The following is a 53,429-nucleotide window of genomic DNA, read 5'->3' on the forward strand; positions in this document are numbered from 1 at the left end:
GCCATAAAGAAGAAAAAATACTTCAGCTGAATTCCAGACTAATGTGTTACAGTAAAATTCATGTTTACCTTTCCAAAATAAGCAAATGTTATTCTCCACATATATTAGATTGCAACATATTTTCACGATAGTGGAAGAATACCATGTCTGGTGTGTACATGGACATGGTCAATATTTGTACATTTATGTGAAACATACACGCTTGCCTGCAGGTTGTTTAAGCTTTGCAGAGACGACGTCAACACAGGCGCAACTACGTTCATGGTTTTACTGTGAAAAAGCTGTTAGTGACACCCCGGAAAATGAAGTGCATGTGTGTTACTCAGAAGTCCATCAAACAAAGGGCAGTAGACCTTCCTCCGCCTTGCTGTCGAGATCCACCGGGTGGTCTCCCCTCATTTCTGCGGAAGTGATGCTGTTTTCCAAGGAGCTACATTATGTAAATTGTTGTTGCACAATCGTGCACGACTGGGATGAGTGTCATGTGTCACCACGAGCAAACTCTTATCATGCGGGATGATGTGTGAGGCAATGAAATGATCATTTGCAGGATGTTAGTCGAGCATAACTACAGATCATCATGTTTATGACCAGGCCAAAACTGATGGGGAGCAATAATAGAAGTTGACAATAAACAAATGTCATTACAGAAAGATTGTTTAATGAGGGTTTGATCCCTATGTATATGTGCTATGGCAGAGAAAGACAAAGTATAGCCATCTTCGAGCTGCAGTGTGTGTGTGTGTGTGTGTGTGTGTGCGCGCGAGCGCGCATGTCAATCCTCTTCAGCTAAACCTGTTTTCCAGAAAGGGGGTGCCTTTATTTGGTCATCTCATGAAAAACAAGTGTCACGGTGCCAGTAGTTTCTGCGCACTGCTTATTTGCCTGATGTTATCCTCAGTTTCCTCCCTCATAGTCTTCATAGGGCTTGTCTTTCACAGTAGCCCACGCCCGTTGCATAGAATGAACTACATGTTTATTGTGTAATACGCTCCCAAGACTAACACTAATGACTAATATCCCCGCAACTAACTGCGGCGGGGCTCAGAGAAATCTGCACATCGTCGTATATGTTGAATTTTTGGGGGGGGGACACACACGGAGTGTGTGTATATAAGTACAGAATATTTTCCTCGCATTCCTGCTTCTCGAGAGCCCGCGCACGCGCAGTCCACTTTCGGCTTTTGCCTTATTTGGATATGTTAATAAGTGTCTTCGGCACTCCAATCAGAGGCGAGCCTGGCGCGCACGTGACAGCGGAGGACCGCTTGGGAGGCGGGGTCAGGCGCGAGGCTTAGGTTAAAAGCAGTGGGCAAGACACAGCGCATTCAGTGTAGGGAGAAGCAGGGACTCACTGTGAGGGGAACTTTGTTACTATGAAACTTAGGAATATTTACAAAATATCGTAAAAATTACCAAACTCCCTCGTGAATCCACAACCGGCCCCCAGGAGTTGAGGTTTTAGGTTTAGTTTGCCCGGAAAGGGCTTCTACACTCACTATTCTTACACTTTTTTTTGAAAGAATGTGTGAGACAGACAGTTAGCCAGCCGGCTAAGCTAGCTAGCTGAGAGGTGATACAGGCGGCAGGAGAGACAAAAGATTTTTTTTTTCGCGTTTTGGCCGGTTGTACTGACACCAAGTCCATGCAGAACGTGTCATTACCATCACAATGCCCGTTTTACTTTTTCTGATAGACACGTCCGCTTCAATGAACCAGCGCACCCATCTGGGCACTACCTATCTGGACATAGCAAAAGGCGCTGTTGAGACTTTTATGAAGGTACTGTAAACCACGGGACACGCTCGCATATTGTGGGGGGGATCCCGCAGTTCAGATCATCGTTCTTGTCACAACCGATAAATAATTCTCTTATTTTCCCCCCACAGCTCAGAGGGAGAGATCCGGCGAGCCGAGGGGACCGGTACATGTTGGTAAATTATGAAGACGTTCCGTACGGGATAAAGGTAGAGTTTGTTTTGTCCGGCTTTACATTGCGCAGATTGACTCGTCCTCTCCCGTCGCTCCGCCACGTTGCGATCACTACATCGATTGTGTAGAGTGGAAATCTTCAGGAGGAGCTTTCATACTCCTTTTAAAACATGGCCGACATTTTGTTTCAATGTGAGCAGCAAGGAACTCTGGGTGTTATTTATACAGCGAGGTGATATCAGGGGAGGGGGGGGTAGTCTACTTTATTACTTCTTTAGACTTAAATTGTCACTTTATTCTCTGCACATATTGTGACCTTTGTCATCTCTGAGCCTGGCTTTAGTGGCCTGGTTGAAAAGGGATGAAGCAGTCGGCTGCAGTGCTGTCAAACTACTTCATAGAGAGGAACTCCATCCATCTGTCTTCTGTGCTGCTTCGTCCCACCTTACACCATGGGGGGTCCCCCGTCCATCACAGACAACCACACACTCACTTTCACACCGAGGGGACAATTTAGGGTCACCAACTAACATGCTTTTTTTTTTTTTGGGACACACACACACACACACACACACAGTGAGGTGATGCAAACCACACAGAAAGGCTCCGACTAGTATTTGTCGCTGGACCTTCTTGCTGTGAGCCGAGAACAATGCCACTGTATGATTTCCGAGGGGAAATCGCATCATAATAAAAAATAGTTAAACATTAATTAGACCACAAGTGATGTGTATGTGGCTATCTTTGCTCCATGCGTGTGATGAGGAAAAGTGAACTCTCTCACTCCTCTATAGATTCCAATGCAGCTCGGTCACATCATTTACTTTCAGGTCTTTCAACTAGTTTATTACATGAAAGACAGTTTGCTTGTCTTGCAGGCATCTGTGTCTCAGTTGGTAGAGTGGTCATCACTCACTCGGAAGGTTGCAGGTTCGAAACCCCAATCCATTTACTATTTGCTTCTCTGTGACGTTGACGGGAATCATACAGTCATAAGGTCATCATCTCTTTTCCTCAAAACATGTAATCATGTCCAGACTGAGAAAGCATCTGCAAACAGTACATACACATCCTTATTTCATTTCTGCACATTTTATATCCTTTGGGTCTTTTCACGGATACGTGGAGACCTCGGTGTAGTACTACGCTCTCCAAATCCTCCAAGATACATATCTTAATTTCATCTGTAATCAACTCTCTGCATCGTCCTGGAGTCCAGTGGATTCCTTCCAGCTCCTCCAGCCTTTCCTCAGCAGTCAGCTCTTTTCTTTGTTGTGTTTCTGCAGGCTGGATGGAAGGAGAGCCACGCCACATTCATGACCGAGCTGAGGAACCTCCAAGCAACCGGACTCACAACTATTGGCCATTCCTTGAGGACCGCTTTTGATTTACTCAATCTCAATAGATTAGTCACTGGGATAGACAACTATGGACAGGTATGTAGCTCTGAAGAGAGGCAGTCAGGTTCATCAAGTGCCCCGCCACAGTCCCCCCCCCCCCCCCCGTTACCCTCTCTCCCCAGTCTTACAAGCATCAACCACATACTGTGACCCCTCACATCTTCAGTCATATGGCACAAACATATAACATGGTGTGGTTGTTACTACTGTCATTTAAGCTTAATAGCCACTTTCAAGAGGCTGCTTTGTTGTGCTGTATTATTCTAAACAGCTATTTAAATTATTTAGACCACCGGGGTGGGGGAAAAAGGTCTGGACAGTTTTTAGCAACTGTCAAATGAACTTTAACATCAAATGAATTCTTCCTCGTGGTAGTTTAAACGGAAATGTGCATAATGATATTCAAGTCAGGTTTTTAATTAAGTGTATTTTCATTATATATTTTTTCATTTTATTATTTATTTCATTCATTTAAAACAATGCAAAAACAGCATTTCATATGGATGAAAAGGAGCAGAAAGAAGTAAAACTTATGTCTGCCCCTTATCAACACAAAATAATTTACAAATACAAATGTATTTACATACCTGAGTCATTTTCAAAAGGACTCTTAACTCTAGGGTAAAAATGGCTCAAACTACAGGTAGGAGGGGGTAAAATGGCTTTTAAAAAACCTAAAAGAATTGATAATGGTGAGGGGAAATGCAGAACTGCTTAAAAAGAACCAAAACAGGTTAACAAAGCTACATTTTCAAAATAGTCTAGAAATGCTTAAAGGGTGGAGTGAAACTGCTAAAATCAGGTCAAATGTGATGAAATGTTATCTATTCTAAATTGTAGTTGAAATGTCATAAATGCAGCAGAAGACCCAGTGTTTTGGACGTGATTCCAAACTTCTGTGGACGTGAAACTTTAGAAGCTCCGAAGTCTCATTTTAAAGGTTAAACATGTTTTGTGGCTCCAGTCAAATTTTGATGTGGTGGAAAGTTACAAAAATGGCTCTTTTGGCCATAAAGGCTGCAGAGCCGCGTCGTCGATCAGCAGCAGAGCAAATAGACACGAGCATCTTAAAATAAGAAAATAATCTAACATTTGTTTTTCAGTTGTCACTCCAACATACCAAAACTACAGATTTTAATTGTGACGCTAATGTCTCCTGTTTAATAAAACTAAATAGATATTATATTAACTCAGGATGAACATATTTTCAAACTATTTGTGCTATATAAAAGTTATTTATATAGTTATGTCCCAACGTCCTCTGTTCCATAAATAGACGTTCCGTTATGCTGCCAGAATGGCGTCTTTCTCAAAGGTCAGCCAGAACCAGGAATCGGAAGAAAAGAGAATATCATTAAAAAATTCTGTTTTCAGTTTTTTTATACACTCATTAAAACTTTAAAGCTCCATACATTTCTTAAATTGTGATTATGATAATTATGGCCTCTGGTAATAAAAATGGCAGAGGGGCCATACTGAAATACTTTTTTTTAATTATTTAATTAAATTAGAAATATTGAGTTATAAAGAATACATAAAAAAAAGGCTTTTTTTCAGTTTGTTTAATAAATCTTAATGATCTTAATGTTTAAATTATGAGAGGAAAAAACATTGTCATTATTTCTTTAAGATGCTTCTGTAAGTAAAGTAGTTGCTATGGTTATTTGAGTTCCTGTGTTTCCACACAATGGGAACTCAAAATGCTGCTACAACAATAGTTTCACTTTCTATTCATCCAAAAAACAAGTGATCTGCCTGTGAAGGATGTCAAATCGTTAAAACACATTTACTAGCTGTACATGGTGATTGTCTTTTGTTTTCAACAGTCGTACAGAGATTAGCATTTGCTCTGTGTTATATTTTTCTTTTTTTCCTTGAGCAAACACAACCCACCCCTCCCACACAAACCAAGTTCTCTGTCAGCATCTCTCTGGTTTGAAGATAGTATAAATGTACCGCACGTCATTGCCTCGAGTACATAGTAATAAATAGCTTGCTGGGACCATAACGAGCACAAACAAGAAGTAATAGTCAAGAATACACTGATAAATTAATACAATTACAGAGATAATGTCATAATAATGAGTTTCCTCTTATAGAAGCTCTTTTATGTCTGTTTTATTCTCTCCATTGACATGCATTGTGCCATATTCTTTATCCAGTCACTAGTTGAAGGTGCATCATTTTCTTCCAGTGAAAAGCTTTGAAACGCTTTGCTTGCAACATTGAGGAATGGTGGTACATATATTTACTGAAAGCTCTTCAAGTAGTCTTTAAGCTGGACACTTCTTTTGACCTCAGTTGTCACACAGTGAAGTTTGAATTGAATGTCCTGAATCCCAGCTGTGAGCCTGTAAGTCAGTCCAGTGTGGCTGGATGTCCTCCAGCCCGTGACGCCTCATGACATCACTAATTTAAGTCGTGTTGTAGTCGTAGAAAGTTGTGACCTGGAGTGTAATAAATAGCTTCTGTTTCCTATTTTAGAGTGCGTTCTGTGGGACGGCCTTATGACTCGTCAGCCGTCAGTCTCCTCCCGTCATTAAGCTTCACATATAGTGTTACACGCAGTGGCTTTCCAACTACTACACAAACGTTTAGTGTCGTTAGAAATGGCAAACAACAGAAAGCCACTCGGAGGAGTGGCGGCGCCTCTCCCCGGGAGAATTCTCATGCTCATCCGGGCGCGCCGGCGTCTGGCAAGTGAATTGAATACATATCACTAAGCCTGGCTCATACCTGGTCTGACTGGCGAGGGGCTTGACGGAAGATCTGCTGGTGAGGAGGGAAGTGAAGAGGTAATGAATGTTTAACCAGCATTTCCTGGGTAATAAATGGAGGCTCCCCACCACCCGGCGTAATGCATACATGCAACATACATAATGCAGGTCAAACACTCTCGGGGAGTTTGAATATCAAATAGCAGCCACGCTGTCAGACCGGCGGTTCCAATGCAAACTGTCACGGTCAAGGTTACTGTGTCCTGCTCCTCTCCACCTCAAATGACAAGGCAACTTAACCATAGTTATACTGATAGCGCCTCCTTGTTTTTATTGGGGGTTTTTTTTAAGTCTGTACAACCAGAGGAGGTCTGTTACTGAACAGATGGCACACAGATGTAATTACTCAGAACAAGAGCAGTTTGCTTTTATGGCCGTCACAAAGAAAAAGTGTTGCATTGGCCACATTTAAAGAGCTGTGGATAGGATTGACTTTTTACTCTGAGGAAGCACATTTTTACTGCTAAATGGAGCAACACTCTCCTGTTATTGATCAGTGTGGACACACTCTCCCAGGACGTTCAACTTACAAATCCTTTTTCAAACTGAAGCATAATATTTGTACTTTTAGTCTCTTATAATTGGTCTCCACATCACATTTTTGGAATCTTTCAATTAGTGATTTTTTGCTTTTGTTCTCTTACTCTTGCAGTGCAGCTTGATCATTGTTTCCCCAGAACTGAGCCTGTGAGCTACAACATGTCGTTCCTCATCGCACCAGACGCTCTTCAACTTACAAAAGCAACTGATCAACCTGCTTGAGAAACAAGTCGACCTCAAATCTGGACAATTTAGTCACCGAATTCAACAATCTACTTTTATAAATCTTTACTGTTTTGTTTAGTTGTTTTTTTACTCTTTACTAGTATTTATTGTGCAGGTTAACCAGTTTTCCTCATACCTTAAAAAGGCCGTTGTACTCCCTTTTACATTTATGATACTAAATATTCAGCTTGCAATTTTACAATCTATGAATTTGTTTAAATGCCTTGAGGCCCCATCTACGTTTTTAAGTGAAAACGTAAAACCTTTGGCGTGTTTTGTGTGTCAGTTTCGGAGCCAGTGAAAAACGAACTGCGCCCCCGAGGGGCTCCAGAGGAAAGCTGCATCATCTTTCAGACGGTTTTTTAAAATGTTGACACGCAAACATGAAACTTTCTTGAAATGGAAACGTTGAAACGATAAACTTATTTATTTAGTTACTTTGTCCTTGTTTTACTCTTTGTGAAGCTTTAACAGTTTTTTTCCCCATAACCCATCAGGTACAGTCTTATAATACTTATTTTCTATTGTATATAAGTCATACTTCTTATCGTCTCTGACAGTAAAATATATTCAGCTTACAATTGTTATTTAAGAAAGACTTTAACACTAATTGAGTGTGTTTCTATCACCTATCGTCTTTTACTGTAGTCCTCATTCATTTCTGGTGGTTACTGTCACCTTTTACACGAAGCTCCACTCTTTTCAGCCTATTTTATGATAGTTGGCTCACAATCTTACAAAAGCAACACATCTTTATATTTGAGAAACTCAGAAAACTATTAATTAAATAAATCCATCAAGATTTTTGGTTAAAAAAAATTTTTTAGGTTAATAATTTGACACAATACTAGTGTTTTACTTTCTTGCGAGGTAGGTCTCTTTTATTTACTCTATATTTAATGATGAGTTGTTTCTGTGAAATGTAATCATTGTTTTCTCTGGGACTGTCTCATACTCCTCAACTGACAGCACAAGTTCTTCAGCTTACAATCTTAAAAAAAATGCCTCTGTTAGAAAATTAAAAAAATGTTTGAACAAGATAACTTATTAATTAGCACATTTTTGTGTCTGATACTTTTAACTGCATATTTATTACTGGGGTTAATACTTTGCCATTATAATGGTGAATTCTATCTCGTAAGATTTTAAGAAAATCTTAGTAAGTGTTCAGTTTTATTGTTTAATACTTTTGATATGCTGACAGTCATTATTGGCGTGAAGATGTGGCACTAAATTGAGCTTTTCCTGGTGATATCTTTTATTTAGTTTCTCTCTCGGTGAAGCTTGTGAGGGAAGGGAACCCGGGCGCTTCTGCATTAAAAACAACTTGTTTATAGTAAAGTGGCGACAGACTGGACAACATATGCAAATCCTGCATGTTTTCTGCATATGAGGACGTTTTATCACGTGCTCAAAACTGGGCGTGTGGTGGAGCTTTTAGGACATTCTGGTTTCATTTGGGTTTTGTCTTTTTGAAATTGTACAAGCAGAGGCGATGTCATGCTGGAGGTTTTTCAAAGTCGGTGAAGGATTTATCGGCTCGTTGCGTTTTTCAGTCTCTGTCTGCGTCAACTTTAAATCAAAGCCAAGTGAAGCATTGGCAGTATTCTAAATTAATATGCAAATTACCATTTGGAAAATTGGAATCTGATTCATGTTGCTTAGGCCCCATTTACACGACAACGATTACCAGTGTATCCGCAAAACTTTCTTCACTTCTGGGGGTCCGTTTCCACGACACCGGTGTTCTGATCCTCTGTATCTGTGAAGTTTTTATCTCGGCTCCCAAGGTGGAAAGATTCTTTCACGGTCTCTATTCCCTCCTGCAGAGGTTGATGGAGGCGGAGCTTGTTACTGCGCATCTCTCCCCCTCCCTCCTGCTCATCCACTTGTAAACAAACATGGCCGACCCGTCGTGGTTTGACTGGCGATCAGTATTCTAGTTTTATGGTCCATATCAGTAGTTTAATAGTTGAGACTCTCCCTGATAGCATCTGATTCCTCATCAGTCACTAGGATGTCAGGTTCTCTCCATTTTATAGTGTTTTGTTCTCTGCACACGCCTCTGTGGTTTCATTACAATATCAAGCAACAGCGCCCTCCAGTGGCCCGGCAGACTAACTACATCGTTGTCGGTGGGGTCTGCTGCTGCAGTGGAAACACACTCCTTTTTTCAACGGGTTAGGTGGTGTCACGTGAAACGTTGTCGTGGAAACGGGGGCCTCAGTCTCTGCGTCAACTATAAATCAAAGCCAAGTGAAGCGACGGCGTGCGTTTCATTGGCAGTATTCTAACTTGATATGCAACTAACCATTTGGAAAAGTGGAATCTGATTCATGTTGAGCGCAGAGCGTTTAAGATGTTCAGGGGTGTCAAATACAGCGAGACAAAGGGGGAGCAGGCGTGTGTGTGTGTGCGTGTGTGTGTGTGTGCTACAGTAACAAAGAGCCCTCCAGGTTGCCAGGCATCTGAGATGAGTCTCCCCAGGGAGATGAAGCCGGCTCTGGAGTTAGAGGGGGAGACGGCCCGCGGGTAATCCTGACACCGATCACAGTCTCATTAGGAGAGAAATAGAGGAGTGGAAGGATGAGGGCCAGAGAAGCGATGGGGCCGCTTGAATGAAGGTTAAAGTGTCAGCAGGGGTGAGAAAAAGAGATCTAATAGAGCTCCATCATAACGGCACCGTGTCTGATGGATGTGACGGTGACATTGTTGAGGGCTTCACGTGATTAACACTTTTACAAGCCACATGTATTTTAAACTGGGATTCTCTTCTTCTGTTTCCTTCTCTGGCTTGTTCTTGTTAAAGTTGTCTTCTTCCACTATTATCCATGTCCTGTGTATTTCCGACTCCTCATTGACTTTCTGTTTTGCTCTTACGTAGCTATGATCATTGACACCTCGTCTCCACTGTTTAATAGTCCAACATGAGTAGTTCTAATGTATTTCTTCCTAATCCTGCCCACTCAGTGAAAACTACGCTACACTATTTGTTTTCAAATGGAACTTGTTGTTGTAAGCCGATGGGACACAAATGAAACAGTCAGTCGTCTGGCTGGTGAGCACGACCACCAACTCATTAGCGTCCAGTGAAGAGATCTGATACCATGAGGAGATTGTCGGATAAGAAAGAGGCACCAATTTGCAATGTCAACGGTATCCTGCGGTGTTTACTGTAACTATAGATCCATCATTCAGCACGTTCAGCCTACGGGTAGTCGGAGTGTCCATTAGTGATCTCGGTGTGCATGCGTGAGTTTGCTGACGGGACTCGTCGGCCTGCATTGAGGTTTTCACGCCGTTAACACAACCAGTTACTGGCGGCCTCTGTGGAGATCCCACAAGGCTGATGTGAGGTGATAAATGTAGCGCTGCTCCAGTTTCATTTTATCAGTGTGCAGTGGTGATATATTGTGGGTTCCAGCAGCAGGGGAAAAGGGTTCCATGTAGCCCAGAAGGTAATATACTTCAGCATCGTTGAGTGTGAAGTGAACATCGACTGCAGGGATCCACACAGGCTCTACTAAAGACTGCACTCTTACTGCTTCCATTTATTATTCTCCTGAGTCAAATATCTCTGTTTCACTCACCGACTCTCCTAAATAGGTCCTTGGTAAGTTTTCCACACAATGATGTGCTTATTTATGCCTCACATAATTATGTGCCATAAATACACACATTCAACACTTCCTTGTTTCTGGTAATGAACATTTCTGAAGAGGAATCGTGACATGGCTTCAAAATGAACGAATACCTGTTGTTTTTTTCCTCTCTGCAGGGAAGAAATCCATTTTTCCTTGAACCGGCCATCATAATTGCAATCACAGACGGCAACAAGTTGACCAGCACCGGCGGCGTCCAAGAAGAGGTAAGACAAGTTGTATACAGAGAAACAAGGTCTGCAACATGTTGTGTTATGATCAATGCCTTTTTTTAAATATGCTTTCCCGGAGGTTTTCTGTGTGTGTTGAATGGAGAAGATTTCCCTCCTGCCCTGACACCATGCAGACATGAGTGGAACATAGCTACAGAACTCAACAACTACAAACATGGAGGAGATAGTATGGCACTAAACAACTACAAACATGGAGGAGACTGTTGACGCTCCTCCTCTTACCATAAATTGCAACCAACCGATTTCTCAGCTAAATGTTTTAAAACTTCACCATTTCTTTCAATGTTTTATCGAGCTGACAGCTGCTGAACAAATCGATGAATCGGTCGTCATTATAAGTAACACATTCGATTGTTGGGCTTTAGTGTAGTTTGTTTATTTTTGAGGGACCATGTACAGAAAACATTAATCTTAAAGAAATGTTCTTTGATTTAGCTGTGGCGAGTTTTCATCTGCTGTCGCCCCAGAACTCTGTCTTCTTCATAGAGATCTACCAGGAAACGCAGTGCATTTTAAAGCTTTAAATATGAATGTGATTTTGGTCAGTTTTCAACTTCAAAATGAATTTTATTACATATTAATGGTCAAAAGAGTCATTGATCATGAACTTTGATCATCCTTTCATGAATCCCCAGATTTATATTTTGAGAAGTATTTCAATAGGTGCTCTGTGAAGGTTTTACCCTCATATGGACAACACATACTACAGTTTTTGACATTGAGTGTGAGGAACTTGTGTTGACATCCCCGTAGTGTTGAGGAAAAAAACATTCATAACAAGCTAAGCAGTAAGACGCAAGTTGCAGTGATTTGCGTTTCCATTTTCTGTGAGAAGAAGACAAATTGAATGGCCTCAAAGAAAAACTGAAAATACCAAACCTGCTCTCTTTGGCCTAAAATAAGTCATCTTGTTTCTTTGTTTTGTGTTTAAAACATGTAAGTTTATATAAAAAAAAAACATAAATTCTAGCAAATAGTCATATCTGTGAAGCCACAGTCAATTCAATTTTTATTACAGCGTCTTTAATCATTTAATTCATCTCTTGAGCTTTTGAATAAATGGCACAAACTGTTTATTAAATTCCCAATAAATGTATCATCCTCGTGGCTGCAGATGATTTCCATTTATCAAACTCTGTACTTCTCTCCACACTGACTCATTTCATCTGACTTTAGTCTTTTAATGCTCCAACTTGTCGCCTGCCATGCCTCATTATCACTCGCGGTCAGCATTCATGCTGCTCCTCCCTGTGAAACTGAGACACATCTATTCAGCCGTGTTGCAAGTTTCAGTAAAACACACAAATAAATAACTGTAACTCTGCAGCTACACGATAATTTACAGCTCCTGAGGTAATTTCAGGTCTGTGCCTGTTGACACCAGGCGCAAGTTACCACATGAAGTGGTGGATGTTTGACTTTAATTTGGAGTTCTTGTAACAGTAATGTGTCTGTGCTGAAAGATTTGAGCTGCTGAGGAAATGTCAAAAAAGGAAAATGGTGAAAATTGATGATTCAGCGCTACAATCTTTCGGTCTTTATGGAGAAAGTGACACTTCCCTTCCTGCTCATTCAGAGTGAACTTTAATGAGTCAATTTCAAAACACGTGAATGAATAGTTTGGCTGCATGTGGCGTTTGTGTAGGGAGTGGAGAATTGTTTAAGAACTCATAAAAACCATAACAACCTTAAAATGTTAACTTTTTCTTTGCATTGATTTTTTTTTCTACAAAATGTTTACAAAACTAAGTGAAATGTCCAAAAAAAAACTCTTGTAACTCTGCTACTCTGCAGAAAACTGTTTAAAAAGTTGATGGTTTCTTTGCATTTTTTATATTTGCCTGGTGGTTTGGCCAGATTGGAGCCTTTCCCAGGCTGGCTTTGGCCCACGGCCCTGATGTCTGATATTCCTCTTTCACATTTCTTATTTTTTTACAGGACTTTTGATTTGCTTTGTCGACACATCCCTTATTGTGATTCCCAATTTCTATATGTACCCTGTATGGGGTTAAATATGTTTGATTTTTCTTTAATAATCAATCATTGGATTCATTCGTATTTCTTATTTAGTAGTACACGTGTGGCTTCCAACATTATTATTTTGTTTACCCTGGAGCTACCTCAGATTGCCTCTCGAAAAGGCCACAGGCCCCATCATCAATCACTGATGAGCTAAATTGTTGCTATGAAGTGAAGCGGAGCGTCTCTGAGGTCTATTCCAGATTCTAGAAAGCCTTTTGTTGTGGGGGTTTTTTCCCATGTTTTTTTTTATTATTATTATTATTATCTTGTAAATGTGATATTTATCAATATTCCTGTTAAAATTCTCCTGTTAAAAGTTGGTTTAGCATATTTATACACCATCAATCAGAACCAAGGGATGGCGTCTGGGTAAAAAGTCTCAAACCCGTGTCTCATCTCAGGCCTGTCTTGCCTCTGTCTCCTCGTCCAGCTCCACCTGCCTCTGACCACACCGCTGCCCGGCAGCGAGTTGACCAAGGAGCCCTTTCGCTGGGATCAACGCCTGTTCGCTCTGGTGCTGCGCATTTCAGGCAATGCCTCCGTGGAGCCCGAACCCCTCGGTGGCGTCCCGCCCGACGATTCCCCCATCACACCCATGTGTGAGGTCACAGGAGGTAGGTGGACGGACTACAATACATCTGCACTGTGAAGTATCTGGTGATTGTAGAGATCAGATCGGTTGTTTTAAGGGGGTTTTGGTTGCCTGACAATACTGAGCAGTTGGAAAAATGTCCTCTGGAGGAGCTTTGTCGAGTGTTTGTTGAGGGCTACGAGAAACAATCCCATTGTCTTGAAGCCAATTTGAGAGGACACGAAAAAAAGTGCTGCTTTCTAAGTTGGTGGGACGTCGTTTCAGAGGAGGGGATGATTGAAGGCTCTTTTGGTTTGGTAGCACACATTTCCCAGACATTTACCGGCATTATGGAACCTTAATTGTGTGTCTAAATACAGACTAGTGTATCATCTCAGGAGGTCCTTTGTCTTCTATACACACCTTTTCCAAGTGATGGTTTCAGGTGGTCAGAGCCCAGCTGAGAGACGGACTTTACCCTGGGGGGGGAGGGGGGGGGGGGGGTTTGCCAATCCCTCACAAGGCTGACAGAAATACTGTAACAAACACTTGTACCTTCAGATGCACTAATTCATGTTCACTTGAAAATGCATGGACTTGCACTGTGAGGTAGAACGAGAATGAGGAAAAAGGCCCCACACACATCAGAAAACTTCTCTTCTGTGGCCACTAGTGGGTGCTGTTGATTGCTTTTGTAATCAAACCACACGCAGAGAACAATATGTGCTAAGCATGAACAATAGGAGAACACTATCCTAGTGGACAGACCACCAAGTGGGATTGTTATTTTGGTGACTGTCAAAAATTAAAGCACCAAGTCCAGGAGAATATGGACTGGTCGTCATGACACCGCAGAGAAAACTGATTGGCTCTACTGAGCATGTGCAGGAGAACTTTTCTGCAGCCACGGTGTGCATGCACAGTCGCAGAGTTTCCGCCGTCTACACGGGAGATGTCGCCTGAGCATTTTCCAAAAGTTGCAACTCGTTTCCACAGAAACTGCATTTTTCAAAAAAATTCCACCTCGGGAGCCATTTTCTAAATGTTGCTTTTCATTGGCTCCGAACATACAAAATGCAACAAAAGTTTTGCGTTTCCACTTTCGGAGTACAGAAAGTTAACCTCTATAGTTTTCTTTAGGTTGTGCTCAGTGGAAGTAGTTGAGGACACCCCCCCCCCCCCCCCCCCAACAAGGGGTTAGTGATTTGAGATTGTTGTTGTTCATATCATAGATATAAAACACCAGATGCCTCACAGCGCCGCCATCTTGCAGAGGTCACCCGCTGGTGCTAAACATAAAGAAAGAAGAATGGAAGAGTGGAAGACTTTTCCCCTTCCAAATAATTTGACCATCCATGAGGTTTCCACGGGATAGAGCTTTTCCTCAGCTTTAAAATTGTTTGTGTTGCTATGCTACAAATGTTTTTGTGGATTTTCTAGCGTGGGATCTATATGTTCAGCAGCAGCGAGAGACCTCTCCAAGATGGCGGCGCTGTAGGCACGTCACGTCAACAGGCGCTGATAGGCCGTGCGGCATCTAGTGTTGATATGTATGATTCATATCATGTTACTAGTGAGTAAATGAATGTCATCTGAGCTTTTTTTTTTTTTTAAACCATTGTAATCATCCTCCCCCTGTGTGAGAAAGTGGCCTGTGTTCTCCAGTACAGCCCTGTGTGACGTGCTTGGACAAGCACAAAGTATTTATAACACCAGATCAAAATAGCTATTTGTTAAACGCGTTCCCCGGCACCGCCGGTGAATCATCTCTTGTCAATCCAAAGGAAAAGCAGAGTAAGGGATCTGCTGCGAGCTCTTTTTGGAGATAAAGGTTGTCTTGGCAGCTGGAGAGAAGCGGCCCTGCAGCTCCGTCTCAGCAGCGCCTCGCTCAACAATCAGAGTCGTGTTGGACAGTTCTGGCCACAGGGACCCCAAACAATGTGGCGCAGACACAGGGCGCTCTTGTTTCGGCCACCGGGTCACTGTGCTGGAGCCGTTGTGGAAGGGTTAAGGGCCTTGCAAGTAGAAATTGCTCATTGATGTTTGAAAGGCAGGGTATTCCCTACTGGGCAGCATTGGTGTGCCATCAATATACTCTCCTTGCTAGTAGTTTAGATCTGTAATTCCATCGACATTGGAGGAAGTCAAAGCCTCTCAGTTTTACAGAATAGTCATTTGTAGAGGCCTCACACTGCCTGGTTTTGTTAGTGACTTTATTCATGACACAAAAACAAATTTATATCATTGTCGGCTATGACAAGTTTCAACATATCAATATCAAGCCCTTTCACCTGTACGTGAACCGGATTGTCGAGGTCTCCACCGTCTACGTCTAGGGTCTGCAACATTTGCTATCATTTTTGTCAGTGTCTTACGTATTACATTGTGGGTTTTTTTGTTCAAACTCAGAGCCGTTGAAGCCTTAAGCCTGGTTTGACCTCTCACACCAAACATAAGGCCCGTGGGACAAAACCGGCCTGCAAGAGGCTCCAATCTGACCAAACTGCCAAGCAGATTGTAAAAACTTCAAAGAAAACCGTTTCCTTTCCTTCACTTTTTTTTCAGTTTTTTCTCAAGAGCGGTGGCCAAAACACAACACGAGCTGAGATATTAGCATGACAGCTAGCTATGTCATTGCTCACAGCCATGCTGTCAGGGGGAGTTTGTAAAAACGCCCAGAATGAAACTGCTGTAGGAGACACTTCACTGTATTTGTCACCAGAAGATTTCATTGAAATTGGCTTTATGTTGAGAATGTAGTAATTGTTTTCAGTAATCGTTTGGTGTTATGAAAATATAGACACTGTCATCAAGTATACTCTGCGAAGAAAAATGTAAAGCTTATGGCACTGCTCGGGAAATTGGCCTGTATGTGTCTGATTACAAACTACCGGTTGTTTCCAAACTGTCCGATTGGCAACAATCACCTGAACAGCTCAGCTAAATCCTCATGATTCGTTTGGCCATAGGTTCTTCGAAACCTTTGCCAATATGATGAGAGTGAGGTCTCACTGAGCCACATGATTTGAAAAAAAAAACTAGTTTTGCCGTTCAATGTGCGACTTCCAACAACCGCTGGAAGCAGCGGGCCGGAGGAAGCAACTGGAAAGGTGCGGGCGGCGGACTAAGATGAACTGCATAGAAAAGTGAGCACGGCCAAAGCCGCATGTGGCAGTCAGAGGCGCTGAATGCAGAACATGACGCAGCTCCATTGTCAGTGACGGTCGGCAGCGCGAGCTGCCTGTCCATTACTGCTGATGGCAGAGCTGACACAAAGCCGCCGGCTATTGAAGTGAGCGAGTGAATGGGTGCAGGACAGGGTCACTCCAGGTGAAGTTGGAGGCAGGAAAAGGTCAGAGGGGTAACTTAGACAAGTGAGACACTTTGACTGGATGGCTGTTCAAGAGATTGAAGCACTGTGAGGTTATATGACATTATGCAGAATTAACTTTTATTTTCATTAATGCACTTCTACTACAACTGTACATTTAAGTAGTGTGACAAACTAATGCTCACAAGAAAATCCCAATTAGTTTCAAGCTGCACATACATACTAACTGAACTCATTTCTTTGCATTCACAAAAATGTACAGCTTTTTTTTTTTTTTTTTTTTACACTGGTGGAACAAAATCTTCAGATTTAACATATTATCAGCTTGCCGAACCATTTTCTCAAAGAATATTTACTTACATATGTAACCTTTGACCTTCATTCTTTCTTGTATTTATATCTGACTCACAGTTTTATTATCAGATTTTTACTATTACTGGAATTTATTTGCCAAGAGATGTAGTTGCACTATTTATCTTTATTTGCACTGCCTGCTCTATGCGACTGCATTTTCCCCCTCCCGTACAAATAAAGTATTTCATTGATTGATTGATTGATTGATTGATTTAAAAAGAGGGGCCTTATTGCAATGTTAAGGTTTATTGATGAAAATGATTTATTCCAATTCTTTTCTGATACCTGAACGCATCATTAGAGCAGGTTGGCCTGTGATTGGCTGAGAGTGGAGAAGGGGGCGGGTCAGGTGACCGTGTGTGTGTGTGTGTGTGTGTGTGTGTGTGTGTGTGTGTGTGTGTGTGTGTGTGTGTGTGTGTGTGTGTGTGTGTGTGTGTGTGTGTGTGTGTGTGTGTGTGTGTGTGTGTGGAGAACGGAGGAGAGCAGTCGGTTCTGTTTGTTAATAAAGCAGCTTTGCAGACAAGAAACTACAACAGTGACTTGGAGAAGTAGCTAATCTGATTACTGGTTTGGAAATAGTAACGTGTTAGATTACTGCTTACTGAAATAAAGTGGTCATATGAGAGTAACGTGTTACTAATTAACGACGCGTTACCAGCATCACTGTTGATGACACTTTCTGTAGAAAAGAGGTGGAGAGATGAAAACCTGGGACTGCTGCAGAGCTGAGCTTCATGTTCAACCTCATTCTTCTACATGCAACTAACTGACTGTACATGTGTCTCGCTTTGCATTCTGCGTGAATGCACCTCTTATATTCATGAAAAGGTTAATGATTAAAGTAAAGGAATGCTCACGAGATATGAAACAAACTTGACGTTGGTTTACCACCTCAGCAGCTTCATGAAGCTTTTTCAAGTGAAAACGCAAAAACTTTCTTGAAAAACAAACTACTTGAAAGGATTCATATTTAACGACGGGATGACGGTTGTGTGTTTTCTGTGCGTTTCTTCTAAACAATGCGTTTGTCTTTTGCGTTGCAGGTCGTTCCTACAGCGTGTTCTCACAGCGAATGTTGAATCAGTGTCTGGAGTCTCTGGTGCAGAAAATCCAAAGTGGAGTTGTGATCAACTTTGAGAAGACGGGGCCTGATCCTCCTCCTCTGGAGGGTAAGAGGAAAACCTTTCACCTGCGTCTCACTACTTTGACTAGCAGTGGATTTCCTTTTCCCTCTCAACACATGTTATTCCTTTGAGCTTCTTTTTTTTAACAGCTGCTTGTTGTTCCTCTTTAATGATGCAGAAGTGGTGACAGTATGACACAAGATTTAGTCTATTTCAGTAGATTTCTCTCTATTTTGGATTAATTCTACGACTCTTATTTGCACTTTGTCCTCCTTGCTACAATGAAATGATCAGAGCCTATGGTCATGTATATAATTATGTCATATGGAGCTCTGTGAAAAGTGAATAGAGCTCTTATAGCCTCTTATAGTCCGGGAAGTACGATATTTATATAGCGCCAAATACAACACAGTCATTTCAAGACAACGTTATCGAGAAAAGCCCAACAATTCCACATGAGCAAGCATAAGTGATATTGACGAAGCCAATATTGTAATAATACAGATATAGGACTGCATTTTTTATTTGTACAGTTTGCATATGAAAAAAGTAGCTATAGTGAATGGGACAGGCATCATATTCATTCATTGTAGATAACATTTTAATATGTTACTAACTATATTACATTCAGAATGAGTCGTGAGCTCCCAGTGTGGATTTGGTCCATAAACTTGACTTTGAGGTAAATTGGTTCTAAATTAGTGATGGCTTATTCTGCTGCTCGTTGTGATGCTCTGGTGACCCGTTCAGGGTGTGACCTGCCTCCGCCCACACTCAGCTGGAATCAGCTCTGGGAGGAAGCCGGACAGAGGATGGATGGATGGATGGATGGATGGGTGGATGGATGGATGGATGGATGGATGGATGGGTGGGTGGGTGGGTGGATGGATGGGTGGGTGGGTGGATGTCGTCTCTCTCCTGAACTGGAGCTGCTCTCTTTGTCTTCCTGCACAGATGCTCCAGCTGAGACAGTGAAGGCCGGACCGCAGCCTTGGCACTGCTGTCACAAGCTGATTTATGTGCGACCCAACCCCAAAACCGGCGTCCCCATCGGCCACTGGCCCGTCCCCGAGGCCTTCTGGCCCGACCAGAACTCTCCCACACTGGTAAGGGACTTGTTGACAAGCAAGTCGCTCCCTGCAGAACGTTCAACCTGTTTCGATCGGCTGGCTGCTGTATAGGTTTTCCTTCCAAGATGTATTATTGATTAATATTCTTGTTGTAGTTGTTTTAAATTGCAAATACTTTAAAATAAAACATTGTGAAAATAAATGGGAAAAAACTATAGATATAACGCTAAAAGCTTTGTTTACACAACACACACTGTTACTGCAGAATTAATGGAGGTGAAGACGGGAAGTGTGACATTCAAATGTGACGAACAAGTTTAATGTGAAAATGCATCCTTTTTGCATTTACACTGCAATGGTTTGAAAACGATGTCGGTTACTTCTTAGGCCAATATAAAGTAATGAAACCACACATGCAGAGAACAATTCACTATAAACATTAACAACAGGAGAAGACAGACCTTCGTATGGACAGACCACCAGTAGGATTGTTATTATGGTGACTGTCAAAATAAAACTACCAAGTTGGATTGTTATTATGGTGACTGTCAAAATAAAACTACCAAGTTGGATTGTTATTATGGTGACTGTCAAAATAAAACTACCAAGTTGGATTGTTATTACGGTGACTGTCAAAATAAAACTACCAAGTTGGATTGTTATTATGGTGACTGTCAAAATAAAACTACCAAGTTGGATTGTTATTATGGTGACTGTCAAAATAAAACTACCAAGTTGGATTGTTATTACGGTGACTGTCAAAATAAAACTACCAAGTTGGATTGTTATTACGGTGACTGTCAAAATAAAACTACCAAGTTGGATTGTTATTACGGTGACTGTCAAAATAAAACTACCAAGTTGGATTGTTATTATGGTGACTGCCAAAATAAAACTACAGAGTTGGATTGTTATTACGGTGACTGTCAAAATAAAACTACCAAGTTGGATTGTTATTATGGTGACTGTCAAAATAAAACTACCAAGTAGGATTGTTATTACAGTAACTGTCAAAATAAAACTACCAAGTAGGATTGTTATTACAGTAACTGTCAAAATAAAACTACCAAGTTGGATTGAAGTTGCTTTGAGCACCGTGATGTTTTTCACTTGAAAACATGTAAAGCTAAAATCTATGAGGACCAATTAGATGCCACATGAGGGATTTGACATGCTTTTAACTATCTGCTCATACACAATATATTTATTAAAACCATACGAGATATTCCTTGTTACACTTAAAGTAAAGAAAATGCGTCTATCATTTTACTGGGCTGACACGTTTACTTTGTGTGGTCCTCAAACTAACATGAATTACATTTTAAGTGTGTGAAGACGCTATAAAGGAAGAAGATTCGATAAAAAGTCTAGTATTTCCCAGCAGGCCTTGTTTCTTGTCCTCTTTTGTAGAAATGTCACGGTGAACAAGTTTGAAGTCCATTGTGAAACTGCTATTTATCCGTCGTAAAATTGAGCTTTTTCGAGTAAAACTCATAAATGTGACGACAAAAAGCAAAGCTATGGTGTGAAACCATTACAACAGTGTTTGTTAAACACGAACTAAAATGTATTGTGTGAATGAACGGTGTGCCCCTCCGCCCCTCCTCCCCTCCACCCCTCCACCCCTCCGCCCCTCCACCCCTCCAGCCGCCGCGCTCCGCCCACCCACACGTCCGTTTCTCCTGCCTGGACGCCGAGCCCATGGTGATCGACAAGGTGCCATTCGACAAGTACGAGCTGGAGCCGTCGCCTCTCACCCAGTACATCCTGGAGAGGAAATCCCCGCACACCTGCTGGCAGGTACAGGCGTCGCCTCACACGCATCAGACAACGAGGGAAACCCAGCCTGTACCTCCATACGACTCTGGGCCGCCTCTGGTTTTTCTTCTCGCCACAGTCAAGTGACGAGGTCACGCAGTGAAGCATCAGGAGCACTCAGGCCTTGACATTCAGGATTTTGAGCAACTTTTAACTTGCCCAGACAAATTCTGATTTAATGTAAATGTATGAGCTTGGGTAATGTATGAATTCAACCAACATAACTTTTGACATAAAAACTCTTGTAGTTTATTTAATAATCAAGATATCTCAGTGAAACTTTCAAGGACGGTGTATCTCTTTATACTCTTCAATCTGAAGGAATAATAATGTAGATTTTAACTTTGTTCTCGGCCTGAAATGTATTTGATAGTATTAAGATTGGAGCTGCACACCCGACTTCCATACTACTATATACTACCTACTGCCTCATCATATTTATTGCATTACTCATTTTTTCTTAATAACATGGTAAACGTGTGTCATGCATTTTTATTATATTAGTCAATAACAAATCAAATCTTGTCCCTGCTCCTCCTCCTCCTCCTCCTCCTCCTCCTCCTCGTCCTCTTCGTCCTCCTCCTGTTCCTCCTCCTCCTCCTCCTCCTCCTCCTCTTCGTCCTCCTCCTGTTCCTCCTCCTCCTCCTCCTCCTCCTCCTCTTCGTCGTCCTCCTCCTCCTCCTCCTCTTCCTGCTCGCTTTACCTTTCAAAAGTGTCACTTAATCCGTTAAAGTTGTTTTTATGTCTTGAATTTGACCGAGCTCTTAATATGTTCCGATGAAAATCTGAATGTTGATGGAAGTGAACAATTCAAAATGGCGGACGAGGAGGAGTTTCAAGGGGTTCCCGAGAAATTACATGACGCTATTTAATGCAGAAAATGCAGATCTTCCAGGGAAGACGCAGAATCTGGATCACAAACCAGGAAGAAAATAGCAGCCGTGGTCTTCACATACCTATATCTACAGATATAAAACAGCAAATAATAATTTTTCCATGAGGTTTCCACGGGACAGAGCTTTCGCTCAGCTTAAAAATGATGTATTATTTGTGTTGCTACGTTGACGAGCAAGTGAGCTACGAATGGTTTTGCCAAGTGATGTTTGCAGAAAAACATCAAAATGTCGCCAAAAAATCCCGGGGAATGACGTCATGAGGCTTCCTGATTCTGTACCTGCGATGTGCACTCCCACAGTCTCACTGCTCTTTGTCTTTATGACACTGCTCAGTGCAATTTAGGATCGGGATGATGCCACTTTTTTAAAGGACGAGTACTGACCTTTAACTACTTTCTGATGCCGAGTATCGTGAGGAGTACTTAGGCTAATTTAGTACTTCATATACAATGTGTGTATGCAATGTGGACTGTGGATTGAAGACCGAGGGACCGAGCTCATTGGGAACGCCGTATCCATCTTTAATCATGTTCAGCATCGTTGGGGTGCTTTAGCATGTAGCATGTAGCATGTAGCACAGCTGAGTTTGCGCACTGAGCAGATAAGCTACTGAGCGACATCAGTTGAACTCTGCGGGTCCAGATGTCTGCAGAGTAAAGGCCAATTCATACTCCATAAGAACAAGATGAAGGTTCGACAGCCGAACATGCTGCTGAACAAAATGACGTCACTTCCGCCGGCGGGCTCCTTCTGGCCCAACAAATTGGGCAAACTGATCACTATCAGTCATATTTAGCTCCTAACATCGCTACTGTCTGAGCGCCGCAGCTTGTTAAAATGTCGTGATGCACCTGAAGGCATCACTGAAAGTGGTCAGCTCCTGCAGTTAAAACCAGACAAACATGGCCTCGTACAAAAACTCTCTCTTCTATCACTGAAACCGTTCAGAGAAATGTATTTCTGACAGCACAGAAGGCGAGAAATAAACTGTGCAGCTGAAAAGTGAAAACGCCGCTTCACAGATGTGTGGCTGCTGTGAGGGGGCGTGGCCTGTTGTGGGGGGCGTGGCCTGCGAGTTCAGCAGCGTCTTGAGGTCACCTTTTCTTCATTTCCTCCACTGGAGCGTATTTTAATAATTCTTCTCCCTCCTCAGCTTTGATCGTCTGTCTTTCTTCCTCCTCTTCCTCTCTCATCAACTCAAACGACTCTCTCCACCATTGTCGCACCCTATCGCTGTCTCATCCAAATGTTTGACTGGTCAAGATGGGCACATGCTGCAAGGGGCGTGGCCTGCGAGTTCGCCAGCGACTTGCAGAGTATGATCAGTCCTGCTGAACAAACGTTTTTTCCGGCAGCTTGCTGACGTCACTGCAGAACCTTCGTCTTGTTCTTATGGTTTCAAAAAGGGAGTATCGGCCTTTAGCTGCTGCTGTTGTGTGAACCGTCTTTCTCCTCTTGAGATGATGGCAGGACAGTTTCCAGACTGTCTTACGTTAATCATTCCTATCAATGTTAAAGAATCTCCAAACCGCAGAGATCGCTCAGGCTCTTTTTCGTATCTGCAGGCGACGTTGACACGTCACTTCCTGTAAAACCTGCCTGGTTGTATCGGGAAGCCTTCACGAGTACGAGTACATGCTGGTATCTGTATGGGTGCATCCCTATATTTTGCCCTCATGTTAAAGTAACCAGACCAGCGGAGAAGAGAAAGGTTCAGCACAGGTTTGATGTATGATCTTTACCTCCTCCACCTCCCTGATCGTAATGTCTCCCTCCTCAACATCACCGTCACTTTTCCTTTCTACACCAAATGCTGTGGCCGAGCTTAATGACGAGTCTCTGAAACACTGGGCTTCTTGTGCCCTCATCAGTTCCCAAAACGAGTGAATCAGCCTCCAGTCAGCCACAGTCTGTCAACTAGAATGACTGTAAACATCTAAAGTGGAGCGTTTGCCGAAGCAACAAGTTGAACTGAAGCCCACTCTCCGCAGGCTGTGTTCCTGTGTGCTGAGCCAAGAGTTCAAGCTCCACTCCCTCCACCATTGATTTTCTTTTTGTTATTTTTTTTGTCCAGGTGTTCATGTGTAACAGTGCCAAGTACAGCGACCTGGGGCAACCGTTCGGCTACCTGAAGGCCAGCACGGCCCTCAACTGTGTCAACCTGTTTGTGATGCCCTACAACTACCCCGTGCTGCTGCCACTTCTGGGTAAAGACCAGTTGAATCTTGCAGCTTGTGGTTCTGATGCGACTCTACAGGCCGACGTATTTCCTGTAAAACAGGAATTCTGCAGTTCTCACAATGATGGCTGAACCGTCGCTGCTCATATTTTCATGTGTTTGACTTGCTTGAATGAAAAACAACCAGCTTCACAAAGAGAATACATATAAGACGTCACTTGGGATTCTACATTCATGGAATAGAAAGAAATTAACCACTTACATGTTTATTGATTTAATCTACAGTTGAAGAATTTTTTTCTGTAAAATAGACTAAGTAGACTTCAGGAGATGTAATCAATCGATACAGGTTCAAATGGGCTTAAAATAGCCCCAAACATACAATAACCTGTTAAACCAATAATTGTGAGACACATTATTATGAAGCAGCTTCAAGAACACACATGCTTCACCAAGTGCAATGGCCTCTTCAACCTTTTTACATTTTAAACCCAAAAAACGTTCAGATATTTTATTGGGATCATATGTAATAGACAAAACCTTCACTTGATTGTAATGCTAATTATATTTTATACCAACTGTTCCCAAACTCCATAATTCCTCAACTCACTTTAAAGTCATACAATTGTAAATCTGCAGTCTGATTGAAATATGAAACTAATATGAATTTTGTTCCAGAAGCAGAAAGTAATCATTTAGTCATTTTAAATGTATTATAGCCAAAACTGTCAATATTAAATGTATTGAAGCCTAAACTGTAATATTTTTGTCCATTTTGAATTTATTCGGGCTAATGTCATAATTTTAGTCATTTTAGATGTAATGAAGCCAATAATTACAGTGGAACCAAAAAGGTAATTCCACCAATCCATACTCATGCATGCACAGACAGAACTGTGATGTAATGTAGATTAACGATACCGTAAAAACCTGGAAGTGAGTAAATGCTGTCATAAGAGCTTCACAGACTTGGAGGCCGAATAAAAATTCAAAAGAGGAAATAATGTTAAAGCGGTCAATGAAAAAAGATGAATAAATAGAGTAAGCTAAAAGCCGAGCAGATCAAGCACCCTCAGGATCTCAAAACACACACACACACACACACACACACACACACACACACACACACAGGAAAGGTTTCTTCCTTTGTCTAACTGTGTTTTCCTGCTTCACTTCAGACGACTTGATTAAAGTGCACAAGTTCAAGCCCACGCTGAAATGGAGGCAGTCCTTCGAGAACTACTTGAAGACCATGCCTCCGTATTACATCGGGGTCAGTGCATCACTTTTCATCACTTCAGTGATTAGTGATCAAATACGAAGGTGTGCAGTGTTTAACGCCCGCTGTGTTCCTCCCAGTCTCTGAGGAAGGCGCTGAGGATCATGGGAGCACCCAACCTGCTGGCAGACAACATGGAGTACGGTCTGAGCTACAGCGTCGTCTCCTACCTGAAGAAGCTCAGCCAGCAGGTCTGTTCACGCTGAGCTCATTTACTATAAGTCATTTCTTCTTACCTGTTTGTATCATCTGTGTGCCGCTTATTGTTGTTGTCTTGTTTGCATTTTGTTTTTTTTTAATATCAAATATATGAAAGAAAAGCAGTTTGCAGCTCCACCAGACATTTTCCAGCTGTGAGAAGTTATGACATGAACCGCAGTGTATGTGTTTGACCACCAGGGGGCGCACTTTAGTGTTGAGTCGGTTCATGTGATCAGTTTTACTCTCGGGTGTAGAAATGTATCCACATTCAAAATAATTTCTAGGAATTGACATGTTGTTCTGATGGTAATATGAACTAGATCAGTGTTTTTCACCCACTGTGCCGCGGCACACTGGTGTTTCCGCGAGATCTAGTCAGGTGAGCCGTGGGAAAGTATCCAATTTCACATTTTTTTTCTTAAAAAACATTTGCTCTCACAGCCGACTGTGTGTTGCAGAGTAATCATGTATAAAGACTCTTCGCCAATAGATGGAAGCACATAAATTTGGCGGTGAAATGAAACTTTAACAGAGTCAGTGTGGTTCATCTCCACCTCCTGCTACCATCTTGTATCAAAGTACTGTGTCAGTGACAGTGATGGAGAAGTTTTTGAAAAGGAAGAATGTGAACCAGGATCTCAGCTCTTCATCCATCAGGTCCAGGTTTCACACTGAGGGAGTAATAATAAAAAAAAGAAAGAAATTGGGAAATACTTTTTTTCTGTATTTATTTGATTCCTGTTGATAAAACATTGATGAGAATGACTTTATATTGTTAATATAGACTACAGACTTTCAAATTTTTACATTTACGGGTGGTGTTGGTGTGCCTTGAGATTTTTCCAAACAAAAAAGTGTGTCTTGGCTCAAAAAAGGTTGAAAAACACTGAACTAGATGACTGTATTGTTGAGGTCCAGCTCCATTTGGACAGATGTTTTATGCTTCTGAAGATTTGCACGCTGAATTAAAGATCTGTAAGTCGCACACAGTGAACTGAGGCAGAATATTGTGGATTTTCAGTTCTTTTATTCAAATTTGTTTTGTCCTGTGTGGTAAAAAGATAGTTCATTAAATGTGGACTTCTTTAATGAAATATTATTACTTGTTTGCACTAAAACAAAGACATAGATTTCTCGTTGTTATTTATAGGTATAATGCTGCTTATCGCTCCGACCCACTTGAGAGGTGGCCCCTGAAGTCAATTGAGTTTGACACAAATAACCCACAGCAACAACTGGCAAATGTAGCATGTATGCTATGTTAGTTCAGCTGTTCATTGTATTTTGTATTACAGACATTAAATTCCGAGTACAATAATACGTGTATACAAGTAATCTGTCCTTGATAATTCCTTAGATTTTATATCTCATTCACTGTTTTACTCTGAGTATTTGAACATGTTATATCTGTGTATGAGTCCGAGTGTATGTTTCCCTCTTTCGTCAGTTTTCTGTGAAGCACGTTCTCGCTGTTTAAATCCATTCCTCAATAATCAAGAACATTGAATTACGGGGACGTGAAGCCGAGTAACAGGAAATCCTTTCACAGCAGTCACACTTCCAAATTGTCTTTCCAGACCAAAATCGAGTACGACCGTCTGATCGCCTCCATCGGTAAGAAGCTGCCGCAGGACGCCGGTATCAAGGTGCGGTGGCGAGGCGGCGGGATTTCGCTGGCCCAGCGCCGGGACTTCATCCAGCAGCTGCAGAGCCTCAGCGGGGAGGGGCCGGCTCTGCCCCTGGAGCTCAACCCCAAAGAGTTTCAGGGCTTTCAGCTGGCGCTGCTCAACAAGGTGCTTTTCACGTTCCCTCCAGCTTTTCCATTTTCGAGTAGAGTAGAGAGCTTTATTCCTCCCCAGGGTGGAAACACAAACTTACAACAGCTCAAGGTAAAAAGGTGCAGAAATGATCAAATTAAGGAATTAAAATATGTAAACATATGTAAATATCTAAACAAGAGCAAAAAAAGCACAAAAAATAGAATATGTAAAAAAATTTAAAAATAAAAAAAAAACATCCAGCGGTTGGGGCCTAGCCCTCGTCTGCACCGCAGTGCTCCAGGGAAAAATACACTGCTTTTGCATTTTGGTTTCAGAAAAGTATTGCGTTTACACGGCAACGATGTTGGTTTGCATGGAAACGAGAAAAACTGAAAACGATGTAGTTTGCATGTAGGGCCATGTTGGCGCTGTTGCTTGTTTCTGTAATGAAACCACACACACACACACACACACACACACACGCAAGAGAGAAGAAACATTAACAACAGGAGAATCCGCACATGGATTGTTACTGCGGTGACTGTCAAAATAAAAGTCCCAGGAGAATATGGACTGGGAGTCATGACACCATGGAGGAAACTTTGTTCTGATTGGCTCTACTGAGCTCTGGATGTACAGTAGTAACGTTTTCAAAAAGTTTCAGTGACTTAGAGTGACAAAAGTTTTGTGTTTTCACTTGAAAAGGTGTAAACGGCGCCTTGACAACCCTCCACCCCGACCCCCCCCCCCACCCCCCCTCCACTTCATCCATGAATCATTACAACTAATTTAGCTTCTGCAGCTGTGCTGCAACAGGAACATAATTGATATAAATTCCACTGTTGCTTACATTTTCCTCTCCATCTCTCTGTGCGACTCTCCTCCTCAACCCCTGAACTGTTTTTTTAAGGAGACTTCATTTCTCAGCCCACCTCAGACCTTTTTATGTTTCACTGTACCTCCACGCCTCCTCTCCCCCCACCAAATCTCATACCCCCCCCCCCCCCACGAAGAGCGAGACAAAAGCCTTGACCTGAGAAGGAGGTCGACTTTAAACTTGACTTACAATCCCATTTGTGTGTGGCCGTCTTCAGGGCCTGAAACCTCAAAGCTTCAGGAACCCGTACGACATCCCCCGGAGCCACCTGCTGGACCAGCTCAGTCGCATGAGGAGGAACCTGCTGAACACCGGCGTGTGCACGCTGAGGGGGCAGGACTCTGGTAACATGCTGCACCAAATCACTCGCACACATTTATTTAGCTTGAAATATGGCTCCAGACTCATTAATAATGCATCATATATGTTGTATAACTCAATGATGCTTCCATTTCCGATGTTCTGCATTGAAGCCTGGTTAGAAGGTGGTGAAACATGAATTTCATTTTCATCCTGCAGTTAAAGTGACTGGACTTTTATGACTCGGTGAATCTTCATATGTCACCAGCAACCAACCAGAAAAGGTTCATTAAAAAAAAAAAAAAAAAAAAGCCGTTATAGTTTATAAGCTACAGACATTTTCAAAATTCAAAGATAAGAAAGCTTGAAAAATAACATTCACAGAGTTTTTCCAGATTTTTGTCATTTCAGCTCAGAGATGGATTCTTCCTTAAAATTCGAAACATTACCTCTATATATATATATATATATATATATATATATATCAGTATGTAAAACAGTAGTGAAGGTGGTGAGAATCATGTCGTTTTGCTGGAACGTGAGCGGTATACTATCTTGAGTCTGGTACATTGGTACTGAGAAGAAAACTTAAAAATCCAACAATAAATCCGGCGTATCAGAATCAAAACCTTTCTAATAGTGTTTGAATTAGAGTCTCCCTGCTTTGCTGAATGTGTGCTTCCGTCCTTCAGATCAGCTCCACAGTGTGCCAATCGCCCAGATGGGAAACTACCAAGACTTCCTCAAAGCTGCTCCCCAGCCCCTCCGGGACGCCGACCCCGAACAGCCCAAGCGCCTGCACACATTCGGGAATCCTTTCAAACTGGACAAGAAGGTAAAACAAACCACCAGCCTGTTTGTTAATGATCCCACAAATGCTGCTTGGGGAAGCGCAGGCTGACCTGAGGCTCTCTGGACTTTCCCCTGCAGGGCATGATGATCGACGAGGCGGACGAGTTTGTGACCGGCCCTCAGAAACAGGGCAAGCGCCCCGGAGACAGTAGCAACATGCCGGGAGGCGGCCCCAAGAGGCGGCGCTGCATGTCGCCTCTGCTGCGTCTGGGCCGGGCCTACACGCCCCCCGTATCCCCCCCCGCCAGCCCCCGGCCCTCTGCAGGTGAGCCTCACCGCCACGGGACAAGAACTCCTACTCTTCTCCGCCCGTTGTTTCGAAACTGTTGAGCTGCTCACTTTTCAGTCGCTTTATTACTGATTGCGTTCAGCGACTTCTGGTCTACCAGTTCTGCTGACGCGGTTCTTCTGAACCACTGAGGATGAAACTCCTCGCAGCAGCATGCAAGAGTGTGAAGCCAAGCTTCTGGGCTTCATAATGACCACTTTAGATTAAGAAGACTCTTCTTCCTCAACGTCAGAACAAAGGACATTAAATCAGACAATCCAAATCACAATTAGTTGACGAATGAATGTATTTCTATTATTTTGGTGCCAATCATGAAAGAACAAATCTACCAGCATCTCGACCTGCTTCCTCCACCTCGGGGTGACGGTGGAGTCGTTAACGGAGCCCAGATGTTGTTCAGAGAGACGGATAATACGACTCTTGATTAACCCTGAGGTCTGAAACCTGCGGTTGTAGAGCCACGTGTGGCTCCTCAGCTGCTCTGCAGCGGCTCCCTCAAGCTTTCACAGCGTCATGGAAATAAACATCTGTTTTCTTTTTTTAAATTTGATTTCACACTGACATTCAAAAATGACCTCATCTCGAGGCTAAAAACAGCTCAAGAAAGGAAAACAGCAAAGCCAGCCATCGCTTTGAGGAAAAGAAAGGAATAAAGAGAAAGGAAAAATGAAATATTGTAAAAAGGGGGAAAAAGAAAATGGGGGAAATGAAATCAAAAGTGAAAAAATACAGAAAAAATAAGACAAATAGGGAAAATTGCTCCTATAGTAAAACGGCTCTACCTGTTATGAAACCCAGACGGTGATAAACGGCTGAAGAGGCTAAAATAGGTCAAATGTATAAAATGAGAAAATCCATTAAAAAAAACATCAACAGCTAAAACGGTCTAATTTGTACCAGTGACAGTTCATTAATGCAAGCTTATATATTGTATTTATAGCAATTGTTTTCTTTGTTTCCCTGCATTTCATGTAATTTGTAGTTTTTGCTGCTCGGGACAAATTTAGTAAAACTGTGAAAGCGGATCTTTTGGTCACAAAGAGCCCTGAGTTAAAAGCGAACACACACCACTTTCCACTTCCATTAAACACAATCAGCTGCAGCTCTTTAGCAGATGCTTACAAGATTTCATACTAATTCCTTAAATTTGCAATCCTTCCTGCTGCAACTGGGGCTTTAACCCACATCCCCTCACTCAGTTTGCACTTCACCCTGTTGGCCACAAGGGGGACCCACACGCTCACCTTGAGAAGCAAAATGTAACCCATCAGACGGTTCTTTAGATTATGGAAGGAAACTGGAGCAGTTGCAATAAACTGACACGCAAACATCCAGACTGGAATGACGAGTCAGAACTGGCTAAATGTGAAGCCAAAGCTGAATTTTGTATTTGTGTGATGCTGGCTGCATGGTGGAGGAGTGGATAGTGCTCCCGCCTCACATCACACGGTCATGGGTTCAAATACCACAAAGCTGTACGGTGGATAGGAGTTTGCGTTGCCTCGTGACGACGGGAACTCGAGTTCATTTCCACGGTTGAACCACTTTAGTGTTTCTCTCTGAAGTTTCCATGTTCTCCCAGAACACTGCAGAGTTCTTCCAGTCACTCCGTCTCAGTGGCGTTAAGCTCAACGTCCCACCGTCCAGCCTGACCTGCAAGAGGAAATTTCACGGCTGTGACAAATTATGACCATTAACTGCAATGTATTTATTTGACCAGCAGGGGAGCAGTTTAGTCTACACCAGGGGTCGGCAACCTTTAATGCTCAAAGAGCCAGTTGGTCCCGTTTCCCACTGAACACAACACCCAGAGAGACACACACCTACATTGTCACTCACAATATCACTGATATTATGGTGGGTAATGTCAAAGAAACACGCAAGAGAAAAAGCTTATACTTTACAACAGACGTGCACATCAGTCTTTTATTTTGACAGTCCCACAGGAAGACCATGTCAGGAGGACACGACACACAAAACCTTCTTCACTGCTGGTTGACAACTTACAACTAATAAACTAAACTACATGAACTAAGCAACAAAAACACAATTATTACCGACACTACAAACCTAACATAACCCCCAATAATTGCATTTAAAACACGACAAACAGAAGCTCCCATAATGCATTGCAGCTCTCAGCTCCTTTATTGCTACACATTATTAAAATGGAAGATAAATGTGGGAGATGTGGATTGTTAGAACCATGAGTGTGATGGTGTGTCTTTAATGTCCTGTAGTTGTTGTGTAATTCACTAGAATGTTCCGTCACTCTCAACAAGTCTGTAACGAACCTCCTGGAACTGTCGGCTTTTACTGTGAAAGGTACAGGAAGTTCCCAGCTTCAGACACCAGTTGAGCCGCTGTCATGACCTGCAGCCGCGATTCTACCTTCTTCATCCATTATTGTTGTAATGACGTTACATCACTGCTCGTTCACGACCCTACATTTTACCACTCTTTGTAGCGGGACTGTGCTCTGGGTGGCTTTGCCTCCTTACGTCCCTCTCTGGGGGGCTTTACCTCCTTACGTCCCTCTCTGGGTGGCTTTGCCTCCTTGCGTCCCTCTCTGGGGGGCTTTGCCTCCTTACGTCCCTCTCTGGGGGGCTTTGCCTCCTTACGTCCCTCTCTGGGTGGCCTTGCCTCCTTACGTCCCTCTCTGGGTGGCTTTGCCTCCTTACGTCCCTCTCTGGGTGGCTTTGCCTCCTTGCGTCCCTCTCTGGGGGGCCTTGCCTCCTTACGTCCCTCTCTGGGTGGCCTTGCCTCCTTGCGTCCCTCCAGGATGGAGTGCAGAGGGACGGAGGCTCCAGGAGCCCAGTGGAGGACCAAGGAGCCGTGGGTTACGACCCCTGGTCTACATTATGTGCTGAATCAGTTCAGATGGTCAGGGACACACACACACACACACATAGAAATTTGTCGACATTAAAGATCTTTTTTTTTTTTTTTTTTTTAACCTAACCCTAACCCTAATTCTGATTATAACATGATATTTATGATATTTTGGAGTTCCAGACACATGTGGCCAAATGTTTTATACTTTGAAGAAGTAAATAGTTAACTGGAACTTTATTTCACTGTCAGTTGTAAAACTGAGGCAGAACATTGTTGAAGAATGAACTTGTTAATACTTTGTTGCACAAAACAAAGACTTTGAGAGTTTAGAGTCAGTCATTGATATATAAAACATATCCGGCTCCTTTAAGATGAAGTTGTGATGAACGTTCCCTCCCAGTAGAACAATTTGAACACAGTGTCTGAGCTTTCAGCCACAGTCCAACGACATGCTTCTTATTAGAATCGGTGTGTTTTGTGTTTCACGGTGCGAGGAAAACCTGACGTACTGTTGATGACAAGTAAAGAGATTATTTGCCGACGATAGAAATTGTGTCGGATGAACGTGCTAAACAACCGTCTCCTCAATCTCCAGAGGCAGACGTGAGCGACGGAGCTCCAGAAGCAGACGTCCTCCTCCTCAACCACCTGGACCAGAACCACTGCGGCTCGGACAGCGACTCGGATGCCGACCTTCCCGCCGACTTCCAGGAGAACCACACGGCGGCGGACACGCAGGTCCTCCGGCTCGGGGACGAGGAGGAGAACGGGCCGCCGCCGCCGCCGGGCAGCGAGGAAGGGGCGGAGATGATGTTGATAGAGGACCAGCCGCCGCGCTACCTGTCGCCCACAGCGCTGAAGAAGCACATTCACGCCGAGACCACGAAGGTCAACAACGAGCTGAGGGCGCTCATCACCAAGGAGATCAGGAAACCCGGCAGACGTACGTATCGCACCGGCTCCCTCCACCGCTTCGACTGCGTCACAGCTCCACGCACAACACTGGCTTCTTTGTGTCGACTCGCTTTGCTTTGCTCACATTAAATAGATTTTCTTCACCATCCACTCCACATCACTCACTGCTCTGGGTTATATCAGTGTGAAAGTCACTTCACAAACATCTCAGTGCAGTCCAGTTTCCTCCAGAGTCTCCAGAACAGTAAAATAGTGTCGTAGTAAACGTTCATAAATGTCGTCTTTGCTGTGGTGCATGAAAATGTCAATATTTCCACAGAACCAAACAATTAATATAGAAAATAACTACAATCGCAACAAAAAGTCATTTTTTTTATTTGTTTGTTTTATTATTTTTTCATTAACAAAATATAATTCTATATATATATATCCATGAATGTATGAAACTTTACAAAAATACCCCCACCCTCACCCTCACTCCTAACAGAACGAACAGAGGGAGACATTGACTCGTTCCATATAGCTTTGCTACTATAAAAATAAAAACAAGCAAAGGTCCGGTTCAAGGTTCAAGGTTCAAGGTTCAAGGTGTTTTATTTGTCATTTCAACAGTAAAAGCCAGGTTTCGCAGTGTAATGAAATTCTTAATTTGCCGTCTACCCTGGTGCCGACAAACATAAATAAATAAGTATATACACAAGAAAATAGAATAAAGTTTAATAAAATATAAAATAACAGAGCAGTGCAAAATATTTAACACGAGTTAAACAGAAAGTCAATTTTAATGAAACCTTGTTGTGAAAAATCCAGTGAAATATCAACAGAAACTTCTCGTGTGGCTGTTGCATTCTGGGTGTTTGACAGCGCGGCGTCGAGGCGAACAAGGTGGCTCGCCATCATGGCAGCATCACCAATAACTTTTGTGTTGCGACTCTTTTGAACATTTGTTGACCATGTTCCTGGGCGTTGGGACGGAGTGGAGCCTCTTGCACACACACAATTGGATCGAAACAAATTTCAATACAACCGTGAAAAGTCCGTCAGACATTATCAAGATAGAAATAGAAATACTGCGTGCCTGCAGCTGTGATATAAATTAACCCTTAACCTTGTTAATTGTCGACACAATTGAATTATTAACCTCAGAAACACGGTGATGATGGTAACCAGGAAGAGTTGGTCTGTTTCAGACTACGAGAAGATCTTCCTCCTCCTGAAGCAGATCCAGGGCACTTTGGACACGCGGCTCATCTTCCTCCAGAACATCATCAAGGAGGCGGCCAGGTACAGAGTTCCTCCTCATACCAGCGGAAACAAAACCACAAATCACATTTGTTTGTCTCGTGCTGAAGTCTGCCGGTGTTTTTCTATCAGCACACAATTCTGTTTCCTACACCAGGAACTTAAAGGACCCATATTTGTCTATATTTCATGTTTCACAGTCCATCTTATGCTCATGTGGGAGAATAATGTGGGTGATACAGTATAAACACTCAAAACTTGTGAAATTATAGCTTTCTTGGATTGAGCTGACGTCACCTCTCATGAACCGGTGGTTCTCAGCTTCTCAGTGACGTAGCCAGCAGCTCACGCTGGTAGTTGTAGTAATGTTCTTACAGATCTCTGTGCCTCGTTAGTCTTTTATTGTTGTAATAGCAGCAGGTTTCAAGATGAGCTTCTGAGTAAGTCCAGTTTCAAAGTACCGTAGTTCTGGAAGCTTCTTTGGTGAAGCAAACAAACAGATTCTTTGTGGAAAAGAAAAAAAAGTCCAGCTACATTCGCCGCGGTGCTTCTTCTTTCGGGAAGACAAATAATGTGGAACCATACTGGTACCCGAAAACACATTTTCTCCAGTGGACATGATGGTGAAAACACATTTTCTCCAGTGGACATGATGGTGAAAACACATTTTCTCCAGTGGACATGATGGTGAAAACACATTTTCTCCAGTGGACATGAAGGTGAAAACACATTTTCTCCAGTGGACATGATGGTGAAAACACATTTTCTCCAAGTGGACATGATGGTGAAAACACATTTTCTCCAGTGGACATGATGGTGAAAACACATTTTCTCCAGTGGACATGATGGTGAAAACACATTTTCTCCAAGTGGACATGATGGTGAAAACACATTTTCTCCAAGTGGACATGATGGTGAAAACACATTTTCTCCAGTGGACATGATGGTGAAAACACATTTTCTCCAAGTGGACATGATGGTGAAAACACATTTTCTCCAGTGGACATGATGGTGAAAACACATTTTCTCCAGTGGACATGATGGTGAAAACACATTTTCTCCAGTGGACATGATGGTGAAAACACATTTTCTCCAGTGGACATGAAGGTGAAAACACATTTTCTCCAGTGGACATGATGGTGAAAACACATTTTCTCCAGTGGACACGATGGTGAAAACACATTTTCTCCAGTGGACATGAAGGTGAAAACACATTTTCTCCAGTGGACATGAAGGTGAAAACACATTTTCTCCAGTGGACATGATGGTGAAAACACATTTTCTCCAGTGGACATGATGGTGAAAACACATTTTCTCCAGTGGACATGAAGGTGAAAACACATTTTCTCCAGTGGACATGAAGGTGAAAACACATTTTCTCCAGTGGACATGAAGGTGAAAACACATTTTCTCCAGTGGACATGATGGTGAAAACACATTTTCTCCAGTGGACATGAAGGTGAAAACACATTTTCTCCAGTGGACATGAAGGTGAAAACACATTTTCTCCAGTGGACATGATGGTGAAAACACATTTTCTCCAGTGGACATGAAGGTGAAAACACATTTTCTCCAGTGGACATGATGGTGAAAACACATTTTCTCCAGTGGACATGAAGGTGAAAACACATTTTCTCCAGTGGACATGAAGGTGAAAACACATTTTCTCCAGTGGACATGATGGTGAAAACACATTTTCTCCAAGTGGACATGAAGGTGAAAACACATTTTCTCCAGTGGACATGATGGTGAAAACACATTTTCTCCAAGTGGACATGAAGGTGAAAACACATTTTCTCCAGTGGACATGATGGTGAAAACACATTTTCTCCAGTGGACATGAAGGTGAAAACACATTTTCTCCAGTGGACATGATGGTGAAAACACATTTTCTCCAGTGGACATGATGGTGAAAACACATTTTCTCCAGTGGACATGAAGGTGAAAACACATTTTCTCCAGTGGACATGATGGTGAAAACACATTTTCTCCAGTGGACATGAAGGTGAAAACACATTTTCTCCAGTGGACATGATGGTGAAAACACATTTTCTCCAGTGGACATGAAGGTGAAAACACATTTTCTCCAGTGGACATGAAGGTGAAAACACATTTTCTCCAGTGGACATGATGGTGAAAACACATTTTCTCCAAGTGGACATGAAGGTGAAAACACATTTTCTCCAGTGGACATGATGGTGAAAACACATTTTCTCCAAGTGGACATGAAGGTGAAAACACATTTTCTCCAGTGGACATGATGGTGAAAACACATTTTCTCCAGTGGACATGAAGGTGAAAACACATTTTCTCCAGTGGACATGATGGTGAAAACACATTTTCTCCAGTGGACATGATGGTGAAAACACATTTTCTCCAGTGGACATGAAGGTGAAAACACATTTTCTCCAGTGGACGTGATGGTGAAAACAGTTATGGACGGCAACAAAAACAGCAGCGTTCAATGTGAAGCAGCAGAGACGTTGCACATTGGTGGGCGTGTCTTGTTTTGGTTTCTCCTCATGCCAATCTTCCTGGAGGCGGGGCTTCTCCAGCTCTGTGACGTCATCAAATAGAATCAAGGTGTTGAGCTCCCCCACCAGGTAGAACAGAGAAAGATCACTGTGAACTCAAGCTTGAGGGAATCAATGAAAAAAACACTTTGGGGAAGTATATGAACCCCAAATAATACTTTTATGATGTTTAAAGCACAGAAAAGTCGATTTAATATAATATGGGACCTTTAATGTGCCTCTAAAATGTGTTTTTTTTGTTTGTCGCTGTTGGAGGTTTGAAACTCCAGCCTGAAGTTTTGTTGCTGTTTCTTTCCTTGAAGGTTCAAGAAGCGCGTTCTGATCGAGCAGCTGGAGAACTTCCTGGAGGAGATCCACAATCGAGCCAATAACATGAACCACGTGGACTCGCTCTGAGAGCGCCCCCCCCCCCCGGTGACCGCCTGCGAGGGGGTTGGGCTCGTGTCTGCGTTTTCACACAACTCAGGGTCAAACGGGATCCGGAGGAGATGCTCATGGTGACACAGCCTCCCCTCACACCTCGTCTTTAATTCACTTCGCCCTTCATGTTGAGTCTTAATCTTTGCTTGGTGGGAGGATGAGGATCAGTCTGAATGAACTTTCTACACTCCACTAACAGGAGCACTCCACTGCTGTGCTCCCACACGGCTGGGCTCCAACACCCAGTGTTTCTACCCGTCGTCTACCTAACCCAGAAGCCACTTGTTTAACAAAGTGTTTCCGTTTCCCTCCATGGAGGAAAAACAGAGCAGCAGGGTAAAAACTGTGTTTTAGGCGTGATCGACACAAGGTGAATGGATCCGGTTCAATATGTGGAAATACAGGGACATAAAAGCTCAGGAATCGACATTATTGCATCTTAATCAGCAATAAGACTGGAGCCCCTCCCCCGCTCGTCCCCCCCCCCCCCCCCTCTCTTTGTTTCCGCCTGAATCATCGGATATGCAACACAAACCGCCGTCTGTTTGTTGGAGTGTTGATGAACTGAAGTCTTGGATACCAGCTTGTCCCAACGGGCTGCTGCTGCCAAATAAATCTACCCCCCCCCCCCACAGACACACACACACACACACACACACACACACACACACACACACACACACCCTACTCCCCTGTTTATTCTGCCGTGAATCTCAAACCAACTTCTTGTCGCTGCACCATGAATGCACTTGTGTACATTTGAGAAAATCTTATTTAATGTTATTTAAAAGAAGCGAATCTACCTGTTGTTGCATTGTTCTTTCTTTTTTCAAAGAAGTGTCCTCCAGTAGGCTTGTCAAACATTCTCAAATATACACAAATAAAGTCAGAGCGCGGTCCAGAGGTCGAGAGTTGGTTCCTGATTCGGAGGGCAGTCCTCTTCCGTTCCCTCTCTCCTTGGACAGGGACCAAAAATCTGCCATACTTGTCTTTGTTCTGTGAAGAGGCCGCTACCAAAAGAGTATTTTGAATACACTGTAAAGATGTAAATAACCCTAGAGTACTATTTAAAGAGAACAATGAATTAAAAATGGCCTTTTTGTAAGTATTTCCATGAATAAAATTTCTATTTTACACTGTGAAGGGCCATGTAAATAAAGTGTTCGATAAAACTGTGACTGTCTGTTTGATTCCAGCGCGACGGTGAACAACTGGCGGTTGCGTGGGTTTTTTTGTCGTCATGTATAGGTTTTCTAAAAAGTCCCACACAAATCCACTGTGTCATGGTTTTCTAACAATAATCTGTATCCCCATCGCCTGTAGGACGCCCTAGAAATGAAGGAAATTGGTCCTCTCTCTCTCTTTCTCTGATCATGTGCTGTACAGGCCAATCAGACATTTCCCTTCATGACATCATGAGGGGAAATAACCCCTCCATCTGGGAGTGGAACTCACTTTGACCCTCCCACAAGTCGATAAACTTATAAAGATTATTGATATACTGAATAAATTCAGCATAATGTGAAAAACCGTAACAGCTAGCATAAGCTAACATTAGCTACTTGATTTTAACCGTAACAAAACACACGACTAAAGTAAGTAAAGTATTGAGACACACAATATGTTTAACTGCATCTTCTGGATTGGATTCTGGTTCAAACTAGTTGAAAACTGTTTCTTCCAGCCGTAACGTTAACTCTGCAACATTAGCACATGTTGCCAGAAAGCCAAGTCTTCCCCTGGGTTGCCAGATCTGGCTCACTGTTTCCAGCCCAAACACAACATAAAGCCAAACCACCTCATCATTAACCGGCACACATTTCAGCCTCTGTACAAACTCGTGTTAAAACCATCAAACTGTTGCATCACAAGCACACAACTGCACTGAATAGAATAAAAAAGAAAGCGCAGACATGCAGTCCTATCAGGTGAAGCAACGTGTTCAGAAGAGGGACGTTGAGACGGACTGACGTTCAGGACCAAGGCCAGATTTGGGGAAATACGCTTTCTTATAGCAGGGTTTTTCAACCACTGTGCCGCGGCACACTGGTGTTCCGCCAGATCTCGTCAGGTGTGCCGTGGGAAATTATCCAATTTCAGTGTGTTGAAGAGTAATCATGTATAAATACTCTTCGCCAATAGGTGGCAGCACACATTTGTCTTGAAGAAGCAACAAAACAGAGTCAGTGTGGTTCATCTCCACCTCCTGCTCCCATCTTGTATCAAAGTACTGTGTCAGTGACAGTGATGGAGAAGTTTTTGAAAAGGAAGAATGTGAACCAGGATCTCAGCTCTTCATCCATCAGGTCCAGGTTTCACACTGAGGGAGTAAAAAGAAAAAAAAGAAATTGGGAAAAACTTTTTTTCTGTATTTATTTGATTTCTGTTGATAGAACTTTGATGAGAAAGACTTTATACTGTTAATAGAGGCTGCAGAGTTTCACATTTTAACATTTCCGGGTGGTGGTGGTGTGCCTCCACATTTTTTCAAAGAAAAAAGTGTGTCTTGGCTCAAAAAGGTTGAAAAACACTGGATTATAGGACCTTTAAAGGTAACTGGTTTCCTCGCAGTTGTGGTTGATGATAAACTGGTGACTTTAAATCTTCTGCAGAAGAAAGGATGAAGACACCTGCTGTGTAAAAACATATTAAAATTTTATTTACAGTTATGTACAAAAATGATGTCCCTCTTCCTGAAATGTCCGCGGGGCCTCCTTTTGGTCCACAAATAAATACCAGTAGTGTGTGTGTGTGTGTGTGTGTGTGTGTGTGTGTGTGTGTGTGTGTGTGTGTGTGTGTGTGTGTGTGTGTGTGTGTGTGTGTGTGTGTGTGTGTGTGTGTGTGTGTGTGTGTGTGTGTGTGATCCTCAGGGTTCGTGGGCTGCAGGGTTCATCACTCGGCCCATGAACAAGATCGATCCTGCCAAGAAGAGACAAACGTTTCAACTTTATCTTCGTCGTAATTCAGACGGCCTTTTTAAAATGGACTACATTGATTTGTCCACTAGGGGGTGACAAATCCTAAATGATGAAGTAGAAGAGGAGTGGTTGTGTGTGGCTGTCCTAAATGGTGAGCCGTCTTAAAGGTATACAGGAGGATTTTCCAGAATTTTAGGAAAGAACCTCCCTCTCCACCTTTTGAAAAAATGCACATGCGCAACGCTCTACTTGCTCCCGAGACGGAACGCCTACTAGAACGTGTGCGAGAGACGTGACGAGCCCAGTTCTCCTCGTGCACGCTCTGTTTACAAGTCTCCAAATAGAAGCCAAACTTTACCTGTGGAGTAGAAACTTTGCGACTGAAGCGTCAGTGGGAAGCCCAACCTGGGCTTTCAGCGCCATCGTGTGAAACAATCTCCCAAAAACACTCTGGTCTTGTTTCTCTCTTCCGAAGCCTTTCTCTTCTTCTCATACACTTCCAAGACACTTTTTCTCTTGCGACCCTCTGCCATGTTCAAAGTACCCGGTGAGAACTGCGAGCTCGCTGAAGGCGTAGCTCACCATAGACACCTGAAAGCGCGCATGCACAGAAAGTGAAAACTAATAGATCCACGCTACCTCGGGACGAGCACGTACGACGGCCTTACGTAATATATCACCAGAATGATTGACAGTTGGGAGTACCAATAATCTTGATGATCCACCCGGAAAAAGAACATCCTCCTGTACACCTTTAATGTTCTTAATTTATTAATTTACTAAGAAGCTAACAGAAAGTTGTTGCAATCCTTGTCACATGATCTCTGTCCCACAACTGCATTGAGAAGTAATGTTTGTTAATAACGCACTCTCTAATCAACCAACCTTCTCATAGTGAAAATGTACATGAAAATAGCCACATTGCATCGTCTTGGCCAGCAGCGCGGCTGATTCTAAAATCTTCACTTTACAAGCATCATCTCATCCACATGTGACTCCACAGACAGATGTTTGTCATGTGTCTGCCATTTTCCGTGGCTGTTGTCAACACTCCCAACCAAAGGCAGCAATTTCCAAAGTGGGAACGTTTCACAATCAAGCACATAAAATTCACCTGGAGCCACAAAACATGTCCAACCTTCACAGCCCGTCAAGTTCAACACGCCCACGTTTCAGAACTATAATCTGTTCTACTCTTTTTAAAGGTTTTGAACCTTTTACCATGCTTTTTATTTTTATTTTAGTGGATTTAATCTTTTAGCTGTTTTAGTCACTGTACGTACGTGTTTGCCACTTTTTTTTTTTGACCTTTGACCTTTGCTGTTTAAGCTCGTTCACTTTGCCTCTTTTAGCAGTTTTAAGGAATGTCGGCTATTTTTAAACATTTTGGACATTATTCTTTTTCACATTTTCTCATAGTTTTAGGCTTTTTAGCCACTTTTACAATTATGTTGTTTTGTTATTTTTAATGGTTTACTTTTTCCATCTTTTTTCTTTTTTTTAGTTCCGAGCAAATTTAGCCATTTTAGTTATTTTACTTTTCTTGCCCTTTTTTATGAGATAAATGTTCTTTTGATGTTTTTTGTTTTTTTCATAAGGTTGGTTTAAACCTAGTTTCAGGAAAGCTTCAGGGAGCTGCTCAGAGTGAGCAGAAGAGCTATACTATACTATACTATTCCTGCAGGTGGGAACCTGAAACGCAACTCCCAGTTTAAAGTTATTCATATCATGAGAAGTGGTCAAAAGGTCAGCTCCACATGAATCTGGGGAAAAAAAAATGTCCACTACCTGGATGAAATGATGCTCATCAAGTCAGTGTTACGCATGCATGGACATTCTGTGGGTCTTTTGGGGAGTTACCACCTTGGAAACTTGCCTACGGTTGGTTATTTATATATAAAGCGCAGCAGTAGAAAATATTATTTCTCTGCTTTTTTGAGTTTTGTCAAGTTTCCCAGTTTTCGTGTATGAGCATTAAGTGCTGTGTGTGTTTTCGGGAGTGAATTTGCACAAATATTTTTAAATATTTCAACTCCAGTTGGTCATTATTGTATTTTTGTAACCTAAATGTTGGATGTAATTATGAAGCCAGTGGCTATTTCACTGCATAGAAAGAAAAAAAACATAAATAAATGTTGATGTCAGAGTTGGAAGGTGATAAATCCCAATTTAAGAGCACATTATGAAGGTATCGGCAGTTGCAAACAGTACCTGTGTTCACATGTCGAAGCAGGAATAAAAATGGCCGGTCGGCCTTGAAGACTGGAGCTCTGGACCGTTTGAGAAGCACCATGGCTACAAGGGAGAACAAGTCATTTATAAACTTGAACCTGAGGCTTTTCCTCTGGTAATTTTTCCCTTTTACTCTGGAACAGACGGAACTGACCAGTGGCGGCCGCAGCCTTCGTCCCGTCTTCTGTCACTTCCATTCTGACTTGGTGGAAAGCGTCAGACACGTAAAGACCGTCCTCTGGTGACGGAAAGACAAAGAAAGAAAGAGGTCAGCTGCCTTGAGAATGCAGAACACTGAACGTTCCACTAAGTGCTGAACGGACCTGATATCCCGGTGAAGTCGGCGGCGGTCGGGTTGAAGGCGTCGCTGATGCCCATCGCCGGAAGCACCGACCTCAAGTTGAACTTGTTCTGCATCTGGAATCTACAAACAGCGGGAGTGCTTCAGCTTCGGCTCTTCGCCTGAACGTCGTGTTCGGGTAAAAAAAAAAAAGATGTCCGTGTGTTTTAAAGTCACCTGGGGAGGAAGATGTCCATCTTGGTCCTGCGCAGGCCCGTGTCCCAGGACGCCAGCTGGCGTGCGGTGAGCCGAGCCTCCAGGGAGGACAGCGGCGTCTTCCTCTCGCTGGGTAGGACCAGCAGCAGGCTCAGCGAGCGGCCCAGGTAGGGCAGCTCCAGCACGGTGTAGCGCTGCTCCGCCGACGTCCGGAACTGACCTGCGGGGGGCAGCGACACGCACAGTCCAGTGATGGAGCACCGGTCAGACACGAGGCGAGGACGTTCCAAAAATACATTAAAGCAAGTGATTAAGAATCTTGAGCTCCAGCGATGAAGAGTAACAGCGTGACAGACTTTAAAACCTCTCACACCGCATCGACTTTGCTTTGAGCTTCTCCCGTATTGGGATTTGATTTCCCAAATCACCCACAGAGATTCCGTGGTGTCGCCAGAGAAACCCTCCCGTCACGCTGTTCCACAAACGGGTCATTTCCACCAGATTCACTGCCTCACTTCAAAACTCATCTGCCTCTCATTAAGGAGCAACTCTCTCTGATCCAGATGTGAGCTAAACAAAAATAAAACCCACACAAATGAGAATACATTTATTAAGATGAAGAATCAAATGAAGTCTGTTGATTCTTCAAAAGTCTGCGGAAAAAAAACACTGTTTTAAGTCCTGATTTCAAAGAAGAGAGTTTTAAGACTTTAATGAGCTGTTTGAACTGCTGTTGATTTGGATCTGATGGATGGATGATGGATGGATGGGCAGATGGATGGATGATGGATGTATGGATGTATGGATGTATGGATGACGTATGGGCAGATGGATGATGGATGGATGATGGATGGATGGAGGACAGAATGAAAGAGAAGCTTACCGAAGCTGACCTCAGCAGCCTGGTACATCATGGGCACCTTGACCGGCGTTCCGTCCGCCAGGACGAAGGGCAGATTCTGCGTGTTGGTGAACTGGAACTGTTTCTGCCAGACGCCCCTGAAGGCCACCGTGTTGATCAGCGCCACCTGCAGGCCGTGGCCCCACCACACGGCCTCTGGCTGCAGCTCGCCTGAGCCCGACAGCTCGCCACTGCTGCTTCCCGCCTGGAAGGGCCACGGCTCGTCTGGACGGAGAGAGGAGGAGAGAGGAGAGAGGAGGAGAGAGGAGAGAGGAGGAGAGAGGAGAGAGGAGAGAGGAGGAGAAGGGAGAAGGGAGGAGAGAGGAGGAGAAGGGAGGAGAGAGGAGGAGAGAGGAGGAGAGAGGAGGAGAGAGGAGAGAGGAGGAGAAGGGAGGAGAGAGGAGAGAGGAGGAGAAGGGAGGAGAGAGGAGGAGAGAGGAGGAGAAGGGAGGAGAAGGGAGGAGAGAGGAGGAGAGAGGAGGAGAGAGGAGGAGAGAGGAGGAGAGAGGAGGAGAAGGGAGGAGAGAGGAGGAGAGAGGAGGAGAGAGGAGGAGAGGGGAGGAGAGAGGAGGAGAGAGGAGGAGAGAGGAGGAGAGAGGAGGAGAAGGGAGGAGAGAGGAGGAGAAGGGAGGAGAGAGGAGGAGAGAGGAGGAGAGAGGAGGAGAAGGGAGGAGAGAGGAGGAGAGAGGAGGAGAGAGGAGGAGAGGGGAGGAGAGAGGAGGAGAGAGGAGGAGAAGGGAGGAGAGAGGAGGAGAGAGGAGGAGAAGGGAGGAGAGAGGAGGAGAGAGGAGGAGAGAGGAGGAGAAGGGAGGAGAAGGGAGGAGAGAGGAGGAGAAGGGAGGAGAGAGGAGGAGAGAGGAGGAGAGAGGAGGAGAAGGGAGGAGAGAGGAGGAGAGAGGAGGAGAGAGGAGGAGAGAGGAGGAGAGAGGAGGAGAAGGGAGGAGAGAGGAGGAGAGAGGAGGAGAGGGGAGGAGAGAGGAGGAGAGAGGAGGAGAGAGGAGGAGAGAGGAGGAGAAGGGAGGAGAGAGGAGGAGAGAGGAGGAGAGAGGAGGAGAAGGGAGGAGAGAGGAGGAGAGAGGAGGAGAAGGGAGGAGAAGGGAGGAGAGAGGAGGAGAGAGGAGGAGAGAGGAGGAGAGAGGAGGAGAAGGGAGGAGAGAGGAGGAGAGAGGAGGAGAGAGGAGGAGAGAGGAGGAGAGAGGAGGAGAGAGGAGGAGAGAGGAGGAGAGAGGAGGAGAAGGGAGGAGAGAGGAGGAGAGAGGAGGAGAGAGGAGGAGAGAGGAGGAGAAGGGAGGAGAGAGGAGGAGAGAGGAGGAGAGGGGAGGAGAGAGGAGGAGAGAGGAGGAGAGAGGAGGAGAGAGGAGGAGAGGGGAGGAGAAGGGAGGAGAGAGGAGGAGAAGGGAGGATTGAACAGGCCTGCCGGCTGGGATCGCCCTCAAAACATTACCAGAACAAATGATTCCACCTCTTTTATCCCCTTTAATTGAACAAAGCTTTGACTTTATTCATTCTCCTTTCCATGTCTTCCTCACTTGCTTTGTTTGAATGTATTCACATTTGTCTGTTTGCTCAGTAAACCACGCTGGATTGCATTTTGTCTGATGGTGCTCCAGAAATAAACTTGCCAAACCTTCACACTCTGATCTGAGAACTGAGATTAAAGAGGTAAAGCTGAAGAATTGACCTCTTCATCAGTGGGAAGACGGAGATGTGGCGGGTCTAAAAGACCTGGTGGCTGAGCTTCACACACCGGTGATCACATGATCATTCAGACACAAACACACTATCGTTGTATTCATTTCTTCAATCCAAGGCTTTAGATCAGAGGTGTTAAACACATTTGATTTCAGGAGTTCAATCTGAGGCACCTGAGGGATTACCGTGGTTCTGCGCCGGCCGCTCCGGCTGGCTGAAGTTGGCCCGGACGATGCTGGTGTCGCCCCAGGCGGCGGCGTGCTGCGTGAAGTGGGTCAGGAGGTGGACGCCGCTCTGGATGAACAGCGTGCAGGTCTGCTGCAGCCACAGGCCGCCGGCCCGGCTGCCGTTGGCCAAGTCGCCTCGCCAGCGCAGCAGCAAGCTTTGGACCTGAGCGTCTGCAGGACAGACAACACACCTTCAGGAGGCGGGGTCAAGGGTTGGGACTGTCGAAGGGGCAAAAACAGGCTGGTTTATACTCTGACCCACATTCAGAGCAGTGTACCGACACGCTGGACCCCCTGCAGGACGCCTACCGCCCCGACTGCTCCCCCTCATTGCTGCCGCCCTTCACTTCTCCCTGTCCCATCTGGAAAGACTCCCAACTCCTACAACAAGATGCTCTTTACTGACTACAGCTCAGCCTTCAACACAGTCGTCCCCCACAAACTGGGGTCCCTTGGACTTCACCCCCCCTCTGGACTTTGTGACTGTCAGGATTGGACATGACTTCAGCCAGCATTATCACCAACATCGGCGCTCCTCAGGGTTGTGTCCTCAGCCCCGTCCTCTACACCCGGTTCACCCACGACTGTGTGTCCTCCCATAAGGACAACACCATCCTGAAGTTTGAGGAAGACACTGCAGTGATTGGACATATCACTGGAGTAGACAAAGCGTCCTGTAGGAGGGAGGTGTCCAGTCTGGAGACATGGTGTGAGGACAACAACCTCACCCTCAACACGGACAAGACGAAGGAGCTGATTGTGGACGGAGAGGGGTCCTCATCAGCCATCCGGGAGGTGGAAGTGGACAGAGGGAGCAGCTTCAAACATCTGGGGTCCACATCTGGGAGGACTGCTGCAAAGACCAGCAGGACTCCACTGACTGTCCCCTCTGAGGACAAAGCAGCTACCAGCACAGAGTCCACAGGAGAGCTGCTCCATCATCAAGGACCCACTCACCCTACATGGACTGTTCACACTCGTACTTCTACTTGTACTTCTACCCTGAGGCTGGAGGGACAGAAGTGTGAACTGGAGACCAGCAGACTCCAGAAGTCTTTCTTCCCTCTGCTATCAGACTCCTAAACAGGAGTCCAGTGGACTCTTCAGCCCCCATTCCTCTCATTTACACAGACTTTACACAACTTGTGTACTGGACATATACTTCAGATGTATAGTTCGCCTCTCATCCATCTACTGCTGACTCCCTCACACACTTATGTACAGACTGTAGCATTTTATTCTTTCGTCAAGTGTATATTGTATATATTAGTTGTATTTTTCAGTTTAATGTCTTGGGTTATATTTCTACTGCTTAAGTTTATTATAGTTTTTATAGTTCTTTTTTTAAATGTATGGGGAGCAGAGTAAAAATCTCATTTTGAAATTCAAGCTGTTTCCCTAAAGGAAGGCAAAACAACAAGGTGTGATGTGACTTATTTTGAGTTCTGCATATTTGGCCCAGCCTGACGAACGCTGCAGACCAGAGGGGGTCCTCTGAAGATCTGCCATAACCCGGTCCACACTGCACTCCTTTAGTCCACTTCGATCCAGAGCCGCTTCAGTTTACAATTTGTTTCCTTTTTCTCTTTCATGATTTCACCCTGTACATGTTTCTTCTTCTAGTTTTTCTATTTATGTTCAGAGTGTAGTGCTTCAGGATACAAAAACACAACAATCCACAGCCAATGGACCCACATAGTTTCTGTATCGTAGCTCATTTAATAGGAAATACAACTCAATTAGAGAAAACACTGTCAGCGCTCCTCCATGAGGTGGCGCCCAGGAACTGATTCATATGGAAGTGAATGTGGCTCAAAAATCTATTTGAAATGTATTAACAGAAATACTTTTTCATTTTCAGATTAAACTGCATTTTTGATCCATAAATAAAAATGAATGATCAATCATCCAAACTGCTTTTTCATTTTCTTACACAAGGCTGCTTATTCGGTGACTTAATTAAAATGAAAAAGAAAATGACGTTTAAGTTTTAATTTTCAACAGACACTCCAGCAAATAGTGACTAAAATTCATTTAGAAATGTCAAATTTGAAAATTTAAATAAAAATGTATTAGCAGAAATGCCTTTTCAGTTCAAGGTTCTGGCTGCATAGTTTGACTCATGAATAAAATTATTAATGCATCATCCAAACTGCATTTTCATATCCTTATTCAGGTTGAACATCTTGTAACAGAACTCAAAAGAAAACCTAAAGAGGGAATTGTTTTTTTTGTTTTCATGTCTGCTGCGCAAAACAAGGATCACAATTCAATTCGACTTATAATTTCCAAACGGCGCAGGAGAGTGACGTCAGAGGCGACTCTATTTCTTCTGATTGTGCTGCGCTGCTAATACACCAGGGGGCGCTGTGCATATCTGAGCTTGAGCAAGAGAAGAGACACGAGATGCAAAGCAGCGGTTCAACAACCGCCGTACGTTCAACAACCGCCGTACGTTCAACAACCACTGTACGTTCAACAACCACCGTACGTTCAACAACCGCCGTACGTTCAACAACCACCGTACGTTCAACAACCGCCGTACGTTCAACAACCGCCGTACGTTCAACAACCGCCGTATGTTCAACAACCACCGTACGTTCAACAACCGCCGTATGTTCAACAACCGCCATACGTTCAACAACCGCCGTACGTTCAACAACCACCGTATGTTCAACAACCACCGTACGTTCAACAACCGCCGTACGTTCAACAACCGCCGTACGTTCAACAACCACTGTACATTCAGCAACGACTGTACGTTCAACAACCACTGTACATTCAGCAACGACTGTACGTTCAACAACCACCGTAAGTTCAGTGACTACTGTGCATTCAGAGACCATTGTATGTTCAGCGACCACCGAACATTTAGCAACCGCCGTACGTTCAGCGACCGTCGTACGTTCAGCGACCACCGCACATTCTGGGACCGACATACATTGATCGACTGCCATACGTTCAACAACCGCCATACGTTCAGCGACCAACGATACACCGACCTGCCTGTCGATCTCACGCTGCATCTTCCCCCCAATTGTGAACAAGACCCCGAGATACTGGAACTCCTCCACTTGGGACAAGGTCTCTCCACAGACCTGAAGGGGGCAAGTCACCTTTTTCCGGTCGAGAACCATGGCCTCGGATTTAGAGGTGCTGATCTTCATCCCAGCTGCTTCACACTCGAGCCAAAGCCAACAGAAGCCAACAGAACCACATCATCTGCAAAGAGCCAATACGAGATCCAAGCCCTGGCTGTGCCTAGAAATTCTGTCCATTAAAGTTATGAACAGAACCAGAGACAAAGGACAGCCCAACAGCGTACAGGGACCGGACAGTCCTTAACAATTAGCATCCAGAGACTTAAGGAACTCTGGGCGAATCCCATTCACTCCTGGTGCCTTGCCACCGAGGAGCTTAGCAACTACCTCAGTGACTTCGCTGAGGAGATCCCCATTGAAGGATCCTCCGCCTGATGACATCTCCAGTTGAGGTCAACATCTCCCTACTTCCACTCTAACAGTGTTGGAGAAAAACTACTTCTCCTCCTGAGACGCTGGACGGTTTGCCAGAATTTCCTCGGGGTCGACTGATAGTCCTCCTCCATGGCATTCCCATGTATGCAATACACACTGCATGGTGAGAGAGGGGCGAGCTACACTAATGCAATACACACTGCATGGTGAGAGAGGGGCGAGCTACACTAATGTAATACACACTGCATGGTGAGAGAGGGGCGAGCTACACTAATGTAATACACACTGCATGGTGAGAGAGGGGCGAGCTACACTAATGTAATACACACTGCATGGTGAGAGAGGGGCGAGCTACACTAATGCAATACACACTGCATGGTGAGAGAGGGGCGAGCTACACTAATGCAATACACACTGCGTGGTGAGAGAGGGGCGAGCTACACTAATGCAATACACACTGCATGGTGAGAGAGGGGCGAGCTACACTAATGCAATACACACTGCATGGTGAGAGAGGGGCGAGCTACACTAATGCAATACACACTGCGTGGTGAGAGAGGGGCGAGCTACACTAATGCAATACACACTGCATGGTGAGAGAGGGGCGAGCTACACTAATGCAATACACACTGCGTGGTGAGAGAGGGGCGAGCTACACTAATGCAATACACACTGCATGGTGAGAGAGGGGCGAGCTACACTAATGCAATACACACTGCATGGTGAGAGAGGGGCAAGCTACACTAATGCAATACACACTGCGTGGTGAGAGAGGGGCGAGCTACACTAATGCAATACACACTGCATGGTGAGAGAGGGGCAAGCTACACTAATGCAATACACACTGCATGGTGAGAGAGGGGCGAGCTACACTAATGCAATACACACTGCATGGTGAGAGAGGGGCGAGCTACACTAATGCAATACACACTGCATGGTGAGAGAGGGGCGAGCTACACTAATGCAATACACACTACATGGTGAGAGAGGGGCGAGCTACACTAATGCAATACACACTGCATGGTGAGAGAGGGGCGAGCTACACTAATGCAATACACACTGCATGGTGAGAGAGGGGCGAGCTACACTAATGCAATACACACTGCATGGTGAGAGAGGGGCGAGCTACACTAATGCAATACACACTGCATGGTGAGAGAGGGGCGAGCTACACTAATGCAATACACACTACATGGTGAGAGAGGGGCGAGCTACACTAATGCAATACACACTGCATGGTGAGAGAGGGGCGAGCTACACTAATGCAATACACACTGCATGGTGAGAGAGGGGCGAGCTACACTAATGTAATACACACTGCATGGTGAGAGAGGGGCGAGCTACACTAATTCACCATCAGTGTGGATCAGGAGGAAACAACCTGAAGCAGCAAGAGGAGACCAATAACCAGGGAGTTCTGTCCTCACACAGAAACTATTTAATTTATAAGAGGAAATTTTATTCACAGACAAGAATATATTGTAGATAATCTAAAAGAATTAAAAACAGACTTTGCATGCAGTCCTTTCTGATGACACCAGGTGGCGCTCAGCCCCACCTGCCCCAATGACCAGTTGCCACTGATCATTAGTCGTTTGCGAATACAGATGAAAAATTTGCTATCACCATGTTTTCAGTTTCAGTTTCTTAAATGTGCAGCTGTTTGAGCTGAGCAGCTCTGATATTTGAAGGTTTAGCTGTCAATGTTTTATATTTTACCCACAACCTAACAGGAAAATAGGTCCATTTTAAAACACAGGATCAAAACCTGATGCTTCTTGTTCATTCAGAGGAGAAACAGCGGCTCTGGTTTTGTTTGTACCTCAACGCGGCGGCCTCTTGACCCCGCAGGCCGAGCTGCAGGAGTGGTTAATGAGATTAGAGCTGGTGTTTCAGGCAGGTATTATGGCTCCAGACACCAGTGTGCTCTGGGAGGCCAGCGGCGGCCGCAGCAGCGCCACCTGGTACCAACAGCCCTGAAGGCCACCGGCTGGCCCTCCTGCCTCACCCAGCCACTAATGCTACCTGAACACAAGCTGCACCCGCTGCACTCCACCAGGGAGGAGCCCTACCAGGGATGAGCACAACCAGGAGAAACCCTACCAGGGATGAGCCCTACCGTTGACGTTGTACCCCAGCGCCCCCTCCAGCTGGGCCAGGGTGTTGCCCCTGCTGCCGAGCTGCAGCAGAGCCAGGGACAGCGAGATGCTCACTGGCGACGCAATCAGGTTGGAGTTGTTCTCCGTGGCGGCGAGCGTCTGGTAGAGGCGCACGGCGAAGCGGTTGTGCAGCTGTCGCATGCCGTCCTGCAGGCTGCTGTTGCAGTGGCTCCTCTCCGCCAGCCACAAGCAGACCAAGAGCGACGTCACCGGCACGCGACACATCGCCTCGGTGCTGCGGAGGAGAAGAAACGCCGTCAGGGTGCAGGAGGTGGCCGAGACTCTGAACCCTGGGCGGCGACAAGGGAAGAGGTCAACAGAGGTCAAGTCACCAGAGCTTGATCTTTTCATATTAAGCTTTGTTCTCAAACATGAACAAAAACAGCCTGCAAGAGTGAAAATGCATCGTTTTTACATTTCGTTTCAGGAAAGGTTTAGTGTTTACACTTTTAGGAAACGTGGTCCGTATAGACCATGTAGAGGACATGCCAGGCCACTAGTGGGTGCTGTTGGTTGTTTTTCTCACTTTAAGATAAATAAATTCAGAGGAACAAACTGATACATATAAAGCTGAAAGCTTTGTTTACATCACAACACGCAGAGCTTCTGCAGAATGACGGCGCGTTTCAAGTGACGACGCAATTTAGTTTCAGAAAAGTTTCGCATTTGAAGAAAAATTGGGTGCTGCTGTTTGTTTTTGTAATGAAACCACACACAGAGAACAAAACATTCTAAACATTAACAAAGGGAGAACACAGACATTCGTATAGACCAGGAGACGATGGACCTCGGTCCTCCAGGGCCCCTGTCCTGCAGGGTTTAGCTCCTCCCAGCTCACCTGGATGTTTCACAACCTTGGTGATGACGTCATCGTTAGATTCAGGTCTGCTGAAGCAGGGAGAGACTAAGACATGCAGGACGAGGGCTCTCCAGGAGACCAAGTTGGATTGTTATTAAGGTGACTGTCAAAATAAAACTACCAAGTTGGATTGTTATTAAGGTGACTGTCAAAATAAAATCACCAAGTAGGATTGTTATTAAGGTGACTGTCAAAATAAAATGACCAAGTTGGATTGTTATTAAGGTGACTGTCAAAATAAAATGACCAAGTTGGATTGTTATTAAGGTGACTGTCAAAATAAAACGACCAAGTTGGATTGTTATTAAGGTGACTGTCAAAATAAAATGACCAAGTTGGATTGTTATTAAGGTGACTGTCAAAATAAAACGACCAAGTTGGATTGTTATTATGGTGACTGTCAAAATAAAATGACCAAGTTGGATTGTTATTACGGTGACTGTCAAAATAAAACCATTGGTTGGACTGTTATTATGGTGACTGTCAAAATAAAACTACCAAGTTGCATTGTTATTACGGTGACTGTCAAAATAAAACCATTGGTTGGACTGTTATTATGGTGACTGTCAAAATAAAACTACCAAATTGGATTGTTATTACGGTGACTGTCAAAATAAAGCCATTGGTTGGACTGTTATTATGGTGACTGTCAAAATAAAACCATTGGTTGGACTGTTATTATGGTGACTGTCAAAATAAAACTACCAAGTTGCATTGTTATTACGGTGACTGTCAAAATAAAACCATTGGTTGGACTGTTATTATGGTGACTGTCAAAATAAAACTACCAAGTTGCATTGTTATTATGGTGACTGTCAAAATAAAACCATT

General features: G+C 43.9%; 2 protein-coding genes across 2 annotated transcripts; one reads left to right on the plus strand and one right to left on the minus strand.

Annotated features, from left to right (window-relative positions):
• Window positions 1–1,438: 1,438 nt before the first annotated feature.
• Window positions 1,439–38,781, plus strand: ints6 (integrator complex subunit 6). Its single transcript, XM_080498661.1, has 18 exons — window positions 1,439–1,782; window positions 1,890–1,967; window positions 3,219–3,368; window positions 10,653–10,742; window positions 13,222–13,405; window positions 18,091–18,216; window positions 19,126–19,277; window positions 20,889–21,041; window positions 24,030–24,162; window positions 25,313–25,407; window positions 25,494–25,604; window positions 27,192–27,407; window positions 28,469–28,595; window positions 29,244–29,386; window positions 29,482–29,668; window positions 33,123–33,470; window positions 34,633–34,726; window positions 37,521–38,781. The coding sequence occupies exons 1-18, from the start codon at window positions 1,672–1,674 to the stop codon at window positions 37,612–37,614; spliced, it is 2,592 nt and encodes an 863-aa protein (XP_080354787.1). The 5' UTR covers window positions 1,439–1,671; the 3' UTR covers window positions 37,615–38,781.
• Window positions 38,782–40,504: 1,723 nt separating this feature from the next.
• serpine3 (serpin peptidase inhibitor, clade E (nexin, plasminogen activator inhibitor type 1), member 3) lies at window positions 40,505–51,964 on the minus strand (the record flags this gene model as incomplete). Its single annotated transcript, XM_080497716.1, has 8 exons — window positions 40,505–40,557; window positions 42,768–42,851; window positions 42,943–43,026; window positions 43,112–43,212; window positions 43,306–43,504; window positions 44,168–44,410; window positions 46,063–46,275; window positions 51,700–51,964. The coding sequence occupies 8 exons, from the start codon at window positions 51,962–51,964 to the stop codon at window positions 40,505–40,507; spliced, it is 1,242 nt and encodes a 413-aa protein (XP_080353842.1).
• Between the last annotated feature and the right edge of the window lie 1,465 nt (window positions 51,965–53,429).

The sequence above is a fragment of the Blennius ocellaris genome, assembly GCF_963422515.1.
Source record: "Blennius ocellaris genome assembly, chromosome: 6".
Lineage (NCBI taxonomy): Eukaryota > Metazoa > Chordata > Actinopteri > Blenniiformes > Blenniidae > Blennius > Blennius ocellaris.

Coding starts and splice junctions, on each gene's coding strand:
- ints6 (XM_080498661.1), top strand. CDS start 1,672: ATGCCCGTTTTACTTTTTCTGATAGACACGTCCGCTTCAATGAACCAG. Junction 19,278..20,888: donor ACCAGAACTCTCCCACACTG/GTAAGGGACTTG, acceptor CCACCCCTCCAG/CCGCCGCGCTCCGCCCACCC. Junction 25,408..25,493: donor TGCCTCCGTATTACATCGGG/GTCAGTGCATCA, acceptor TGTTCCTCCCAG/TCTCTGAGGAAGGCGCTGAG.